Source organism: Mytilus trossulus, chromosome 8, assembly GCF_036588685.1.
Source record: "Mytilus trossulus isolate FHL-02 chromosome 8, PNRI_Mtr1.1.1.hap1, whole genome shotgun sequence".
NCBI classification, from domain to species: Eukaryota; Metazoa; Mollusca; class Bivalvia; order Mytilida; family Mytilidae; genus Mytilus; species Mytilus trossulus.
The window spans coordinates 31,332,704-31,404,792 of record NC_086380.1 but is presented as its reverse complement, the minus strand read 5'-3'; the positions used below and the strand labels follow the sequence as shown (position 1 = coordinate 31,404,792).

The following is a 72,089-nucleotide window of genomic DNA, read 5'->3' as shown; positions in this document are numbered from 1 at the left end:
CTACCCAAATTGACACTTCCGGAAGAGGGGTTGAGACAAAAGATGTTTAACCGATCCCGGACAAGAGCCATAGTACACGTAATGCTAAGCCCACTTGCAATAGACGACAATGAAGATCATCGAGTTTAATATTTTCTTCTTTCAAATAACAGATTCAATAAAATAAAATTTCCGACGAGTAAATTCATAAACAGTAAAACGGATGCTGCCCAATAGCTTATTATGTACCTGATTTCATTTGATTAAGAAAATTATTGATAATGGCAATCAGTCTTAAATTATTCAAAGTGATGAAGTGGAAAAGGACTGTAAATTTGTGCAGATTATTAATTCATTCTGTAAAATTGTTAGCATTTACAAAATAAATGTAGACACGTTTTATAAAAATGCTGTGCATTTTATCAGCTTATATATAGCCAGGCTAAGCTTACATTTTTTTTCCTTAGCTTTAACATATAGAGCTTATCATGCTTATAAATTTATAGTTAGAATGAAATCAAAATTAAGTCTGCAAATTAATACCATGAGTTTGTCACTGCAATACAAATTATTGTACTTTCTTGATGTTATGCATTGTATTGTATATGCCTTATATATAAATAAGAAGATCATGGAATATATAATTGGTCGAGTGTTAATAAGACAACTCTACGTCTAAGTCAAATAAAACGTTGACCACTATAAGTCAAATTACGGCCTTCAACATGGAGCATTGGCGACACACCGAACAGCAAGCTAAATAATTAAAGGACCCCCAAAAATGACTAGTGTAAAAACCATTTAAACCACGAATAGAGCCACCAGTCTTATATATATATATATATATATATATCAACCAGAATGTGTTCATAGTACACAGATGCCCCACTCGCACTATCATTTTTTATGTTCAGTGGACCGTGAAATTGGAATAATTATAAAACACTCTAATTTGGCATTCAAAGAAGAAAGATCATATCATAGGGAACACGTGTACTACGTTTCAAGTTGATTAGACTTCAACCATCAAAATCTGCCTTGACCAAAAACTGAAGCGAGACAGACGGACGAACGAACGCCGGAACGAACGAACGAACGAACGAAAGAACGAACGAACGGACGGACGGACGGAATAACAGACGAACAGACCCAAACACTAGAAAACATAATGCTCTCTACTATCGTAGGTGGGGAACTAAAAGAAATGTGAAATGAGAAACACTTATGATCTACACCAAAAAAAGACAATCAATGAACACGTGACAGGCTCCTGACTTAGGACAGTTGCTTAAAATGCAGCAGATTATTTTTTTTAGATACTAACCGGCACCAACCTTCACCCTAACCTGAAACATTAACAGACTCGGATAAAATTTCAGTAAAGCTTTAGTTGTGTCCTGTATACTACAACTATTGATGAAACAGTTCAATGCAATGTAAATGGTTATTAGTATACATGTCTATAACTTTGTAATATATTTTTACAGTGTACATGTCTCATAAGTCAATTTGTTTGGCTGGGTGTTGATTATTTTAAATATTGTATATGTTTTACTGTATATTGTTCAGATTTTAATCAATACGCGACACTTTAATAAAATTATTTTATTTTATTTATTAACAAGCCCCTCCGGAAGCCATCACATGCACTTGTTTCTTTCTATTGGAAAGTCGATTAACAGTTCTATTATGTTTGAATAGCCCAACGAATTGAAACAAGTGCCTTCTATTATAATTTATATGGATAGTTGCCCTTTCCGTGAATAGAAACTAGTACCTGCATGTGGACTCCATCATAGTTGGTTGACCGTTATGGATATTCGTTTCACAGACATCAAAAGGATTTGTTTCAATGATCGGAACAGTACACCCGTCGCTTTTTACCGAATTTGACTTATCACCATAGGTTTGTACCACGATTGGCCAGTGCCACACGTGGAGTAGATTCTTCTTAAACTTCCGGAGCACGTGGGGTAACCTCCAGATTTTGGTTTGGTTCTTCTTGCTCAGTTATTTCATGTTGTGTAATATTTATTTTTGTTTTTCTGTCTTTTAGGTTTTTGTATTTTTCGGCAAGACGTTGTCATTTTATTTTCGATTTATGAGTTTGAATGGGACGTCCCTTTGGTATCTTTTGCTTCGCGTTACAAAAAAACCCCCAACTCTATACAGAAAAGAGGTAAATTGACAAAACCGACACACTTCATAACTAAATAATGACTTATAGGACTAATACGCTTTAGTAAAAATTCTAAAACAAAATTGCACACACAGTGGCGGATTCAAAATGCCAATCACTGTTTTTGAAGCGGGCAAATGGTTGTAAAACTCCTATGAGAAATGGTTATACCAAAGTTTCGTAACGTTATCAGCGACGTACTTTATTGCAAAATTGGCCCGGATTGATTCTTTGATTATTTTTTCTATTGACAATCGTATCAAACGTTTAAAAAGTGATATCATGCAGGTTTCACTAAAATAATATAAAGACTACAGAACAATAAATGTACTCGGATATCGAGCTATATCTGTATTGGTTGACGAAATAACGAATATTTAGTTTCTGAACATGCATGGACTATCCGTAATGTAGACATCAATCGACAATTAATTGAGTACACGTTAAAATATTGCTTTTTTTTTATAGAGCTGGGTAAAAGACGTTGTTGAGTCGTTAGTCCTCGAAAGTATAGTAAATAAAATCATCATGGATACCAGGATTAAAATTTTATAAATACGCCAGACGCGCGTTTCGTCTCAAAAAGACTCATCAGTGACGCTCGAATCGAGAAATGCTTAATGGGCTAAATAAAGTACGAAGTTTTAGAGCATTGTAACCCAGCTGTAAGGAATTCCCCACTTCCCTGATTTATATTCTTAAAATTGAAGAGCGCATAATTAAAAAAACTGAGGTAAAACAAAACAATATCTAGAGATCAGGAGACGGTCCCAAACAATCAAGTTCCTTAAATAATTTAGAATTTCTCCCGTAATGTTACCAATTATGTTTTGTGTTGCAGTTGCTATTTCATAAAAAAAAATAGAAGATCATGTTGAATTACCTGGTTTCCAGTTAAATGTGGTTTGAGCTTGGCCGAATTCATTAGACAACATAACATAATATGTTCCAGGTATTGTATCCTCCGTACTCAATAAAATCAACGGTACCAATTTTGTTGCACCAGATGCGCATTTCGACAATACATGTCTCTTCAGTGATGCTCGTGGCCAAAATATTTGAAATCCAAAGCTTATATAAAAGATGAAGAGCTATAATCCAAAAGGTCCAAAATGTATAGCCAAATTCGTGAAAGGAATCAGAGCTTTGCATGAGGGAGATACATTCCTTAATTTGTAATAATTTTTAATATTTTGTAACAGCAAATTTTAATAACACAAATTTGACGAGTAGACAGTCTGTTGTGTTATTTTCCCATATATTTCAAAAGAAATGTTCTTCTTTGTATTACGTATTAAATATCTTGAAGAATTCAATAGTAATTTAGAGTATTTGAACCACTGAGGAACATTCGGTAAAGGTTTAGCAAAATATATAACTGAAAAGGTTGGCAACGGATCATTGTATGTATACTTTTCAATAATAACAGGAGCAGCTGAAATGTAAGATTTTTGAAAATTATTTTCTGTGAAATAATCTTTCAACCATTCCTCTTTTTCATGCAATTCCACTTATAATAATTTTCATTACCACCTATGCTATTTAACTCCAAATTTTGAAGGCAGAAATACTAAACAACGATATATCAATTACTACTCTGTTTTTATATATATATGTTTATAGTAAATAGGTGAAAACATTTCAGTAAATACCTGTAATTACTATCCACTTTAGTAATTACATGTATTTACTAGTTGATTAAAACTAAAGTTACTCTGATTTAACCAAATGTTTAAAAGTCCATATTTATTCAAGATATTTTTTATACAAATCAACCATTCAAAATTTTAAGAGTACTAACTGATCTTCTAGTTAGTATAACAATAACTTTTGATCACCTGACCATAATGCAACATTGTTTTAGCAGTAAGTAAATAGGTGTAAAAACTCATTTTAAAATTAGTAATTACTGGTAATAACTGGGCCATTTAAGGAATTACTTGTATTAACTAAGTGCATCGGGAATTACCTGTAATTCCTAAATTTTAGTAGTTACATGTAATTCCTAATTTCACCTATTTACTGTAACATTTATATATGTTACAGTAAATATGTGAAATTAGGAATTACATGTAATTACTAAACATTTCAGTAAATACCAGTAATTACTAGCCAATTTAGTAATTACATGTATTTACTAGTTGTTTCAGTGATTCCTGGTATTCACTGATTTTTTGGTCATTTTTACAGCTATTTACTAACTTGATATTATGTTTTAAAATTTAAGATATAATTCAAGATACCAAATAAGAAAGTAAAAGGGAAGGTATTTTAGGGCTAACTTAATTAAGGATTAAGGAATATAAGGCACATGAAAAGTGTCCTCTTTAGTTCTTGTGAATTGAAATTGGAAAATGTTTTTTTTTTTAAGTTTTGAAACTCCCTAAAAACCAATTTCAGCATGCAAGACAATGATATCAATCCAAAATTGAGAAATACGTTTGTGAGAAGTATTTATGCAACTTCACCAGCTTTTTTTTTATGATAGACATTTAATAATGCCAAATTTGGTTAAATAATTTAGAAAATTCTTGAATTATCATAATTTCTTTGAATTCTTAAAATATCATAATTTATTTGAATTCTTAAAATATCATAATTTCTTTAAATTCTTAAAATATCATAATTTCTTTGAATTCTTGAAATATCATAATTTCTTTGAATTCTTGAAATATCATAACTTTTTTAAATTAAAATCTCTATCAGGAATACTGTACGTATCAACTTGCCATATGACATAAGTTAAATTCCTTTTACAAAATAGGTTTATTAACGACTGCTTTTGGTGCTGACATTTCACAAACAAATTTATACAATTTGATGGTGTTAAATGTCACATTTCATATTTCTGTGTTTCTCTTTTTATGAGCTTTTCAAGACATCCAAACTTAAGAGTATATACCTGCAACAAAATTTTATCATCTTTTTTACCTGTATAAGAATCATCTGTTTGTGGATTAAATAAGTCAACTAAAAGATCGATTCCTTTTGTTTTACTTTCAATGTTTCGTTTTGTTTTTTCTCGTCGAGCCTGGGACTTTTGTCGCAAAAGAGACATAGCAAACCATTATTTTGTCAGCAGCTTCCCCAACTATTCACTATGTTGTTAAAGTTTTTAAAATTTTGATAAATTTATTAAATTATACCATACTTCAACAAAAGCTAGCTTGTTTATGATCATAAGATCATTTTCAAGAAGTTAATTTTGTAAAAATAAAATCAAGTTTTTTCCGTATTTTACTTATTAATGGACTTAGTTTTTATGCCAGTTAACATGCCATTTACACTGTTGTTAAAGTTTTTATTGTTTTTTAACTTACTCAAAATATCCTGGGTTTCAACCACACTTGGACAGAAGCTTGTTTATCTTCATAAGAAAATACCCCGATGTAAAGTGTGTAAAAAAAAAAATTCCTTTTTTCGTAAATTCCTTATAAATTGTATTTGTTTTATTTCCCATTTAACAATTACATACACTCTGTGGTTTAATTTTTTTTTAAACATTTATTTGATTTCATAAACCATCCTGGATTTTTACAAAATTTAGACAGAATCTTCTTACAGTACTAGTCAAACGATAGTATCTGGAGGAACAATTTTACATATTTTTTCCATTTTTGTTGAGCCTGCAACTAACAGCAAAAGTGTGGGAGATACTGGGTTCCGCAAAATCCTTACAATTTCAAATCTGAATACATCTGTTACCTATCTCCAGCTAGGGGTTGAATTGAAGGTCACATGAATACATATTCAATGAGGTTTAATTATTCACTTGCAAGTGCACAACTCATCAAACATGAGTAAGCAAATATAGGCAATTTTGTACGACTCGTACCTAGAGAAAAAGCACGATAACCAATTTTTTTTTAAAAAAGCATAGTAATATTACATTTTGGCAAAGTATAAGAACATTTGTAATTTTTTTGTCTATACCCCCGCACTTCCTAAATAGAACTTTTACTGTGTGGTCTATATTTGGTGATGTTCATTTGACCTTGCTCGATACTTGCGCATCCCGTCAATGTGTTGTTTGTACTATCTGTCATTTTTGCTAGTGTGCTTTTTCCGTGTGACTTTTTGTGTTTCTCTTGATACATATGCATGGCTCTGTACTTTAAAATCCTGGCATTATGTTATTGTTCTTTTTTTTTTTTGGCATACTTTGAACGACAAAATTTTTTCATATCTTTATCTGTGTGACTTTTACATTCTGACGTCAAATGCGCGGTTCTACACCAGAGTGGATGTTAATTATAGAATTAAAATATTCCAACCCTGTATGGGTTGATTTAACAAACATAAATAAAATACAAAAATAAGTATGCGATATGTGGTTGTTAATTTTGATATATGCTATTTTGTGCTTCTTTGCTTTTGTTCGTATTGATATTGTGACAAGGTGATTACTGTTGTACCCCTATTTTGACAATTTTACATATTATGTCTGTTTACCGAACTGAACAAAGAAATAACACTACGGGTGCCGTATACGGTACAGGAAATGCATACCCTTCCGGTGCATTTGATTTCACTCTCGGTTTTTAGTGAAGATCGTGTTGTTTCTTAATTACTAGTATTATTTATAACTGTTGATGTAAATGTCCTTTGGTTTTGTAAGTCTTTGTTTACTCCTTGGTTTTGATGGTTATTGTCTTGTTCACGCATCGTTGTCAGTATAATGGAATTTGATGCGACTGTCATACAAGTGAACGGTTTAGCTCCATAAACCAAGTGTAATCTACCATTTTCTACATACTAGTAATCAAATGCATGTACCAAGTCAGGAATATGACAGTTGTTGTCCTTCCTTTGATATGTTTTATTTTTTGATTTTGCCATTTGATTTAAGACTTTGCGTTTGAATTGTCCGCGGAGTTCTGTATTTTTGTGATTTTTCTTTTTGCATTGCTGATAATTCAATCTGTTTAGTTCTCTCTATTTTTTTGAAAGATTTTTCCGAAAAAAAAAACAAGAACAAAAAATATCCGCATTTATTAGCAATCATAAAGGTTATTAACGCAAATAAAAAGGCGAACATCTTTAGTAAATATCGAAAGCTCCAATAAGGTGTCGTCGGACGATTTTCTCTATAATAATGTCTTACTTTTAGATCTTGTCTTGCAGATAAGTTTTGCTTATTCAATTTTTTGAAAAAAAAGGGTAAACATCATCACCAATGGCAAAAATTCTTATAAGTAGTCGACTGACGACTTCAATCATGCGGAACTATTTGACGAACTAACCTGATCAATATAGGGTTTCTCTCTATTGCTATCTGTAATATTTTTTAATATCTATACTATTAAACGAGAAGACCTCATTTTGGGTGTCGCTTCTCTTCTTTCCACAATAAATTAATCATCATGCCTCTGTGTCCTATGGGTACAGTGCATAATCGCATTTGTCATCCATTCATATGATTATTCGGATTAAGTTATTTTGGGTGAAAAACGAGAAAAAAGACGTCCGGATATGTTTCCGTCATTGGGCGAAATTTTAAGTCAGATTAGACTTCCGGTTTGCGTTTTTCTTTTTACTTTGAAACAAATACCTATACTACGAATAAAGTGTATTTTTCTGTCTGATATAATTTTCAAGTATCCGCGGCAGTCACAGGGTTTATTTAATAGACAGGGTCTGAATAATCAATCAATGACCGCTGTGCATCAATTATTACACTGAGAATTGACTGTAAAAAGAAAATACACTTTCGGGACGTCTGGAACGGGTGTTTATCAGATCGACATTTCAGGATTGACCATTTCGGGATCCGGGATTTCTTTTTTTTCGAATTTCGGGATGTCGAGATATTTAATTTGTAAAATAAATTCAGAACCTCAGGATTTCATGTTTTTAAGCCCGGGATATTGGGATCAGGGCCCCTCCTCAGTGGCGGATCCAGAAATTTTCATACGCAGGGGCCCGTTGACTGCCTAAGTGGGGCCCGCTCCGGTCATGCTTCAGTGATTCCCTATATAAGCAACCAATTATTTTCCAAAAAAAGGGGGGGCGGGCCCCCTAAATCCGCCCAGTCCCGAACCCCCCCTTTAATTAAATTTTATTATATACAGATAAGCGCTAAAATTATTCATGTGTCATTAAAATTAATAGAGAACAAACAACAAAAAGTGGAAAAAGGAGGAGCCGGGCTAGAAAATCAATTATCCTGTCCCAAATTACCTATGACTTTTGATACCTTTTCTGAAATTCTCAACTCACTAAATGTTTTACAAAAAAAGAAGATGTGGTATGAATATCAATGAGAAAGCTCTCCACAAGAGACTAAAATGACACCGAAATTAACATTTAAAGGTCACCTTACGGCCTTCAACAATAAGCAAAAGCCGATACTGCATAGTCTGATATAAAATGCCCCGAAATGACAATGTAAAACAATTCAAACGAGAAAACTAACAGCCTTATTTGTGTACAAAAAATGAACGAAAAACAAATATCACTGAACCACTGAATTACGGGCTCCTGACTGGAATGTTCAAAATACATGTACACTAAATGTATGTTCATAATGAAATTAATAGAAAACAAAAAATGGGAACTTTGGAAATAAAGGAGGAGGGTAAAAAACATTTTCCTGTCCCAAAGTACCTTTTAGTACTTTTGATACTTTTCCTAAAATTCTCAAGTCATTAAATCTTTTACAAAATTCTTCCTACAACACTTTACATCCTTTCAAATACGCTCTGAATGCCCGCGATTTCGCGGGTTTGTTCTAGTAACAGTGAAAAGAAAACGAATGATAAACAAATCGTCATTTTGAGGCAAATACTCCTCATGTGTTTATAATTTTTTTAAATAATAAAATTGCATTCAAACACAATTTTCTACTCTTAGCCATGTCGTCTTCTTCGCTACTGGCCGAAAAAACACCAAGCCAGAGTTGAAAGAACAACAAGTCATTAACATCATGCACTGGAATGCAGACGTTGCATCCAACAAAAGAGATGAACTGCAGCATTTTCTATATGAAAAAAAGTGAAACTGCGAGCAACTGCTCACTGATGATACCCCGCCGCAAGTGGATAATATAAATAGTGTAAAAATATGCAAGTGTTCGGTAAACAGGAAGTTGTCGAGTGATGAATCTGAAAACGCATCACACGGTATAGCTGACTTATATAAATCCTGAAACCAAATTTCAGAAATCCTTGTATTGTAGTTCCTGAAAAAAGTGTGACGAAAATTTTCAACTTGGCTATCATGTGTAAAATCATACAAGTGTTCGGTAAACAGGAAGTTGTCAAGTGATCAATCTGAAAACGCACCACACGGTATAGCTGACTTAGATAAACCCTGAAACCAAATTTCAGAAATCCGTGTATTATAGTTCCTGAGAAAAATGCGACGAAAAAATAAATAATGTAAAAATATGCAAGTGTTCGGTAAACAGGAAGTTGTTGAGTGATGAATCTGAAAACGCATCACACGGTATAGCTAACTTATATAAATCCTGAAACCAAATTTCAGAAATCCTTGTATTGTAGTTCCTGAGAAAAATGTGACGAAAATTTTCAACTTGGCTATCATGTGTAAAATCATACAAGTGTTCGGTAAACAGGAAGTTTTCAAGTGATCAATCTGAAAACGCATCACACAGTATAGCTGACTTAGATAAACCCTGAAACCAAATTTCAGAAATCCTTGTATTGTAGTTCCATAGAAAAATGCGACGAAAAATATTCATGGGACGGACTGACTGACGGACGAACGGACAGACAGAGGTTAAACAGTATACCCCCTTTTGTAAACACACTTGCAAGAAGGAAAACCTTTTAAAGTCAGAGAATACCAAGTTTTCAGGAGTGACAGAAAAGAAAGAAAGAAAGGAGGTGTTATGACCCTAGTAAGAAACAACATATATGCTAGGGAGATTTAAACATATATGGAGGAAGCAGAATATCTTGAAAGCAAAGTCACCATCGGGCAAAGCTCTTATAACATTGTCAACTTCTACTGTCCAAATGATAAAAAAACTTTCCCTAGATACCACACAGATATCAGACAGTAACTTTTTCATGGTTGGAGATTTTTACAGTCATTCTCCTAGCTGGGGATACACCACAATAGATAAAAGAAGAGAAACCATAGAAGATTGGAAAGATGAACACCATATTATTCTTGTCAATGATCCAACTGATACACCAACCTTCCATTCTCGCCGCTGGCACACAACAACCACACCAGACCTAGCTTTCTGTGCTGACGATATACACCAGAATATCAGAATAAAGTTATGTGACCAGCTAGGGGCCAGTGACCATCGCCCAGTAATACTATCCATCAGAGTAACAAAAACTTCTATTGATGCTCAATTATCTAGATAGAATTACAAAAAGGCAAACTGAGGAAAATTTGAGCAAATGAATTTACAAAGGACATTGACACTGAAGGAAAGAACAGCGACAATTTTGTCAAGATATTCAACACAAGCATAGTCAGAGCGGCAAAATAAAGTATTACAAGGGGTGTGAGGAAGGACTACAAGCAATACTGGTCCAATCAAATTCAAGAAACACATGATGCACTCACAAGAGCAAGAGAAGAGGCTGAATCAAACCCCAGTCAGGAGAATAACATCAAACTCCAACAAAGTAAGGCAAAACACCTCAAAACAAAACTTGAATGTACGAGAAGAGGATGGAGAGAAAAGCATCATCTATCAATATGGAGAAGGATACAACAAAACTGTGGAACTTGACAAAAGCTCTAAATGATTAGGGAAGTAAAGACCAAAAGATAACACTAGAAGTTGAAGGAAAAACAATCACAGGAAAAGCTGCTGCAAATGCATTTGCAAAAAGTTATGAAGAAGTAAGCAATACCAACATCCCAATCCATATAAAAACAGATAAGAACAGATATTCAAGAAAGACATAAAACACCAGCACATGATATTATGCAGACTGACATCACAATGTCTGAGATGAAACAATCTATAAGAAAGCTAAAGAAGAAAAAGTCTCCAGGTCCAGATAACATCACAAATGAGATGCTACAACACCTAGGGAACTCATCACTGAATACTTTGCTGGACATATTAAATCTTAGCTGGAGACAAGTCAAGTCCCATAATGCTGGAAGAAAGCAGAACATGCAGTAATGATGCCAATACTACAGAAAGGAAAGAACAAGCCAAAAGCCTCAAGTTATCGTCCTATAAACCTAACAAGCAGCTGTTGTAAATTATTGGAGCGCATAATAAACAAGCGCATGCACATGTACTTAGTGTCAGAGAACATCATTGGAAATGAACAAGCTGGTTTTAGACAATACAAAAGCACAGAAGACCAGACAACACATCTGTCACATGTAGTAGAAGATGCCTTCTAATCCAAAAAAGTAACGTTGTCTGTCTTTGTAGATCTTCAAAGCGCATTTGATAAGGTATGGAAAGACGGACTCCTTGCAAAAATGCTGAGATATGGCATCAGTGGAAGAATGTACAAATCGACAAATCTTACTTTTATAATAGAAGAGCCAGAGTGCTGGTAGATGGGCAATGTGGACATAAAGTACTCTTAAAACAAGGGATCCCACAAGGAGGAGTATTACCACGAACTCTATTCATACTCTTTATGAATGACCGAGTACCAGAGCTCCCAAAAGGGGTACAATCAGCACTTTATGCAGACGATCTTGTTCTCTTGTGCTCAGAAGAGTATGCATCTACAGCTAAATACAGAATACAAACAGCTTTAGATATTATAGTCACATGGGCAAAGCAGTGGTGTGTTACCATCAACAGAGAAAAAACATCAGGAACATGCTTCACACTCTCTCCAAAAACCCAATCTGTCAAACTGACTTTGGATGATACCCCACTTAAAATGAAAGACCAACAAACATACCTTGGGGTAACTTTTGACAAAAGAATGACGTGGAAGCAACATATAACATCAGCTAAAGATAAGGCTAGGAGAAAATTGAACATCATGAGGAAACTTGCAGAAACAAAATGAGGTGCAAATGAAAAAATCTTGAAATCTGTCTACCAAGAAAATGTACGATCACACCTTAAATACGGATCTAGCGCTTTGGATGACTGCAGCCAAGTCTCACCATCAGACTTTAGACACAATTCAGAATCAGGCACTACGTATCATCTAAGGTGCTATGAAATCAACACCAATAAAAAGTATGGAGGATAAAACAAACATACCACCATTTGGTAAGAGAAGTGAGAGCAAAGCCATGATATAGGCAACCAAATATCAGTGTTCACAATACCTTCAAATGAATACCAGACTGGAACAACTCTCACCAGGCAGACTCAAAAGATCCAGCTTTACATTAGAGACAAGAGCATTGCAAAAAAAAACACCAGGAAGCTCTACCAAAATATATAGAACCCATAGTTTTCACAATGAATAACACCCTGTGTGAAGAAAAACTTGGAACTGTCTACATCCAGACCTCATTTCCGCTCATTACCACCAATGATGAACAGACTAGTAGTGTAAAGAAAATACTAACAATGAGTATGCTTGAAGAACAGTACCCTTCAGAAACTTGGATAAGAGTATAAACAGATGGGTCAGCCACAAATGCCACAACAAAAGGAGGGGCTGGTATATACATGAAGTCCCCCAATAGAGATCAACAATCAGAGGCAATACCAACAGGCCTACATTGTTCAAACTATAAAGCTGACGAAGAAGCCATTACTCATGCTGCACACTCCATCATGATACATCTCAAGTAGTATTCCTAACTAATGCCTTCTCTGTTCTACAAGCTTTGAAGAACGACAAGCTGTCTCAATTCCAAAAAGCTTAATACAACATCAAAAGCCTGACAACAGTTATTCAGTGGATCCCTTCACACTGTGGAGTTTGTGGTAATGAACATGCCGACAGGTTAGCAAAGTATGGTGCTGAAAAACAACAAGAAGAAAAACCAGTCTGCTTTACAGAGATGAAGACTATCAAAAAATATCTGTTCAACACTCTACAGCAACAAGATAGTTACCACCAACTGAGAAGATCTGAATAAACCACCATATTTAGACCGAGAACGGGACACAACAGACTCAACCAACATCTACACAAAGTAATGAAAGTTGTTCCATCTCCAATGTGTCTTTGTGGAGAAGCAGAACAGGATACAGCACACCTCCTACAATCACGCAATTTCCATCAGGCATTGAGAGATAAGATATGGCACTCAATTACATCATTCGAAGAGAAGCTATACGGACCAGTAGATGCCCTACAGAAGACCACCGTTTTGTTGAGGAGACTGGTATTCAAGTGTAAATGCGAACGATAAGAAGAAGATCTTCTTTGCTTGTATACGGAGTCATTGGACACATCTTATAAACCAGATACCCTTATGATGAGTGCCGTCAAATTTGGTTAAATTGAGTCAAGTAGTATCAGAGGAGAAGTTTTAAAAAAGTTAACGGACGTCAGATGATGTACGACGGACCCTCAGTGTAAATTTAATTCACTCGGCCATAACTTGTTAGCCAGGATATATTTAGTAATTTAGAAATTTCCAAAATATATATTAAAACAAAATGCCATAAATAAAGCCCGGGTTCCTTTGTCATGTTAGTTCCGCAGTACTGGCTACCGTCATGGCAACTAGTAAGCATACATCAGCGTTATCAACATCGATCGTTGTAATTATAAGATTTATTTAATAAATTGCGATAATGCCCATTTCGCAATAAGTGTTTTCTCACTGAAGCTCTGGAATAAACTATTTGAAAAATGTCGACGAACTAAGTACAATCATAAACACGGAACTAGATTTCTATGTGAGGAAAATTCCTTAAATTGAAAATATTTCCAAATTTAAAACTTCCTATTTCAGTAAACAATATAAGTATTGTCATTTTATGGCATAAATACTGGTTACTTAATTATTGTATTGTCGGAAGTTAGTAGTACAACAGAAAGGTACATGCATCTTTCAATTCAGCGGTAGTTATATCGCTATTTAGCATTTATTCTATGCAGTGATGATTGGTGACACATATTATTGAAAATCTAAAACTTTTTCAAAGACTAAAATGCAAAATAAAGGGCCAAACAACCACAAAGAATCCGAGCAATGCATTTCTAGGCATATTTCAGAAGACTTTTCCTTTATTGAACAGGATGACGATAAGGAGAAAAAGTTGAAATGCATTCAGTTTCAGAGTAAAATTAAACATTTTTCTAAAATAAATACGAGTTGACATCATTTCTTGTATATACAATTTGGGGGACAAACATTCTAACTTTTAAAATGTTTATCTTTTATTGTTTATATCAGTTAAATAAGACACTAATCCGTTGATTTTTATATAAAAAAATCTTTATCTGCAATTAACCCACACAAAACCATTTTTTTATATAGATATAATTCGTACGAAATTAAACCAATAATGGTGTTTTTGCAAACTTGCATATGTTTGGTTCATTCCAAAGCAAAATGATAACCCCTGCTTCTTTAACATCGTGTCGACATCGTCTGCACTGTAACAAGCGCCTTCGATTACTAGGCAAACTAGGATTTATAAAAATATGACTACCATCTACATTTTTCTATAAAGGAACAATATGTATGTTCTATCAAATCAGTAGCTTGATATGAAACTGAAACATGAAAGATAATAGTTTCTACCGACTTGTTTAGGAAAATAAAGTGAACATTCCAATAAAATGTCATGTTCCTTCATCTGAAAATATATCTAAGTTTAAGGATTTTGCAAGCTGATTCGGAAATTCGCCTTCAATATTAGTGGCATTAATGTCTGCTCTTTTTTCATATAAATACTTCGCCGTATCATATCTATTATTTTGTAGGGCAACTAGCAACGGCGTTGACCCTTTAGCGTCGCATAAATCAATTTCAGCTTTATTTTCAACTAAACACTTTACACACAATATATGACCCCGTTTCGAAGCAGCCAAAAGAGCCGAGGTTTTTCCTTCTATTTTATTCTTTTGCTTGTTAACATTAGCTCCTCCTTCTATCAAAGCAAGAACTGTTTCTACATGACCATCCTGTGCTGCCAATATTATTGGTGTTGTACCATGATCACAACAAAGATTAGGATCACCTTTGTATTTAAGGAGATGTTTAATAACCTCTGTGTGACCTCTATCAGCCGCAAGTAACATTGGAGAGCCGCCATGGTCTCTTACCAGATTTGGATCTGCACCATGCTGAATCATATATTCAACAACTTCTGGATGGTTCTGTCTTGCTGCATATAATAACGGTGTAAAACCGGAGTAGTATTCTCCTATTTCCTTATCAAATTTTAATTCTAATTGTGCTTTAAGGTTTATATCTACACCAATTTCTATAAGATATTTTACGATTTCAAGGTGTCCATATCCTGCAGCAAAATGAAGAGGTGTTGTATGACCTGGTAGACGTTTTAAAAAACTAAGTTTATTGTCAGTTGTGGAAAGTACCGCTGTTAAAATTTTATTAAGGCCTATTCGGCAAAGCCAGTGGATTGGCGTCGATTTTAAAATTGCGTCATCCAAAGCAAACTTTGTATATTCTCTTATGTCTTTCAGCTGCATATTTGCTGTTTCTGGTGCAATCGACATCATTTTAATTAGTTCTGAAGGATTTATTGCCATTAAGGCTTTCAGAAAATTTTCTTGAAAACTTTTATCTGTGAAAGAAGGATTTAAAAACACGTTTCCGAATTCTCCCTTTTTAAGTTCCAGTATAAATCGTTTTGCTAGTTTATCTTGATATTCAGGTTGAACAATAATTTGAACAATATCAACATCAGATGTATCAGGCTTGATTCGCACATATTCTCTTATTATAGACGAACCGCTGTATTCGAGCAACATTAGAATATTATCGATTCCGTAAGTATGTGCTAAAGCACTTGTTATGCTATCATGTAAAATACTGTAAACCGGTCGATTGTTTATGAAATATGCACCAGAAAGAGTTTCGAATCCGCTTTTCAATTTAAGAATACAGCTTTTGTCTTCTATTTCGATGAAACAAGACTTTAAAATATTCATAATCTTTTTCTTTTTCACCATATCAGGATCTTGTAAATCGATATCTTCACAGAAAGTGAAATCATTTACATTAAAAGCCTTTTCAAACATAAATGCTAAGACGAGACAGCAATAATGATAAGGTTCCGATATCATTAATTCGTTTAAATCTTCTATAACTAACATACAAATATCTCTTTTAACATGGCTTACGAGTTTATGATTCAACGATAGGAAATGACAATATAGTGGAAATCCAGGAAAATACGTGTAATTTGCGATTGTTTCTTTAATTTGACGATCTAGGTTTTGGCCTGTAGACTTGATGTTATGTTCCAAAATTCCCGTCCTATCTTTAATTGATAACCGATTTTCCTCAGAAGAAAGATCGATAACATTTGTATCAAAAATGGTCTCTTTAATTCGTATTTTATGTTTTTGAAACAGTGGTTTTCGTATTGTTGCAATCATTTTGATATGACCAAGATGCAGAAAATTACGAAGTTTTCCTTTGAGTTGAACCCATTCAACAAGAAAAGGTTCATTCAAACATTGAATTCCTACAGGATCGTCAATAACTATAAATTGAGGTTTTTTCAAATTTATGGAATTGATTAATTCGTTCGGATTATAAATCACTAAAATATCGTAAGAAGGTGTCTTATGTTTATATTCAAGTGCTGCGTGTATAGCAGTTGCCGATTTTCCTTCCCCAGATGCTCCTATCAAGGTTACACAATGATGATTTTCAAGAGCATCTAAGACAGTAGGATAGACACTTGTCTCATAATAAATTACGTCTCTGTTTTCCCACTCTTCTTCAATTTTCTTGTCAAATTCTAAAATAGAAAAGATATGCATTTTATTATAACTAAAGCTTAATTTGTAAGTTATTAGATTCCCTTAACGTATACAATATTACACATTTAAAAATGTAGGAGATAAGAAAACTATAATTAAAACAATTAAATGTGTAAAAATGCAAACGATTTTTATCGGAATGACATAAATGTCTTCAATTAAGTAGTCACAAACGAAGGATAAACATCCTTTAAAGGCAAACCAATCACAATGAAAAATCAACTGATTTCAAGGCTGATTATTATTTTTAAAGGGCAGAACAGTATTGATGAAAATTTCAGGTCATTACAAACAGTTCCCGTATTGTTTAGAACATTACATTTTCATTACTTCTATTATTATTTACTCGTCAATACTTTAGGTTTACATCATAATCCGCTTCACACGCGCATCGAACAATTTAGACATATTCGTGTTTCTTGAGTAAAACAAGTTGGTGAGCCTCACGGCCTACAAAAAAAAAAACACAAAATTTTGAAAAACTACACCAAAAACGACGAAGGCAATTACCATTAGTGGAAGAAAAACCGTATTCTTTCGAATGATTTGATATTTCATCAACAATAAATTTATTGTAAATGAACTCATCAATGGCATCAATGCCAAAACAAGCGTACTGACTACTAGGTTAGTAGTCTTGTAAAGGTCCACCTGGAGTAGTATCAATCCACCGTTTGTAGTAACTCATGTGGAAAACCGGCTCTGCTGTTGGCCAATGTATGTCATAATCAAGGTTCACAATAAACACATTAAAGCTTCAATAAAGTGTCCCTCTTTAAGAATATGTTAACCAGTTTAAGAGGATAGCAATGGATACAAAATTAAAGGAGACACATGTATGGCAGCCAGCAACCATAGACCTCATCCAAATAACAGGCTCCGGATTTGAAAGACTCAAAACGAAATGGCTGAGTTGTAAGCGCTTACTCTTCACTAACCTGTGACACTATAGGTGCACAACAATCTGGAAAAATTAGTTTAAATAATGTAACAATAAGATAGAAACGGGAAAAAAGACAAAACAACACAAACAGTCCTTAAAGCAACTGTAAGATTTATTTTTGTAAGAGACAATTTCTACCTACTTCTTTTTGATAACAAAGATGATCATAATGAAAACTAAGACAATCGTATAAACTCCAGTAAAGAGCGCTATAAGGTGCGTCGCAAGATTAAGCTTCTCTAGCTATGAGTGCTCCATCCACATCATCCGCTAAAATATCGCATAGGCATTTAAAAGACGGACGAAAGATACCAAAAATAAACCTATACAATAGAACAATTTCTTCAGCAACTGATACTATCATTCGTTCGGTAAACGTTTCGCGAATTTCATGGGTAGAGAAAAACAACGAATTTAGACGTTAAACGAAATAATGATATGGATGTATGCAAAATTCATAAAGAAAATCATAATACCTCTAGGGCAAAAATGATAGTATAGTAGAAGTTTACCAAAGCTTAAAAAAATTGTCTTAAAACGCATTTAATTTATTTATTCATAGCAGTCGTTTATCAATACAAGGAAACTGTTTCGGATATAAATATATATTATAGTAATAGTTTTGACTATCCTAGTGCATATATAACTAAAAAAAGAAATAAATTTAATGCACTAAAACCTCGAAAATGTGTGAAAATAAAATTTAATAAAATTCCGCGAAATTTCATGAAGTATTTAGCGAATTTACGTCTTGGCAAAACACGACGTCATACGAATGGTAATTTCCAAGGGAAAGATTACTTCGTTACATGAACGCTCTAATTCGGATAACATTTAATTAAAATGAAGCTATTGAGGTAGGTGCTATTAATTTAAGATTCCGTTGTATTTATCGGACATTTATGGTTTTTAGAATGTCAAGATGACGGCGTACTCCTTAGTTACGACTTGCCATTGTGATTTTGATGGTAAATAAATATAGTAGCCATCAACTAAAAAAATGTTTATTAAATATCACAAATGTTTGGTTGAAGAATTATAAGGATTAAACACATTTTTTCTAGAGGTTATTGATGTGTAAACCGGGGCGCTTACTCAAACTCAACATAAAAGTCCTCCATTTGTTAAGAGACCTTTTCGTTTGGAATTATCGTGGGATTTGTTAAAAGACATTGATTTACAATACGAACAAGCCGCCTACTTCCTCTGAAATAGTTGTTGCAATGGTTCTCTTATATGCAGGTAGCAGAAAACCCCCAACACGTGTCATCCGATACAACGCGTAAATTCTGTCCGGACATGTCTGCATATGTCTACATTGTGCAGAGCCGAACAAACCATTATTCTCTTAAAAGGGCGATCTAAAGACGACAATAGTACTGTTCTCAAGTCAACATTCTTGTTATAAAAATAAAACGATGTGATGTGTTTGTTAATTTGACATTATCAATCAAACCTTAAAAGGATGTGAATCTAGGAAGATACAAAAGTTTGACCCATATAAACCGTTCAGTAAGCTATCAAATGAATCAGTAAGACAGAATATGAAACAATTCATACAAGAACACAAACATCGCATAATAGCTTAACAGATTAACTTGTGAGAGGCACACAAAGAATGTGGCATGGTTATAAATGGTTAGGAGTGACCAATCATCAGCATAACCGCACTGACGTAACAAAACAATACCCACAAAATCTGTAAAACTCGGTTGGAAAGTGATCAACTCAATAAATCAACAGGTGGTACAAAGCAAATATCGTTAATGCAAAGAAATAATGCGCTGATCTAGAAGTACTCGCTTGTACTGAAATCCATTTCTTGGTGAAGTCCGATCCGTCAATATAAAATTATGTTCCCTGACTGAAATAACAAGCAGTACACATACAATGAACTAACTGTTACGATTTAAATTTCTAGTTTTTTTTCATTCTTACCTTTTCCTGGTATTACTCTAGTTGAATGCTTGACATGTTTAACATCTACAAAATATCTGAACTATTCATATTCTTACATAGTGGAAGATATTAGCAGGCAAAATCGAGGGAATTGTGCAAATGATGATACAAGCATGAAAATTACCACAAAGCATCAGTATTATATACTTTTAAAGAAACAACTGCTGGCCATTAAAAAAAATCCTTTTTTCAAGATGGCCACCGCCGATTTCTAAAATGGCTGTTTTTTTCAGTTTGAAAATACTGATTTGTTCTGGCAAACTTTTCGTTTACCTTTTTTAAGTGAAAAACAGCTGTCAGATTTGGTAGCTACCTTCTTTACATGTGAATAATTCACTAGACATGAGTATTTGACACATACAGGGTTTGCGCATGCGCGAAAATGTAACAAATTCATTAAAAAATATTTTAACTATTTACTATTAAATAAGTGATTTGGAATTTTCAATGATATTAAGATTTGGTTTGATAACATTTTTCAAGGTTATGACACACATGATTTAACAATTTTGCGCATGCGTAAACTATTTATATATATAATGAGTGATTTATATGCACTACCAGGGCAAACTGGTATAAATCGTAGTTCACCTCATTACTCTAAAAAGCAAGTAAGTGTAAAATCTATGATGCCACTGTTTAAAAACAAGCCAATTCAGTTGCAATGATCAGGTATTTGATGGATAAGACGGAAAATGTGGTTGAAACGAGAAAAACATCAATAGTAACAGCAGATCAGACACTTTTGGTAATGGATATTCAGTGGGAATCGCCTGATTTGTACAGAGAAGATAAGTTTATCGTCATGTAAGGTGGATTTCACATTGAAATGACTTGTTATAAAATTCTGAGTGATATATTACGTGAAGGTAGATGGTAAAACCATTATTGCAACACATAGAACGGCATATTCTTGTATTAATGTTCAAATGTACCTAAGACTAGACACGCGCATCAGACAACTCTATGTGTTTTAGCTTGAAAGGTATATATATATATATCGGCTTAAGAAAGCAAAACACAGAAATTATAATCATGTCATGACTCTGTGACGTTCAATGATTTGATAGACTGGCGTAAGAAAATATAGTCATCTCTACCATTTCAATTCCTGGCATTCAATTATGAAATAAGAACTTCTTGTTAATTTGGTAGTATGCTTATTTCATGAGTCAGATTTTGAACAAACAGTCCATAAAAAGCATGATACTGTATTCATTTAGGTTTTGATCGTTTAACATATTCTCGATCGCGACCGACCTTCTCCGAGATATGGCTTCCCTTCTCTTAAGTCACCCACAGGTGGCAATTGATTTTGAAAATGATAATTTTACTGTACGTAAGACCAGAAAATATTTTTCTTATAACACAATTGATTAGACAAAAACAGAATAATGCAATTGTAAAGGGCGATGTGTTGTCATAGGTTTAACGAAAGACCTCATTTAGACGTATTGATGGTAGCTAGACCAGAAGTCAGTATACCATTAGATAAATTTCGAGATCTAGTGGTTTGAGGCATTCTATAATAGATGAACTACTTAATTAACACACAAGAGTTTCTTTAAAAAGATCGAAGGCAAATTATTTGAAGATCGTTTGAAGCAAATACAAAACAAAGGAGAACCGGTTTCTTATAACCAGATTAAAAAGAACAACTCCTATTATGTCGGTAAAATAAAACTGTAAACGTTTTTGTAAACAACAAAGCAAGAGAACCTTAGATATCTTTTCTAGACTTTTATTTTGTCGCAGTGGACAAATTGATTTGGAATATTTCTTAATCCATAAAGACAACCTGCTCCTCCATTTTAGTCTTCGGATGTCATTTTAATCAGTGGTATTAAATCGGTGCAAATGGATAAACTTGAAACATTTTGTAATTTGCAGATCCAAATTCTGACGCATTTATCGTTGATAGAGCAGCAATGGTTAATTCCAGGCCACCTTGTAGGGAATCAATATTGGATGATTTTGCAATTGTGTTATGCGGCCTTAAATAAAATCTTGCATCGATAAGTATTCAAGGGTAGATAATGTGTTATGTTTACTAATAGAATCATTGAAAGGCTAGATGTGAGAAGACAAAATTGGGTTCTGGAGTAGTTTTCTCTGTCTATGAAGATGACAACGAAACGAAATTTTTCAAGTGTCTTGCCGACAGAAATGCTTCTGTAGAGACTAATAAGGATACTTTCCAGCCATCCCTTGTAAGCATGGAGAAGCAGATATACGAATGTTTGTCCATGTTCGGCCTGATTATGAAAATTGTTGTAGGACGGTAATTTAAGGTAGCACCGACACAGATGTAGTAGTATTAATAATTGCAGCACTCCAAAAATATGGTGGAACAAACTGTGAATAGGTTTTGGCAGGAATGAAGACTTCTGAAGTCTTCCTGTACGTGATATATCAAATCCGTTTGGTCCTCGTGTAGCTACTCTTCCTTTCATTCAGACATTCAGTGCATGTGACTCTAAGGGAATAGGTCAGTTTGGATGGCATAGGAAGTATTTCAACATGCAAGGGACGTACTTATTTCTTTGCTGAAGTATAAAGACACATGCAAGGACATAAAAAAAGCATTTGTTTGCATCATGTATGACAGAAAAAACATCACTATTTGCTGTTAACGAGGTACGATGTAAATGTTTACCCAGGAAGCAGCGGCATTGTGATGTAGTTCCGCATTCAAGAGTTTTTTTGGAGCACATCCAAAGAACAGCGTATCAAGGAGGATAAATTTGGGCTCAGACTGATTTATGTACCAATTCATGAACACTGGGGTTAGATGAAAGAAAAAATCGAGGACTTCTTCGGCTACCGTTGAAGTTGCATCCTCCTGTCGAGAACTTTTGAAATGAGGAGGCGAAAAATCCAGTTGTGTTGATGACTTTAAATGCTACCGTTCTGTCCTTCCTTGTACGAGTTTTGTTTTTGGCTACTGTCCGATAATTTTAAGATAACGAACCTGTCTTTCTAACAAAACTAGGCATATTAATCTTAACAAAGAATGTGATATCACTTGTAAAGTTGATGAAAATTATAAAAAAATACATTTTCAAAAATTTTGCCGCCATTTTGAAACCGGAAATCACTCTTTTTGTCATTAATGAGTTTTTTCCGTACTTTAGAAACTGTAACTTACGCTTAATAAAACCTTACATTGGATTATACCTATAACACAACTTTCAAAGATTTACAACTGGATATGACGCCATTTGCAAAATGATCGGTGGCCATCTTGGAAAAATGGAAATTTTTTATGGCCAGCACCTGATTTCTTTTAATTATCGTTTAGTCCACCTGTATACCAAACTACATGCTTGTATTTCATGCCTGTGTTATTACTTGTTAAGTTGATGAAAATTGTTAAAATATTTTTCACGTATTTGCATCTAATTTGGAACCGGAAACCACTATTTTTCTTCAGTTATGAGTTGTTTTGTCGTACTAAGGAGCTGTTTTTAACGTTTTATCAAATCTTACATTGAATTATACATAACATATCTTTCAAGGATTAAAATCCCTTGTAAAATTGCTAGAAGGTAAAAAAATCGAAATTTTTGACTCGTTAGCCGACATTTTGAAACCGGAAGTCACCTTAAGTTTCATGAATGTATTGTCTAGTCGTTATTTATGAACTGTCATTTTCTTTTTATCAAATCTAACAATGGATTTTACATATAACACACCTTTCAAAGGATTAACAAATATTGGCTAATTTGTTATGACGCCATTTTCAAAATGTGTGGTGGCCATCTTGAAAAAATGATTATTTTTTCTGGCCAGCAGTGGATTTTTTATAAGTTTCATTTAGTTAACCTTTATACAAAATTTCATACTTGTATCACGATTTGCACAATTATGTCCATAATATCTCCCACTAAATTGCATTGCAGTAATAACAGTGTGTAAGTAATATATGATTTAATAACACGAGTTGATACGAACCCTTTTATCTAATGGTAAAAAAAAAAAGAAAACAATTGTTAAGTTTTTTGGACATTTAAAGTATGAAAACGAAACGTCGCTTCCGGTGTAAATCATAAATCTTAGATGATTTCAAGCTTTTGGTTCTTTTAGAATTGAATCAAACTTGAAATAGAAAATATGTGTGGTGTAATATACTAGTGTTTTGTAAATGACTGCTGAAGAAATCAAAGTCGCCGTTGTAACGGGGGTACGTAGTCTGGTAAAAAGGGCAATTGCATTCAAATAAATTGGTAAATGAGAAGCGGATATACCAGTTGGATAGTTAGTTTCATATATCAAAAATAAACTGACAAAACATCTTTGAGAAATATGCCTTACAAACGTCAAAATGAAAAAAACAATATATCTTGTTGCATGTTATGAATTGAACTAAATGGTTCGATTCATACGTGATAAGTTGTAAAGAGACAATAAATTCACTCTGTACATTACCTGTATAATATAATATAGAGCGTCGGCCTACAACCAGTATACCTACAACTAGAACACAAACCAAACATAAAATGACACCCAACATCAAAACAAGTTGTAGTCTATTTAAAGAGTCCAAACGTGTTTCTCGTTTCTCGTTTTTTTTATAGATGAGACCGTCGGTTTTCCCGTTTGAATGGTTTTACACTAGTAATTTTGGCCCTTCATAGATTGCTGCTCGGTGTAAGCCAAGAGTCCGTGTTGAAGGCCGTACGTACCTTGACCTATAATGGTTTACTTTTATAAATTGTTACTTGAATGGAGAGCTGTCGCATTGAAACTCATACTACATCTTCCTATAACTAAATACAGCTTCTAGTATCAAACATACAATATTATAATTTTAAAACATAAAAAGCAAATTTCCTATTAGTAAAAGTCCTCATTGACTACTGAAATCTGTTATATATCAATGCATATTGTTAAACAGAAAAAAAGAGGTCAAGAGTATGCGTATCAAATTTTACAGATGTATTTTTTTATATAAAAAATAAGATAGAAAAAAAAATTAGCAGAAACCAAAACACAAATATGTAAATGATGAATATATATCTGTACAATTTTTGACACTGTATCCGGTATCGAAATATCGTCTCCATTTCTCCAGTAAATGAAAAATGTTACAGTTTGCGACAAACCGGAGCGCAAAAACCTGCAGTATAAATCCTCTGAAACACAACTTTCCCATATATTTTTTATAGTGCGCATTTGATAAACATTTATGATTGGATTTTAATTGAATGAATTTTTTATCTGGTCATCGGTTTGTCAAATCTCCGGCACAGACCTCACATTACTATCACAAAACTCAATTGACCGAAGTCATTGTAATGTATTAGGTATACGGAAAGGAAACGAGACTGTGCGTTTTGCTGTTAGGTATTTTTGTTTTCTCCTATTATAAACAGCTTCTAACAATATTTTTTTTGTGGAAATATATAAATACAAAATATCCGTGTCTAAAAAAATTTACTTTTTCACAAATCTACATTTGTACATATGATGTCAAGGATAAAGGACTTTCCGTTTTGAATTTTGCCTTCAGTCGGTATGATTATAATTTTCCTTTGACCTAGCCAACTGATAATTTTCTTTCTCGGTGGAGTCGGGTGCTATGAAAAATTATCTATAGAAACTAAAGGGGACGTAGTGTTGTCAATAAAGCTGGCATGAAATTGACAATATTTTCATAGGTAAAAGGTAAAATCACAAAAATACTGAACTCAGAGAAAAATCAAATCGGAAAATTCCTAATCACATGGCAAAATCAAATGACAAAACACAACAAAAACAAATAAACAACAACTGTAAAGATAAAATAGCAATAAACAGATTATCATTGGTCATCTCATCTCGATTGATTTACCCACTTTTGCTCTACCGACTCAAGCGAGAAAATCAATCTCGTGTAGATGATCAACCAAAATCTATAAATATAACTACATTTACATACACTTAGACAGATATGTTACTCACCATATAATAAGATCGAAATTCCGATCAAACCCGATCCTATGATAAGCTTACTAAGGTTAGTTTCTATTAAAAAAAAAGAGAACATCAGTATTTATTGAACATACTATCGTAAATAACTAATCAAAGAAAATACATATTACTCTTTAGTGTAAATTTGACGTATAGAGATTTCGACATTAAAAAAAATCGATCCGATCGATAATATTTGAATTTCTATTTTTTTCAAATATGATGTCTTTCTATTGATTTTTATCTAGAATTCGCTTTAGTTTTTTTACAACGTTTGTTATTATTATTTTTAAGTTTTAAATGTAAGAATGCCCCCTATCAAATTTCCAATTTAATTGTTTTAAAAACCTATAACTTTGACCAAAATAATATATGGCAATAAAGTTACAATCTAAAAAAAAATAACGCCATATACCTTTTGTTTTTAAATCAGAATCTTTATGGTGATGGACGATATCTGCTTGTTTATCAGTTTCGTTTCTGAAAAAGTATATAAAAGCATTTAAATACAGCTTCATCATCTTAAATGACACTAGAACACACCCGCGAAATCGCGGGCATTCAGAACGTATTTGAAAGTGTTGTAGGTAGAATTTTGTAAAAGATTTAATGACTTGATAATTTCAGGAAAAGTATCAAAAGTCATAGGTATACTTGGGGACAGGAAAATGTTTTTTTTAACCCTCCTCCTTGATTTCCGAAATTCCCATTTTTTGTTCTCTATTAATTTCATTATGAACACATTCCAGTCAGGAGCTTCTAATTCAGTGGTTCAGTGATATTTGTTTTTCGTTCATTTTTTGTACATAACTAAGGCTGTTAGTTTTCTCATTTGAATTGTTTTACATTGTCATTTCGGGGCCTATGCAGTATCGGCTTTTGCTTATTGTTGAAGGCCGTAAGGTGACCTTTAAATGTTATTTTGGTCTCTTGCGGAGAGCTGTCTCATAGGCATTCATACCACATCTTCTTTTTTTTGTACAACATTAAGCGACTTGAGAATTTCAGAAAAGATATCAAAAGTCATAGGTAATTTGGGACAGGATAATTGTTTTTATAGCCCAGCTCCTCCTTTTTCCACGAAAAGATACTCTTTTTTGGTTTGTTTGTTCTCTATTAATCTTAATGACACATGAATAGTTTTAGCGCTTATCTGTATATTATGAACATTCATTAAAGGGTGGGTCGGGGCAGAGGCGGATTTAGGGGGCCCGCCCTCCCCTTCACCCTTTTCTGCTTTACTGGAAAATTATTGGTTGCTTATATAGGGAATCACTGAAGCATGACCGCAGCGGACCCCTCTTAGGCAGTCGACGGGCCCCTTCTGGATCCGCCACTGCGGAGGGGCCCTGATTCCAATATCCCGGGCTTAGAAACATGAAATCCCGATGTTCTGAATTTATTATACAAATTAAATATCTCGACATCCCGAAATTCGAAAAAAGAAATCCCGGATCCCGAAATGAAATTTCGATCTTAAAAACAACCGTTCCAGACGTCCTGAAAGTGTATTTTCTTTTTACAGTAAATTCTCAGTTTAATCATTAATCCACAGCGGTCATTGATATATTATTCAGACCCTCTCTATTTAATAAACCCTCATTTTGTGACTGCCGTGGCCGGATAGTAAACTTGAAAATAATATCAGACAGAAAATACACTTTATTCGTAGTATATGTATTTGTTTCAAAGAAAAAAGAAAAACGCAAACCGGAGGTTTAATCTGACTTAAATTTCGTCCAATGACTGATATAAGATAGAAAATACACTGTATTCGTAGTATTAATGTATGTTCAAAGTATACAGAATAACACAAACCGGAAGTCTAATCTGACTTAAAATTTCGACGAATGACGGAAACATATCCTGACGTCTTTTTCTCGTTTTTCACCCAAAATAACCCAATCTGAATAATCATATCTGGATGACAAATTCGATTATGCACTGTACCCATAGGACACAGAGGCATGATGATTAATTTATTGTGGAAAGAAGAGAAACGACACCCAAAATGAGGTCTTCTCGTTTAATACCCAAAATAACTCAATCTGAATAATCATATGAATGGATGACAAATGCGATTATGCACTGTAACCATAGAACACAGAGGCATGATGATTAATTTATTGTGGAAAGAAGAGAAGCGACACCCAAAATGAGGTCTTCTCGTTTAATAGTACTAGAACACACCCGTGATATTGCGGGTCCGTGACTGAATTAAGGTATATAACTATGCGCAAGCCTTATTTTAGTATTAGTATTGTCATCTGATAAAGTCATGCCGATTATAAGATACACAGTTTTTCTCTGCTTTCAAATCTTTCTGTTTGAACCCGTCGAACTGGAACTTATCAATTATTGGTAATATTAATTATTTGGAATACAAAAGGTCCTGGAATGGAGTATTTTTTAATCAACAACATTGTCCTATATTAGTTATAAATAAAGATGAATTCTTTGATTCGCTGTTTTACGTCATGTATGCCCACTAACAAATTGAAAACTGTTCCTCATTTTTAGTCTTGTTATCTTAGAAAGTCTTACTGATTAAAATACTACAATAGGTAGCTATTTGACAATTTAGTAGTGTCAACCCTGTGATTATGACCCGTGTATATAGCATATTAACCCTGAATACACCGTTTGGTGGTGCGCCTGTCAGATGCGGAACGTACAGATTAGGTAATAGGTAACAGGTGAATATACTATTGGTTTCGGTATCGGACTCGACCCGGAACTTCTTTATTATTGGCAATATTAATTACGTGGAAAACAAAAGGGCTTGGAGTGGTGTAATTTTCGATCTACACCTTTGTACTATATTAGTGATATATAAAGTTGAATTCTTTGATTCGTCGTTTTTACGTGATGACGGCTGAAAAATTGGACTTCGTAATTTTAGTATTATAGATTACAAAGATGTGAATTGATAATTTTGTATTTTGTACTATGTTACAGAATAATACTTAAAATTAAATTGTACTACCTCTTTTCGGATTACTGCACTTCGTTCAAAACTGTATATAAAATATACCTTATTCTGACTGATTTGCTATTTCTATTATGTAAACTACCTTTACGTGAGTCCTTGAGTACGTAACCTATGAATCGTGTACCAGTAACTTGGTAAATGTAACCGTATAAATGTAAAAAACTTACCATCACTATCATAGATCACAACGAGGATTGGTCAAAGGCCGACAGACTTGCTCGGGAAAATTTTTGGATAAAAAAGCTCAGGACAGTTTCCCCAGAGGGAATTAATAAAAAAAAACATAGAAGAGTCACTCATTTTCCCTACCATCACTAATTTCCTGCCATTACTTGTGTCCAGTTACTCCGGCTTCCGTACTGGACTCTTACACTTTTCAGGAATTTTTAAATTATATTATTTAGTTTTGATTACAGTTGGCAAGGATTTGTAAGTACGCAGCCCCGTTCTTTTACTTAACATTAGTAAAAATGTATTACTCATTTCTCTTATCATCAAATTATTATATTTTTGGAATGTTTAAATACGCAGTCTCTGTTGCAACTGCCCTACCGTTGTCATATTTTAAATATCATACCAGTTTAGATCGGTCAGGACTGTTTATTGGAACTGTATTTCCACGCAGAATTTAGAGTGGTGCCAGTTCACATCGTAAATAACTATTTTTATTTTTGGCATATTTTTGTAGTCTTTGCGGTGTGTTTGGAAATTTTAAAATTGTTCCAGCGTTCGCTTAAATTGTATAAATTCAAGATTTTGATAGAGTCTTAATTTGAATTGACATGATTCATTTGTCATCGTGCAATTACCGAGGAAGGATATCTGTTTTCCGAAATATCTAGCATATTGTTCGTGTTATTGTGTATTGGTGATGTTGTACCCTTTTAAGGTGGTATGGGTGTCTTTCGCCATCTTGGATTGTAAAAAACAGAGAATCGAAGGTCCATATTTTCTATCAAATTAGCAAAATTTGATGCAAGAATGCAGATATTTTATGTGTTTTTACATTTAAAAGATCCAATTTATAAGAATATAACTTATAAATATAAATATATGTACAAGTGTAGATTATTTTTGGTTGTTTTTAAATATTTTGAAATTGTCATTTTAAGGGCAGGTAACTCTAAAACAGTGCATTTTCTGTTGGATTGTTCATGGAATTTTCCTACTTTGTATTTTAGCCGGAAAAAACGCACGGTGACCCTATCTTTTCTTTTGATATAATCAAAGCATTGTTTGAAAGCTATATTTTCCAATTTATTTTACAATTCTATCATTTCGTTTAGTTTCTATTCACAAAATGGTGTTTTTTCCTGTATAATCCATACAAAATGTGTCATTTTGTCACGACCCGTAGCTTGAAAAAATGCACGGTGACCTATCATTTTTATAATATTTTTTAACATGTATCAATAGATACTACATTTTGGCAAAGTATGAACAAATTCTATCATTTTTATTTTAGACTCCCATACCACCTTAAACTTGTTAAATTATATTTTGTAGTGTACTGCATCATGTCCATCGTCCCGTAAGATTTATCGTTGACTATTTATTCAGTCATTTTATATCATAGATTATATTGCATGTACATGTGTACACAGATAGATGATATTTATAAAGATAGATCTTGCATGATTATTTTAAATGGGAGTTTTTTTTCTCATTTGTGTTTTCCCGACAAATGAGTCTGTAAAATTCGGGGACCCCTTAGTTGCTTCCCATGGCAACTTATGGTTGATGTTACAGGTGATTAATAATAAAATATGTTAAAAATTTTAAAATAAAAGAAGAAAATAAGGCTTTTTGTATACCATGTCTTTAAGTTTGACAAAAACTAGTTTAATTTAACTGAAATATTTTTTTTGCTGTAACTTTGGAACATATTTCCTTTTAAAAAGGTTATCAAGGATTGCTATGGAAATTCTATTATCATGATTATATTAAATTCTTGGTTTAACAAAACACAGGTCTCTTTTTTTTTAAATTTAATAAGTTGTTTTAAATATTATTTTATCTATACTTTTTTTTTAATTGCATTTTGAATTAAACTCAACTGACAGCATACATCTATACTAAGATGAAGTTAACGGTGAAAATAGTCCAGTTAGTATAAACTACTTCTGAAACATTCAATTAACTAAATAACATTGAAAATATTAGTCACAATTCATTTTTGACATCATTTGATCAGCTTGTTTTATTTATATTTTAAAGTTGATATATATGTAAGTGTTGATGTAAAATGTGTTGAAGTTATATTATGATTGATTATTTTTAGTTTGTAATTTTAGTTGCAATACTATATTGAAAACATTTTTCTTTATTTCAAGTTTTTTTTAAAAACATTTCCTAAGTTGATAAAATTCACTTGATAGATACAAAGAATAGGTCTAGGTTGGTTAAGACTTGGTCGAGTATGGTTCAGACTAGGTCGGGTATGGTTCAGACTAGGTCGAATTTGATTCAGACTAATTAGAACACGGCCCAGTAACGTATAAAATGGTTAAGTACTGGTCAAGTACAGATTCAGAATGTTAAGTATGGTTCAGACTACAGTCGAGTATTATCAAGTAAATTTCAGACCAGTTCAGTGTAGTACAGATATAGGCCATTTCATACTTTTACTGGTTTGTACATGTCATGATAGCGACATAGCATTATTCGTCTACTTACACATTATTCTGGAGAGTCAAACATTGTATTCCTAAGACCAGTGTGTCTACTTTCAGACAAATATAATCTACAAAGAGGAAAGCACTTCCAATAACAATGGAAACAACTTTGCACAAATGTGCTTTATGAGATTTATCTTGTATCTAAATATTGAAACAAAACTTCGATTGTAAAGAATGAAGCTGCAACACATGTTTGACATTCCTACCTGTTATGTCCAGTGGCAGAACCAAAGGTTGGGGGTTCGGAGGTGGAACATCCATTTTTTTGGGCTGATCAATGATTTTAAATAGGGACATATAGAAGGAACGACCCCAACCCCCACCTTTGTCCTGTGTTAGGAACACCCTTTTTAAAATAACTGGATCCGCCCCTGATGTCTGTTCGTTTTGTTTACATATTGTTGTCAACATTATGAAAATCTTGCATGTGAGAGGTTTAGTTAGCTATAAACAGGTTTTATTCATAGTTTTCCGAAAAAGGAAATGCCTGTAACTAGTCAGGAATTTGACATTTATTCCAATCTTTAATGTGTCTGACTTTTAATTTTTTATAGTTTTTTTGGAGGTCGGTAATGGCTATATCATTTACTTTTGAGAACACATACAGTTTGCCTAGAACCTCGTTTCATTAACTTTATTTGAGTAAGTCTAATCAGGAACTGTTTATGTATTTGTTTTTATAAGTTAACCTTTTTTGATTGATCAGATTTGTTATTAAGAATTTATATCATTATTTCTTACATCATGCGTGGCTGCTTTTTTCTTCTATTTTTTAAACGACAACATTCTATTATTTCTATACTGGATTTTGCAGAAAAAAAAGATACATTGTAACACTTGCATTCTTTGCATTTGCAGTATTATCTAACGAAACAACTCTCTGTTCAAGTTATTTTAAGTGCACAATTACAGTTAAAAGTAAAACTTTCAACTCGGAGCCTTGGCTGACATCGAAAAACAAGTTATACAGAGTCAAAAACAAAATACTCATCTTAAACACTTCAAAAAGGAAAATTCTAATTTCAAATAAACTTTAACCTTATTGTATGTCTTATTCCAATTTTCGTCATATAAAATTGTTTAAATTCACATGAAATGAAATTACTTTCATCGTTATGTTTTATACCTCTACTCTTTCCGTTGCCATCTGCATGACAAATAATAAACAGTTTATTTTAAATTACCTTGTGTCAATGTTTCACATTTTCTTCTGTAACAGGAGCAATCTTCTAATAATGGTTGACAGTAGCAAGTATTGTTTGGTTTCGTTACAAAAGTATACCCCTTCCGATAATCACAGCGACAGGTAGTGTCACTTGCGGTTGTACCTATGCTATTAATTACCAATCCTTCACTATTGCAAATGGATTTTTGATAAACACAATCACTGTTTTCCGTTGTATTGAATGGCATTGGCTGGTAGCGAGTATTATTGCACTGACTGTTTATCATACCTGGTCTCAGAACTAGTTTAGCACCTACAATAATTACAATAGTAAGAAATTTAAAATGACTGATGGTTTGCTGCCTACATTTGAAGCCGCTACTTCCGATTTAAGTGTAATTTACTTTAATATTGGTATTTTTTTCTTATAATTTGATGCTCTCTTCTGTATAATTACTTGACAGAAAAATAATGACGTTTTAATCCATTGCTATGAATAATATCAATGGTCTTCTTTACTTGTATATCCTATTTTTGTATTATACAAAGGGTGCCAATTCGCATTATTTGGTATAATGTAATCATTCGTTATAAATAAGGAGAATTGTGTCTCGTTTTTCTTCAGCAGGGCGTTACAAGTGTAATGATTTGCGTCGTCTTTTTTTTACGGATTCTAAAATTTGTCTTGTCGGTCATTATGATAAACGCCCTATAAGTGAGTTTGTTAGTTTGAAATATTAATGAAATAAAGTTTTAATAATTGATTCTACAGAATAACATAGTAATTTTGCAATGCGGTCTAGTCTTTGCCGTTGAAGGTTGTAATGAGACCTAGTGTTATTGAAATCTATATCATTTGGTCTCTTGTGGAAAGAAGTCTCATTACCATATGTTCGTATTAATACATTGACAACGAACATCCTGTATTTTAAACTTAAGTATTATAACCCCTCTTTGATAACGGTTTGCATTATTGCAAAAAATTACATAAGTTTTCGTTAAGCCAAATATTTCTTACTCCCTATACTCTCCAGTGGTTCCTAACTTCATGTCTTTTATTCCAGTAACCCATGCATTGATTTTTGATTTGTTCTGAATGAGAATAAATAGTTATCAAAATTACCAGGATTATAATTTTATACGCCAGACGCGCGTTTCGTCTACATAAGACTCATCAGTGACGCTCAGATCAAAATAGTTAAAAAGCCAAATAAATACAAAGTTGAAGAGCATTGAGGATCCAAAATTCCAAAAAGTTGTGCCAAATACGGCTAAGGTAATCTTTTCCTGGGGTAAGAAAATCCTTAGTTTTCGAAAAATTCAAAGTTTAGTAAACAGAAAATTTACATAAAAATGACCATATAATTGATAATCATGTCAACACCGAAGTGCTGACTACTGGGCTGGTGATACCCTCGGGGACGAAACGTCCACCAGCAGTGGCATCGACCCAGTGGTGTAAATAGTTATCAAAATTACCAGGATTATAATTTTATACGCCAGACGCGCATTTCGTCTACATAAGACTCATCAGTGACGCTCAGATCAAAATAGTTAAAAAGCCAAATAAATACGAAGTTGAAGAGCATTGAGGATCCAAAATTCCAAAAAGTTGTGCCAAATACGGCTAAGGTAATCTTTTCCTGGGGTAAGAAAATCCTTAGTTTTCGAAAAATTCAAAGTTTAGTAAACAGAAAATTTACATAAAAATGACCATATAATTGATAATCATGTCAACACCGAAGTGCTGACTACTGGGCTGGTGATACCCTCGGGGACGAAACGTCCACCAGCAGTGGCATCGACCCAGTGGTGTAAATAGTTATCAAAATTACCAGGATTATAATTTTATACGCCAGACGCGCGTTTCGTCTACATAAGACTCATCAGTGACGCTCAGATCAAAATAGTTAAAAAGCCAGATAAATACAAAGTTGAAGAGCATTGAGGATCCAAAATTCCAAAAAGTTGTGCCAAATACTGCTAAGGTAATCTTTTCCTGGGGTAAGAAAATCCTTAGTTTTCGAAAAATTCAAAGTTTAGTAAACAGAAAATTTACATAAAAATGACCATATAATTGATAATCATGTCAACACCGAAGTGCTGACTACTGGGCTGGTGATACCATAATAAAAACAGTTTTCCATCGACGATAAGCTAGCAACCATTAATAATTTAACCCTTCTGTTTTTATATTGATATTTTTTATAGTTTTTTGGCGGAGGGGGTGCATATGGAAGCCACACAGACAAAGATATAAAATTATAGAAACTTACCTGTATATATTGCATTTGGTTTGTCACATTTTTCCTGATAAGACCAATTCATTTCATCAAATAAACACACATAATTGGTTTCGTTTTCGCACATTTCTGTAGCTCTATAATGCCAATGTCTGGACGTAGGACACTTGATTTCATACGCTCTACATGCATAAATGATCTACATTTTAAATAAAAAAATGACGTTTTATTTAATTATTTAATCATATATTTTTATGTTATTTATGGTAGTTTGTATAGGTGTAGGATTCTAAAGTGTGATTGGGACGCTAAAGTGCGATGATCACGCTTAAGTGCGATGTTCTACCCTTAAGTGCGATGCTTACATACGCTAAAATCCGATGGTCCGCGAAAGTATAGATGTAAAAACGTAGTTTGATTATGAAGTTAACAGTCGTTTATACAAACCAAAAAAATACGTACATGCCGAAGATACATCACGAATATTTGATTAACAACTTTTAAACCTGAATGTGCTTGACTTAATTTCAAACCTTAACGGGCATTTGAATGGAGAGTTGTCTCATTGGCACTCACACCACATCTTCCTATATCTACTAAGTCGGATAAAACAAATGTGTTTATTTTCGGGTGCTGGAAGAATGACATGTGTCTTGCGCAGCATAGTCATTTGACAACATTTCTTTATAGATACAAAATAGTATGCGCAGACGTATCCTGTTTCCTGTATCCTGCTTCTATTCGAAACGAACAGATACTTGAAATCATTGTTTACGCTACAGTCTGCTTAGGGTTGCATTAAAACAATATCAATTTTATTGAAAATTAACGTCGTTAAAATAGAGGTATGTGTAGCTTATGTGACGACGGTAAGGGGGTGTTCATAGTAGTGATAGACTGTGAGTACGACAAGCTACACAAATAATCACAATAGCATTGCGTCCGAATTGTTGCAAAATTCATTAAACATACAGTATTTGTGACACCTAAATGACTTTTTTTTCTATTTTTATGTGGGAGGTCTTTTAAATTTAAAAACAATCACTTAAGCTTGTCCGTAAATTATAACCAAGCCTATCACATATGATATACCTTAGCTAATATTTATACTAGCTTTCGCCAAACAAAAAGACAGTTTTTATAAAATCCATGCACTTTAATCCCCTAACCGAGGGTCCATTGCGTGATAAACCATCGTGCATTAGTAAAAAAACAACCATCGCACTTTAGCGTGAGACACCATTGTACTTAAGCGTAGACTATCGAACTTTAGCGTGACCATCGCACTTTAGAGTCCTACATATGTAAATACATTCCTAAATGAACATTTTTCATTCTGAAATGAAATATATATTAGTACAAAAAGTGTTGATTTCGTGTTGCTGGTGTTCAGAAACGGAAGACTTTACGAATAATGATTACGATGTCAGGAAAAAACAAATAATGCTATAAAATTTCAAAAGCTTTTTTTTGTGTTCTTTTTTGTTATTGTTGCTAAACATATACTGTATCCTGATAAATATTCATTATAAATTCGGACAAATTGTTTTACACTTCTGTTTTGCATCGTTAGTTTCAGCTTGACTAACAGAGTAATTGGTATCATCATCAATATGAAGTTAATTTTTAATAGCGTTCAGAAGTTTGTATTTTCTAAAAGGTTCGCCACAACAGTTCTTACCAATGTCACTTGATATAACAACCTTACTCTCATTTCCCTTGTAGCCATTAGTGTATTTGTCCTACAAAAGTATATAAAACATTGAAATTACAAAGTAATTTATATTTTTAGTTATAAATGTTATATAGTTCTGAATTTTACAGTATCTGTAATAGGATAACATTAAAGGCATAAACAAATAAAATACCCTAAAAAAAAAACATCACAGAGAAGCCTTTCAAATGGTTGATAAGTTATTGTATCGTGGTTATTCCATTTGATCACATGCTATACTAAATACTATTAAATTTAAGAATGTTTCATGGTTATTTCCATTTGATCATATTCTAAACTCACATAATTAAGAACGTTTGTTACTGAACTACAAACTTGTTCTAAAACTTCAAGGGGTTAAACAGGTCGAGAACTCTAGATTTTCTGACGTCAGAATAAATTTACATAGTAATTTCCAAAACACAAGTCCCATTTGGCCTCGAAAAACTGACCAATCGACTCAATGAACTACAATGCATTGTGGGCTACTACGAGTAAACTACTACTTAAAACACGTGGAATTAGTGGAAAACAGTCAACTAATATATTGTCTGGGACACTCATTATCAAAGTTTTTATTCTGCAAATATATCTAATGTAAAATATATAACGTAATCTTCAATTTGCATGCTCAGATTAAAAAAATATTGTTTATTGGCTTCACGATTCGACTTTCGTTTTCGCCTTGCAAAAGTAGTTGAGCCGGTTTTGTGCATTGTTATGAATTGAACCTGCATTAATTTCACGACATGACACAGTGAATTATCAAATGAAGTGACCACTGTCCAGGAAGAAAATCATTTAAGCTCTTTTAAGTCTGTATAATGTCATTCAAAAATCATTTCTGCCTAGAAAAACACGAAAACTTTCATTGAAACACTTCTTACTGTACTGTATGTGTAATTTTTTTAATCAGGACCTGAACTAATAGTAAGAACATCATAACATTCAGTATGCAAAAATAATAAGTGTTATGAAATCGGCGGTGAAGGATCCAGCCATTTTAAAAAGGAGGGTCCATACCCTGGACAAAAGGGGAGGGGGTTCCAACTACAAGTCCCCATCCAAATGCACTGATCGTCCAAAAAAAGGGGGTCCATCCCCCTGAACCCCGTGCCTCTCTCCCTGGATCCGCCACTGAGCGGCTACGGTATATAGATCAATACATTTTTTATAGTTTCATCCATCGATAATATCCATTTGTTGCTAATTTTATCACAAAATATACCTCAGAGGGTTTTTTTATCGTTCGGTTGCTGTCCTGTTGAAATATGTAGAATATCTTCAATATTAAAAGTCTATGGATCATAGTGGGTGCCATATTACCTTTTATTTTTTTTGGTAAAACGTGCTTTGTACATAGAAATAAGAAGACGCGGTATGAGTTCTAAATGAGACATCTTTCCAACATAGACATGATTTAGTAAAGTAAGCAGTTCAATGCTGAAAAGGAAGCTATTAATGATCCAAAAATTACTTGTTTAAAACAACCCCCCCCAAAACAAAAATATATATATTTCAGGACAAGAAATCTATCCCATAAAAAAAGATATATTGGATAGGAGCCTGTATTTCAGTGGTTGTCGTTTGTTTATGTGTTACATTTCGTTCATTATGTTTTTTATATAATTAAGGCCGTTAGTTTTCTCGTTTGAATTGTTTGACATTGTCATATCGGGGCCTTATAAAGCTGGCTATGCAGTATGGGCTTTGCTCATTGTTGAAGGTCGTACGATGATCTATAAATGTTTATTTCTGTGTCATTTTGGTCTCTTGTGGACAGCCGTCTCATTGGCAATCATACCACACCTTCTTTTTTATTATAGATCCAACGCTGCAATTTCCACAAAACATATCAAATTTTCCACCTTGTCGCACATACATATGGATAAAATCATTACAGCTTATTTCCTAATACATGTAGAAAAAATTTGGTTAGCTTGCTTGCTTTGTTTGTATATTGTACAAAATATTAAATATACAAGTTAAACTATGCCCATATATATATATTGTTTAAAGATGTCAATCTTATTTTCAAAGTTTGTATAAACAACTATACAAACAAAGCAAGCAAGCCAACCAAAGTTTTACTTTGTAGGTATAAGAAATCAGCTGTAATGATTTTATTCAGTTTGGCAAATGTCCGAGCCCGTTACAAAACTAACAAACTGAAACTACCTTCAAAACAACGGGAACAGTTTGGAAGTCCCATATACTGAAATGTGACCCAAAAAATACTTATAGATATTGTTAACACTGCCATGTATGTAAATATTTCCTGGCCTTTTTTACGAACACAAAATTCAAGGATCCCACATTTGCCTTTAATTGTCTATACGAACTTCTGTACTCGTGAATATCAGCACCGGCTGTTATCGACGGCTTACTTAAAATAGTAAATTTGTCTCATGGGTAATTGTGTTTTTCGCTGTTGTTTCGTTGCTGTCTGGTGGACAAATACATGAAATCTCTGTGCCATCATCAAACATGTTAAGGGCTATATATCGGGTAATTCAAACCCTTTTTTCTTCACATAGAAACAATTCTTCGTTAATCTGAGCATGGCAGTAATACTTTATATCACGAACTATAAATGAGGATACACAAACTGAAAAACTAAGCGAAATTGTGAATCCCGCATTGCACGAAAAAATGTGTTGTATTTCAGTAAATAACACGTGTTCTTGATTGATTGTAAACACGTAGTAGTCCATCATGCATTGTAACTCATTTAGTGGATTGGTCAAAAACCTAGGTAAAAATAAATTGCGTCACATGTAAATAAACAATTACATGTGCGAGAACATAAGTATGCTAATTTATGCATTTCCATATAAGGTAGTGGTCCTGACCTGTTAAACGTTAAATAATAATAAAAACCTGAAACACTATTTATATATTTGCACAGAATGACTAGGCTGAAGTAAGTTTGTGCATGAACAACTTTTTAAAGTACGGTTATTTTGCTTGTTTGCAACTCATCTTCAGTAGTGTTGAATGTACAACCAAACTCTAATGGTAAAGGAAGGTATGATGGACAGTCAGCAAATTGCCAAATAAATTAACTTCGGTCAATTGTGTACCATGCTTGAAAATTCACCTTGTAAGGGTTTTAGCTGAGTTGATTATTAGAGGACACTTTCCTACTACTTAATTGTGTATATGTGTTGTGTACTATTTATAATTGTGTTTACATTCTAATGTATACACACATATCAGTTTGTACAATTTGTACAGCATTTGACTAAAATGTACTTACAACTAGTGCAAAAGTTCATTGAACTTTCGTTAAAAAACGGCAAACTCAATATTAAATTTACGACCCAACACCAAACAAAATTTTTTTTTTCAAAATGCAAAAATAGTTCTGTTAAAACTGGCATCGGAAATTGCAAAACTTCTTTTGCTTTTTACATGTAAATTGAGAAGTGATACCCTTCTTTACATTTACAAGAAAGAAACATTTACCAACCTTTTTTGAAGCATTGCAACTGCTTCATATAGCAAAAGGAATCGTTACTGCAAATACAGATGTGTCTTTTTAAAACAGCTTCTATTCGATGTCTCGACAAATGCCATGTTACAATGAAGTGTTATCAACGTATCAGTTATTTCTATACCAAAATGCATAAGGTAAATTATTTTGGAATATAGCAAAGTGCTCTCGACCAATGAAATTGTAAAATTTTGTGTCTCCTGAAAAATTAATGTAAATCATGTTCTAAGTAAGGGGTTATCCTATTTTGCACTTCTTACATTTCAAAACAAAGAGTTTTTATAAATAATTTGAAGCTTACTGCTGTCCATAATGTTAATAGAAATTTAAAAAAAATATAATTTACCTTTAAAAATATCTAAAAAAGAATACTTGTATAATTCGAATATTCCGATAAAAAACATTGATTGAAGTTTAAAACTTTTAAAGGCAATTCAATAGAGCATTGAAAAAGCCGGACTGAAGTATTGACTTAGGAATAAAATTTGTTGCAACTAAATTTTATTTATTGATTGAAACTGTAATTAAAAAAGAATAATTCTTCACTCAAATATTATAAGATTTACATTCCTACTCACAATCAAGTAACATATACTTTGTATTGCTCTGTCACCTTACATCTTGTCTATAATACATTATTTTTAATTTTTCCCAAATTAGAATAAAGTCCTTACATCATTACAACTAGCATATGAATGAAATACTGCAAAACGAAGTCATGCATCAATTATAAACATTGGATTTACATTAACAATGAAACAAATTCTTAAAAACAACCAATCAAGAGATCAGTTGCGCCTTGAGCACTTTACAATATTACAAGTTTGTTTACATCTTCTGACATCAGACTCGGACTTCTCGTGAAGTAAATTTTAATGTGCGTATTGTTATGCGTTTACTTTTCTACATTGGTTAGAGGTATAGGGGGAGGGTTGAGATCTCACAAACATGTTTAACCCCGCCGCATTTTTGCGCTTGTCCCAAGTCAGGAGCCTGTGGCCTTTGTTAGTCTTGTATTATTTTAATTTTAGTTTCTTGTGTACAATTTGGAAATTAGTATGGCGTTCATTATCACTAAACTGGTATATATTTGTTTAGGGGCCAGCTACATTGAAGACCTGTTGGTGACCTTTTGCTGTTGTTTTTTTATTTGGTCGGGTTGTTGTCTCTTTGACACATTCCCCATTTCCATTCTCAATTTTATTATGATATATATATTTATAAACAAATCTAAATGAAAAATATCATTCAATCTTATGATTGCTTTGGATTAAAACTGCAATGTTCATATTTCTTGGGAGAGGGGTCTCAATTCAGCACAACATTTTCTGAAAGACATAAAAAGTGAAAAGTACATTTAACAAAACGCATTTGACAAACATGTTGAACGTATGAGGTTCTTAAACCCTGCTGACTGTCATTAACGATCAAAAATATAATTGATTTGTACAAGGACAGATAATATTTTTAAAGGTTGATGTTAATAACTTATAGTGGGAGTTTTTTTTTTCTCATTTGATTTTTCCCCGACAAATGAGACTGTAACAATTGGGGGCCCCTTAGTTGCTCCCCTGGGCAATTGAGGGTTGGTGTAACAGGCGATTGTTAATAAAATATGTTTTATATTTAAAAAAAACCAAAAAAACTGATAATAGAGTAAAAAAAAAAAAAAAAAAAAAAGAAAAAAAAAATATATATATAATTGATCACGAGATGTAACAGGAATGTTGATTATTACCTTATTAACAAACAGAAAACAATATACTTGCAGAGAAGATGGTATATCGCAATTAAACATAAGGTGCAAAAGTCTGCCCATCATATCTGGATTTGGCCAATAAATGTCTCTTCAGAGGTGTAAGGGATATACCTCAATTAGGAGTAGCCTCTTGAATTTCAAAGAGTCAAAATATGATGAACAGACCATATAAACCCATGGGGAAATATAATACAAGCCTAAACGACAAAATTTGAACAAACAAATTAAAACAACATTCAAACCTCTGATGGCGTTGGATAAAACCTCAATTTGTATACGTGTGCACGTAAAACAAACCTCTTGGCAAACGGGTCTTTGTACATATTCATACATATGAACATATAAAACTTGTCTCCCTTTTGTTCTGTTTGAAATCAGAAAAAAGACCAATCGACATAAGATTAGTACTCAATAAATTATAATTAATTAACCAGTATTCATAATTTCTGAACCCGTACATAAATTATATAAGTCAAATCATTGCCGGTGAATTAAATTGAATTGATTTAATTAGTTATATTATTCGGATAATGATCAGTGTAGAACACAACTTTATTTTAAATTTGTTATTGTATATTATTTACTGCATAACATGTAATTCGATAATTAACGTATCATACTAGTTTTCAAATCTTAAAAGTTAAGGTGGTATTCCCTAATAGATATCCTATCAACCATGTCAACCTGAACATTAAATACCTTAACAACAATTATACTAAATGTTGTCCTTATATTACCAAATGTCTATTGAAGATATACTTGCAAGTTGTTAATGAAAAATTATAAGCACGGTTTGAAAAATTAAATCTTTTTTTATACAAATTACCAAAAAGAGAAAACGGAGTACAGCACGTACCATTAAAACTACTATATTGTTTTGTTGGTTGAGTAAAACTAAATTTTTCCAAAGCTTTCTGATTATACAAAACATCATTTGCATTCTTTATTCAATTTTCATACGATAAAAAATGATTTTTTTCGATGAATCCTTAATTTATATTTCTGCAATTTTTCATGTTTTTATCCTACATACTAGTTCTATGATTTTGTCGGTCTCTCTCTGGCTTTTAAGTTATATTGAATCTGTGATGTTTTTAACTTCTTCAGAACATTACTTTTGATAATGGTCCTATTAAGATCAGCATTTTGATCACTAAGATTTCCAATAATATATCTTGTAAATAATTTTGAAGAGACATAGTCATTCATAGCATAACAATTGTACTGTCTGGACTTAAGCAACAATTAATTATTATCATCATAATAATCATAGTTATCATCAATATCATCTTTGAAAGTGGAGTCAATGTGAGTGTCAAATAATCCAATTCAAATTTACACTAACGTCAGCAGGTAAAGCTGTCGTCGTTGTTTTATTGATAGTATATTTGAGAGTTCATTTCAGACAAACAAATATAACTAATTCGTAAATGGTGGTGAATAAACAGATATTGCATTCCGGATAAATCTTTTAGGGAAATATACTCAAAGCATGATGAATATTGACATGATTGAATTCGTTTTTTTTTATTAATGTCACGGTTGATGGATCATATAGTATCGTTGTCATCTACGTTTCACTTACAAGAAAAATTTATTGAATTTTAAACAATTGTTCTAAACACCTTCTCATCTGTGGGTCTTTAGTATCTTGATGTGCATATAATTTATGAGAACCCTGATTTTTGACAATAACAGCAAACCGCAATATTGTATGATTAACAGAGTACAGCAAGCTCAAATACGTGCATCTCTTGAATTGAATTTTAAATGTACGTATTGTTAGGCGTTTACTTTTCTACATTGGCTAAAGGTATAGGCGAGGATTAAGATCTCATAAACATGTTTAACCCCGCCGCTTTTTTGCGCCTGTCCCAAGTCAGAAGCCTCTGGTCTTTGTTAGTCTTGTATTATTTTTATTTTAGTTTCTTGTGTACAATTTGGAAATTAGTATGGCGTTCATTATCACTGAACTAGTATATATTTGTTTAGGGGCTAGCTGAAGGACGCCTCCGGGTGCGGGAATTTCTTGTTACATTGAAGACCTGTTGGTGACCTTCTGCTGTTGTTTTTTCTATGGTCGGGTTGTTGTCCCTTTGATACATTCACCATTTCCATTCTCAATTTTATATAATAAAATTTTCCTCTATATCTAATCAAACAGTACAGAATACACGTTGCAATCAATATATATGTATCACAAATTAAAGGTTTGCGATGTCAGTCAAAATGTCTTTTAAAATTACTTTATACCTTAATTACTACTTAAACTCTTGCATCGAGGCGACACATTGATAAGGATCGCTAAAACATTTCTAATACTAAGATATATAAGACATGTACAATGTTTATATCCTGACAATTTATGATATATGAATTAATGTTGAATATGATCTAAAACGGTGGTTTCCGTTTTGATATAAGACTGTTACTTATCGATGACTAATTTTTAAAGCGCAGTGAGGCGTACAGAAACAAATATATGATGTCAACATACCTATATACAGTTATCACGTAGTTCACCTGATTGCCTGCGTTCTAATCCTATTTTTGTTTAGCCATGAATATAGGTCAACCTTCACCTTATATTTTTCTTCCTTTTTGTCTTTGACACTTCCGTCCTTGTAGTGGTTATCTCTCTTTAAACAAGCAAAAAATATCTTTGTGATAATTACAAGTTGACTTTAAATGTACAATTCATTTTGACATATTGAGAAAACTCTTCAATTTCTATAATTTCTATAACTGTTTAAAGTGATGATTCTTTATTCATTTCTTACAACTTTCCGGTTCGTACATAAGAGATTACATAGCTAAAACTATTTCAAGAAACACTTTGTTAATAAAGAGTAACAATGCTAAAAAAAAAAAAAGGGCGTCAATAGTCCAATGAAATTAGACAGCACAGTTGGCAAATTGAAAACCGCACGAAAATATACTCCTCGATAAATATAAAAAAAAAAGATTGAGTAACATGAATCCCAAACAAATCTGCGTGTGAATTTATATGTTCCGTGAGGGTAAATATATCATGATCATTTAGCATGTTTAGGCCAACGTCATATCGAAGAAATAATAGGCATCGATTGTTTAAAATTATGCTCGATTATTATTCCTGACTCACCTAATCAAAAATGGTCAACTTATATTTTAAGAATGATGCGTCCTTTTTATTTTAAAAAGGATATAAACAGCTTTACTATATTATTTTTTTGAAAAAAAGGCTACACAAGAATACCGCTGTTCAAGAGTTATAAATCGATTACTGTGGGTTAACTTATTTTCGTGGTTACTAATTTTCAGAACACCTGCCTGTGCGAAAATACGGGATTTCATAAATTTGCTATCATGAGTCTGTACACAACTTCATAGGAAAATTTTTTCAACATTTTAAATTGTTGTTCACCTGTAGCAGCGAGAACCTGGAAAATTGGTATCTAAAGAACAATGATAAATCCACAGCAAGCAAATAATAATCCGGGTCACAAATCAAATTTGAGGGAACACATCAAGTAAAATAGGGAAAAAACTGATCTTCAGAAACACTGAACTGCTACGAAAACAAGTAAGAAAATACATAAAAACGGACTGCCGTGTTCCTGATGATATAACTTGCTGAAACAGTTTTTTTTGTAGCCGTAAGTTTCAAGCAAGGATGTCACGATAGGAACCACAAGCCTTAGAATTCCATCTTGGAGTTAGTGTACATAATAGATAAATGGAAGAGGGTAGGGGATGCAGTATTAATCAATTTCATTATCAAAATTCATAATTACTTCACGATATCATTTGTGTGTGTTACATTGGGGCATTACTTCTAGCCTGTCGTCGATATATTGATCTGATTTTTTTTCTTTTTTATTATCTTTTCTTTGAAAAGCCTAAAAAGAAGATGCTATTCTGGTGATCCGCTTTCTATCCTCAATTGTGTTTTTTTTTATGTTTGAGGGTTCTACATGTACCTGTTTCTATATGTTATATATTTTTTGTATTCTTGTCATTCATTTTTGCTCATGTGTTGTGTTTTTATGCATTTTATGTTTCTTTGATACAAATGGCGTGGCTCTGTAATTAAACTATCCATCATAATGACATTGTGCTATTGTAAAATGTTGTATTCTTGTCTTTCATTTTACTAATGTGCTTTGTCTTTATTTCTGTTGTGTTTCTTCGTTACATGTTTTTTATGTCTGTTTTTTGTAGGCACATCGTTGTCAATATCATGGAATTTGATGCGACTGTCATACAAGTGAAATATTTAGGTAGCTATAAAACCAGGTTTAATCCCCTTTTTTTGTACATAAGAAAATGCCTTTACCAAGTCAAAAATATGAGAGTGGTTATCCATTCGTTTGATGTGTGTGTGCTTTTGGTTTTGTCATTTGATTAAGGATTTTTCGCTTTGAATTTAAACCATATTTTTGATATGTTTTGTCTAAATGTTAGTAACTGTAGTATTTGCTTCAGTTCACATGGGCAACTTTTGTATGGACACTATTTCTTCTGAAAGTGTTTTATAATAATTGAAACGCACCTTTTCATAAACAAGTTCATGTTGTCGAAAAGTGTGCGCAATTCGTTTTAGAAGAAAAAAAAAATAATTCATATGATAGTCCAAAAGAATTAATCAATAAACATTTAAAACAAGAGTGCACACGCTAAGATGTCTCATCTGCTTTACTGACCATATATTTTATAAGGAGGTATAAAGAATAGGGTCTGTCCGTCATTAAACTGCTTTAAAGATGTACTACATGAATAAAGTACACTTGGTAATATAAAGCTTTTTTTATAAATATTCAATCGAAAGATGTAAAGCTTTCCCATCATTTCGAGCGAACTTGTGTTTTTTCTCCGTGATATCTAATGCTACAGGTACACTGTTCCACTTATTTACTAAGGTTTGTCTAATATCCAATGAATTAATATGTCTCTTTGGATAGTCCCCATCATTTCGTGAATGACACATTTGCAAAGTCATATATTTGTGTCCAGTCAATGCAGGAGATGATATATTTTTGTTGATGGTACCTTTGATGGAAGCAACAGACATTCTATAAATATTCAAATCAGGAACTGATGCAACATAAAAACCTTCTTCTGGCGTTTTATGAACAATGATACTATGTTCATAAACATGACTTTGCCTTTCATTTGATTGTTGCAAAGACTGGTACGGGTTCAAATAATCGGATCGGTCTTTTTCGTTAAAACTTGAATCTTTTGAATCATCTGAGCTTTTTCTACCTTCAAATTCGTCGTCTGATATATAACAAGGATACAGATAGCTGCCATAATTTTTAGGCTCAATGTAAGATCTCACCGAACTTCTTTTACTGTTAACTGATACTGTCTCCTTTCTCTGTTGCATTTGACATACGATTCCGACAATCGCATTGTCATCGATTTCCTCATATTCATTTTCAACATCGATATATTCATGATGCTGAAGTGATATAGTTTGGTCCGTATGTCTGTCTTTATATCGGGTGGGTGTTCCCTGAATCTGAAGTTTCTTTGTTAAGCTGTATTTCCAAATTAAGATAGGCACACAAACCAAAAGGACGATACCAATTATACAAATAGAAAATATCCAACCACCACTTAGAATTGCTGAAAATAAAGTATATGGTGCAATGTTTAACGACAGAGCCAGTAGTAATTCTAAAATCAACATGTAGAAAATGAAAAATATTAATGTGTGATATGATTATCATTAAACAAATTATGTGAATTATGCGAAGCACAGATTATAGACTAATGTGTATTAAAAACATATTTACATGTGAAAAGTTATCCATTTGATAGAAGATGCACTTACATGTGTCGTCATCATTCTCAGTCAAGGCATCTACAGTAATATGCAAAGAACTAGTTTCTGTATGAGTATATTCTGTAATTAAAAACAACTTCATTATGCACTTATCTTTTGATTTTCTTATTTCGAAAAAAAACTCAATGGCCTGTTCATTGAAACAATAGAACTTGACAGAAAGTTGGTCAACTTCATTTTACAATAACTTGAATAATAAATGGTCTCCTATGTATGATGTGCAAAAGATAAATTACTGATTTCATATACATAAACATTTTTAAGATGCTAATTCCTGAATAATCCGGTCAATGCATTTGCAAATTTTCTAGAAGTATTTTTCACTAACGAAAAAGACCCCATCACATCAAAAAGTTGTTTAGCATTCACAGGAACCTTATACCTATTTCCGAAAAGTAAAACAGTCTAACATAGCTCATGTATGAAGATTCTTATATTCGTACCTGTGGATTATATAATTATTGGGTTTATCCATAAATAGTTAAATAATCGAATTTTTAATTCCGATCCTTGGCGTTTTGCAGAATGTTTTGTACATTTTGATTTATCAAGTGAGCTGATGATGGTTATGACCCTCTAATTCATCCAATCATCTTCTAAAATCATCGGGAACAACAACTCGATTGACTTTTTTATACAATGGGTTCGGCAAGGGATAAATCACAAAAATAGAAAAATCCTGATATACCATCGTTGATGTATGCGGCAACGTCAATGACACATCGTATGAACTGTTATTTTGAAATTGATTTGTAAATTTCAAAACATTATCTTTATGACGTTTTCAAAAATATCAGGGATATCCAAAATATAAATAGTAAAGTCACAAATATATATTCATCACGTTTCATAATTATTAAAGATATCCTGAAATATATCTTTTGAAATAAAAGATTAATTAATAACTTGTATAGAACTTGAAGTATTTCAGGATATCCTGCAATCGAGGAAAACAGGATGACCTATACAATTTTGAATATCCTGAATTCAAGTTATGAAGCTCCGAAAATTTATAATAATCCATAATACGAATTATGAAGGTCAAAGCTGTTGTTTACTTTTTATATTTTGATTTGGTTATTTGCCATGACGTTGGTAGTTTGTCTTAGACTTTGGAGTGTCCATGTCCCTTCAGTGTCTACCTCTGTTGTATTAATTTTGTTCTATCAACAAATATTTCCAATGTTTGTTAAATTAATTGAGAATTCAGCTTTACAATTTTTCTGCAGATATCTGTGAATTGAATTATTTTCGTGAGTACCAATAAAATTAACAGTACCAATGTTCTTGCACCAGATGCGCATTTCGACAAAACATGTCTCTTCAGTGATGCTCGTGGAAAAATATTTGAAATCCAAAGCTTATATAAAAGATGAAGAGCTATAATCCAAAAGGTCCAAAAAGTATAGCCAAATCTGCGAAAGGAATCAGAGCTTTTCATGAGGGAGATACATTCCTGTCGTCGTTTTATATTATTACTAAAATAAGAGTCCAACTCGGATCTTACCATTATAGTCGTTATCATTCTGATACAAAGTATCTACAGTGATATGTAATGAACCAGTTTCTATATGCGCTGATTCTGAAGAAAACAATCATGCAATCATACTGTTAGATGCTACAGCTAGTAAATGGCAATAGATTTTGGATATGGAGTTTAAAAATCTATATTTAACTTTATGCACATCTTTCGAATGATCCGGTCACTGATTGAGGAGATTTTGTATTGTTCACTTACTGCAAAAGCCTAACATAGTATTTATTGGAATGATAAACCCGTTTCCAATAAATAATTCTTTGACAATGCAGATGCCGACATATTTCACTTTATATATGCTGCTTAACCAATGACTCCCATATACGTTTATCCTCAAATTGATTTGTGGAGGTCCCAGAATAACAGTGGACCTTTATAGATAATTAAAAATAGTAAGAAACTGATATACAATCACGCAGTTCCATAATTATTAAGGACCTCTTTAATTAAAGCATGCGCAGTTTTAACCGATTATTTGAAGGGGTCTAAAAATATTTCAGGATATCCGAAAATAGAATATTGGAACCCCTTACATATTTAGTTTAATTTGAATTTTGATTTTAAACATATTCTATTCATTAAGATATGAAAAGGATTTACATATGCTAGGAGGTCTGCAATAATTTATTGAAATCCGGAATTCAAATAATGTAGGACCTAAAATATTTCAGAGTCTCTATAAATACAAAATTTTGCAAATAACTTCGCGCCTCAAAAGCATGAAAGAATCATCGTTTTAATGAGGATCGTGTTGCTCGGTGCTTAATTCTGAATGTAGTGTTATGTTCACTGTTATTTTAAATAAAAATCAATGCATCAAATTTTTCATGACGATGCAAATATTTCAAATAAAAGTTTGCAGATATGTTTTATTCCAAATATATGTTTTAATTGAATTGAATTTGTAGTTAACATCAGTTGAAAAATCCAAATACATATTTAAGCAAACACCGACGCATCTAATGTCACTATTTACTTACCATTGTTTTCATCATTCTGAGACAATGTTGTTTTAGTAACGTACTGAGTTTTCTCGTCGTCTGTTTGTCCTGCTTCTATATTGAAATAAAGAAAACTTAATGATTTTTTAATCGTCATACTTTTTAATTATACAGTATTCTGTAAATTAAGACGTTTCAAGTATAGCATTATAATTAGTTGATGTCATTTTAAAGTTAACCCAGCAGGTGTATTAATTCCAGATCTAACGAGGGATTAATAAAAAAAAAATCACAGTACACTGCAATGGAAATTGGATATTGAAGAGTGAAATAACAAACATATCGAACTCCAAGGAACATTCAAAACGTCATACTCCTGACTTGGTACATGCATTTCTCTAACATGTTTAGACCGTTGGTTTTCCCGCTTGAATGGTTTTACACTAGAAATTTTGGGGCCCTTTATAGCTTGTTGTTCGGTGTGAGCCAAGGCTCCGAAATGAAGGCCGTACATTGAACTATAATGGTTTACTTTTTTAAAATTGTTATTTGAATGGAGAGTTGTCTCATTGGCACTCACACCACATCTTCCTATCAGTCAAAAATGGTGGATTAAATTAAGATTGAAAGGTAGCTTAACCTCTTTCTTGTATGACAGTCGTTTAAAATTCCATTATATTGACAAAAATTTGGGTGAACACATTTAACATACATAACAGAAAAAATGTTGAAAGAGAAGAAAGTGGCAATTTAAAAACAAACAAATTGGTTAACAAAGGTAAACAAAATGATATACAGACAAAGAACATAGACAAAAAAAAGATAAGAATACTAAAAAGGACCAGAATTTTGTTATTAAGCGACACACTATATCATGTATATCGAGATTTGGATAGTTTGCACTGCTATGTTTAGCTGTTGCGTTTCCCTAGATTTTCATTCCATATTTATTATCTCTATGAAACTATCGTAAAAGTTCGGAACTGTTAAAAAAATGTTATGTTAGAATGTCTTATTCTGATTACTAGTAAAATCTTCTGTCTATTTGGCATGGATGCCATATATATCAACATTCCTTGTGGACACCCCTTGTGGACACCAAAAAATGAATTAAAAAATAATGCAAATAAAAATAGTTGTTTTACCATTAACTGGTGTGCTGCGCCTAGAGGTCGTCATTACTTTCACACATCCGATAACAGCGTCACATCTATAAATTAAAACGAACATTTCGTTCAACGAGTATTTTCAAAATTTTGTTTTTGGAAACTCTTTGCAACACTACAATAAAATGATAACAAATCTGGCCTTTGGACTCCATTCGCCAACGATTTCTCCTCTTGTTGTTGGATCATGTTCAGTAATATTAGGTTTTCTGTGGGTAAATCACATTTTTAATCTTATTTTCTTAAAAAATTGAAATAAGAAGATGGAGTATGATTGCCGATGAGACAATTGTTCTAGGTTGAAACGAAGTGGAACTATGCAATTATACGGAGTTATATAGAACCGTACGTCCTTCAACATTGAGAACAAACAAATTATGTATAGTCGTCAAAAAGGCCCCGACATGAAAAATATGAACCGATTCCATTGAGAAAACTAACGGCCAAAACACATCTAACAAAAACACAGACTGAACGTGGCAGGGTATTTATACATCTCTAACAAAAAAATGACAAACATTACAGATCTGAAATTAATAGCAGTAAGAGACAATGAGTTACAAGTTAAAAGCTATGAAACAAAATTATGTATCTAGGAATAAAGCATCAATTAAAACTACGGGGTATATATCTCCAAATTGATACGATATTCCCGTGCTTACATTTCTATTATGATTTTTTTGATAGAGGGTTGCTGCTCACAAGGAAGCTATTAAACCAAGAGTTTCAAATGGTGAAGTTGAAATCATCCCTTCGTTAATTTTACGGACGGCATTACGAGTTGGTTTACCGTTATGGAATTACCGTTTCACAAATGATATCGGATATGTTCCTTACGACGTTACTACAACCCCTGTTCCGTTTCATTAATGTGACCTACCGAGTTATACTATTTACCGGATTTGATATCACATAAGCAACATGACGGGTGCCACATGTGGAGCAGGATTTGATTACCCTTCCGGAGCACCTGAGATCACCGCTAGTTTTTGGTGGGGTTCGTGTTGTTTTTTCTTTAATTTTCTATGCTGTGTCATGTGTACTATTGTTTGTCTGTTTGTCTTTTTCATTTTTTGCCATGGCGTTGTCAGTTTATTTTAGATTTATGAGTTTGACTGTCCCTTTAGTATCTTTCGTCCCTCTTTTAGCTCACATACAATATCCATTTGGATATATATGGATTTGGCGTGTAACCGGCATTAGAGAAAACATGATATTATGCAATGTTAAACTATAGGTTTTGATAGATGTAGTAAATTTGTGTTTAGAGTTCTTTTGTAAGTTTAACATATCCAGAGCAGTTATGTTATTGCTGTTGATATATGAGGGGTTTTGATAGATGTAGTAAATTTGTGTTTAGAGTTCTTTTGTAAGATCAACATATCCAGAGCAGTTATGTTATTGCTGTTGATATATGACTTATTTTGTGTACATTTTGTCGGTATATGAAAAACTATATTCAATGTGTATTATTGATTTCATCACTGCATAGACATTTACATCAGAACTTAAAAAGTGTTTTACCTTTGAAGATAGTTACACCTACACGTTTTAAGACATTTCATTCCATATCTATTGTCCTTACATGACAGACAAGGGCCTCCATCCCATGAGGTCGAACCACTTATACACTCTGAAATAAATCAACGAATATCTTTAAAGTTCCCAAAGAAGGTAAAACATGAAAAGCGCCACGAACACATGAACATTTATTTTGTATTGTTTTTATCTTTTTCTTTAGAATTTTCGTGTGGTCTTGCATATATTTGAATCTTTAAAACATTGGTTAATATAATGTTGTTAAAGTAGATTTCAATGTTTAAGGGTTTGCTTTTCTTTGTTTTTTTTGTTTGTAAATTGATTGTTTTCATCTGTCACATTCAGTCAATAAACAAAACTAACTTGTTTTAAAAGAATAAGCATGTACCGAGGTTTTGTAAATGTGTTCATGTCTTAAGGAAAAATGTCCGATGAAACAAATTGGTTTAAAAAAAGCAAAAGGCGAGGAAATATAGATATTACCATGGCCAAAATTCCAAACTAATGGAATATTCAAATAGCAGGTAAGTCCATAAACCTTACAAATCAAATGAAAGACTATATCAACCAACGGGACGAATGAAACAATAGTCATATTGTTGACTCGAGAAAATTTTGGGTTTATTTTCGTTTTATAGCGACCTTAATTTCACACAAGTAATGATCATTCCGTAGATTTCATCTGGTTTTGTTATATTTTTGGTGAGATTGTTTTGTTTAATCTTGATTTTCATTGTCATTTCGGGGACTCTTGTTTATGTTGATGTATGCATGTAATGGATCTAATTGAATATAGTTTTGTCATTTATAAGAAATAATTTGATTTGTAATAGAACATATAAAAACTTTGTCTGAAACTTTTAGATTATCTTTTTTTCTAGGTTATAAAATGAAAGGAATGAAAACAGGATAGTTTTTTTTATTTGTCAATACGCCATACATAGATAATGTATTTATTTGAAACTGATTCTTTTGGTAATCATGTTAAATAAGTGCAAATAATTCAAAAGACAATCCATCTTCTAATAATAAAGAAAGACCTTTAATGTAAGTTTGTTTTGTAATAAAGTTCATCTTGACGCAAAATAAACAAAGTTCAGTTTCATTCTAATTTATAATTAATACATATTTACCAACACATTCACCATTTACTTCTTCGTAATTGAAACAGCAAATAGATTTTCTGAAAATGAATATTTTAAGGAATACTTATTACTCAATCTTTCACACAATTTATCTTTTTATCGATTTTTTTACACACTCTTTTCTATTAAGCGCTAGATCGTGGCATACTATAGACATATTTATGATTTAGGGTTATATAATTACATAATAATTGCATGATCAGAAATAATTATGTGTGTACATAAAATATAAACTGGATTAAGGTCGTATATTTTCGGATACGTGTTTCCAAAAGAGGGACGAAAGATACCAAAGGGACAGTCAAACTCATAAATCTTAAACAAAATGACAACGCCATGGCTAAAAATGAAAAAGACAAACAGACAAACAATAGTACACATGACACAACATAGAAAACTAAAAAGTTAACAACAAATGTTGACCTGTTAGAAATTATACTGATTTTCTGGCCCAAAAGTACCACCAGACCAATAATCAGCACGTTTATCGATATTGTAATATTTATAAACAATCTGTTTACAGGTTAACAAAATTTTGGCCAATTCAAATTTCAACGGATTTCTACCATAAACAGATTACCTTAGCTGTATTTGACCAAATGTTTCGGAATTTTTGGCCCTCAATGCTTTTCAACTTAACTTCTTTGGGCCTTTCAACTTTTTTATTTCAAGTTGAAAATCGGATTTTGACATACAAAATTATAATCCTAGCCTTTTTGATGATTTTTGTTGTTGTGAGTAAATGAGTGTTTTAACCCCCAAGGGTTGACTGGGGTAAAATATAAAAACTAGTTTTAATGGTGTATCATGCAAACCCTTGCGAAAGGCAAATATTTTCTTATCATACATACCCTCATCAGTAGTGCAAGTTAGAATTTTCAACCCTTAACCAAAATCAATCAACTTTGTGTAACGTCCCTAGTGTAGTGTCAATATTTCTTAGTCTAATGTTAAGAAGAGTATTTAGCCTCATTTCTTTGAATTAATAAAATGTTACCCTTGAATAACATAAATGTGTGATAAATCAATTTTCAGTAAACAGATGCCTGTTTTTTTTCAAGCATTTTGAGGTGGAGAAACTATTAACAATAAATACACTTGAACTTCATAAACTAAACATATTGACTACCATTCAAGACAGTTTGGTGGTGTATCCGGCCACCAACAAACTCCTTAAAAAATATGTTGCACGGGTTTATATCACGTATAGAGAATCAGGCATTTAAAATCGCAATTCTGACCGGGTACGGCTGCGAATTTACACATCTCACACTATCAAATAGACGTTCCACTTTGAAATATGTTACATTGCCGTTCGGTCAGTTTAGTCACCTTTGTGGTTTCAGTGTACGGACATAAAACACACATTGATATAACCATACTTATAGTGATGCCGATAGAACATGTACAACAGACAGGAAATATTGAAAACATTAACAAAAGTACATTGATTTCAAAAATATGAATCCGATAACCTTGTATCTATTGTAATGAAAGTGGATAACTTAGCTATCGTCTCCCAAATGTTTTGTAGCTACAGATCAAGGTTTTTCAAAATTTCTAAATAGATGCATGTTCCGTTTACTACATTCATGAACGTGATCATGCTTGTTTGTAGTGTGATATCAGCCTCAATATATCGTCATACAAAATTTGACAGAAAGTGATTAATTTACTAAAAAGTATTGTGAAGATCAACAAAAAAACCATAATTTTTATTTATTATTAGTAACATTATTGAGACATCTTTTAGCTATGGTCATTGTTAAAGAACGTATGATTATCTTTAGTTACTAAGATGGATATTTGATAATACCAAATCTACCAGGAAATACTATAACATTTCAATTGTTATTTAATCTGTCAGTAATCATGCCATCTTTAATCATTTTAGAAAACCCTTAAAAAGAATTAGAATGTATATTCATTAAGTGATTGAATCAAAGCAGTAAACAATACTACAGTATTCAATGTTTCCTATAAAAAGGCTCTATGTCATTACCTACCTTATAAAATACATATACAATTATTGATTGTCCTGAAAAAAACATGAAATATATTTGCCAATGGACATTAATCATAGACATACAAACATACATTCCCTTTTATATTAATCATTTTACGTAATGTATTAGTATTAAATCTAGGCAATTTAAAGTAAAATAATAATAATAATTTGAAAAATATTGTTGATGCATGTATATAAAACACGTGTACCCTACCCCGTGCGATCCAAACAGACATTGCTTCCATGCACTCCATATAATGAATGTCTTATGATAAAAAACGACACAAACACAAAGCTTATTACTGACATATTTTGTCTTTCTATCAATTTACTTTTAGAGTACTTCAAATATGATCACATTTAATTATTACATATAAGGAAGAATTAACTAAATTTATATCAGGTTATCAAGTGAACTGCAATTAAGGTACTTGAAATGTATTATTTTATAAACAATATTTTTTTGCAATCTATTTCATTTAAGTATAAGCTACGAGTTTTGATTTAAACATGATTTAATTTAAAGTGGTGAATTCGTGAAATAATAATTCGTCTTTAGTCGCACTTGCAACAGAAAATCTCGATCTCATTGAATCTATATTCATTTGAACTTCAATTCAACATCTTTAGCTAGAGATAGGTTACGCATAACTATGGGTGTTCTCCTAATTAAGGAAAAGAATGTCAACAACTAGTTCTACTATATGTAAAAACAAAGATTATCATAATATTTCACCTAATATGTGAGATCAAATAGATTTAAAAGAAAATCTGTTTGCACGTGCTCGCTATCTATTAATTCCTATATTATTGTTCATATAAAAAGAAAGGATAAACGTTAGGTAGTCTTTAGATGTTACTTTATTAGTTATTAAGATGACGTTGAGACTACAACATGAACAATACACACGAAATAGGTTCATGTTATCGAGTCCATGATTCGTAAACAGTTTTCATTTGAATATTTATTTAGTATGTTATAAATCAAGTATGATCATTTAAATACAATCGGTAAACATGAATTTGACAGCTTATACCCCTGTAAACCCAAATATCAAATTATTTTAATTATATTACAAGAAATTTAGATTATTGTATTACCATTTTCAAAATGTTATTACATATCTATTAACTAGGGAAATGTGAATGTTTGCAAACATTGTCTTTACTTCATAACCTTTTGTATTTCGATTGTCAGGAACATGACAGTTGTATCAATTGGGTTGAAGTTTTTTCGGCCTTTGATTTTGCCATTTGCTTTGGGAATTTCCGTTTAAATTCCCCCCCCCCCTCCCCCCCGCGGTACGGTATTTTGGGCCCCTTATTCTTAAACTGTTGGGACCTCAACTGCCAAAATCAATCCCAACCTTTTATGGTCATAAACCGAGTGTTTTGATTCATAGATTTCTATTTACTTATACTAAAGTTATAGTGGGAAAACAAAGAAAAAGGCTTATTTGGGTCCCTTTTTGGCCCCTAATTCCTAAACTGTAGGGACCTAAACTCAAAAATCAGTCCCAACCTTCCTTTTAAGGTCATAAACCTTGTGTTTAAATTTCATTGATTTCTATTCACTTATACTAAAGTTATTGTGCGAAAACCAAGAATAATGTTTATTTGGGCCCTTTTTTTACCCCTAGTTCCTAAACTATTGGAACCAAAACTCCGAAAATCAATCCCAACCTTCCTTTGTGGTCATAAACCTTGTGTCAAAATGTCATAGATTTCTATATACTTAAACTAAAGTTATAGTGCGAAAACCAATGAAATGCTGATTTTGGCCCTTTTTGGCACCTTATTCCTACACTGTTGGGACCAAAACTCACAAAATCAATCCAAACCTTCCTTTTGTGGTCATAAACCTTCTGTCAAAATTTCATAGATTTCTTTTTACTTATGCTGAAGTTATTGTGCGAAAACAAAATGTCTTCGGACGACGACGACGACGACGACGACGACGCAGACGGCGACGCCAACGTGATACCAATATACGACCAAAAAATTTCAATTTTTGCTGTCGTTTAAAAACAACAGATTTGAAAGATAATACAGAGACAACAGTTGTAAGCACAATAATATGTCTACGTTAGTTGTATACCTACCTATGGATGCCATTCTGTGCTCTAATTTACTATGTTGATATTGTATCCAGTAGAAGTCAGCTCTAATCAGTATCACAAATGTCAGTGAAAAAAAATGCTATTTATGTGTATCCAAGAGATTAAACAACATATTATACACAGAGTTATGTTCCCAATCCTCATTCCCTATTTCCTATGAATTGGCTTAATAACATTTTTCAAGGTTATGATACACATGTGTTTAACACTTTTGCGCATTTGCAAACTATTTATTGACATCAAGAGCGATTTGTATGCACTACCAGGCAATTCTCAGGTATTCGATGGATAAGGCGAAAATGTGGTGAATCCCAGAGAAACATCAATTGTAACTGCAGATCAGCCACTTTTGGAAATGCCTAAGCAAATTCACTGGGAATGACCTGATTTTTACAGAAAATATCAGTTTATCGTCATGTTTGCTGGATTGCACATTGAAATGACTTGTTATAAACTATGGGTGATATATTGAGTGATAGGGGATGGAACTGTTGTCTTACTGAAGCCAATATTGCAACACCAAGAATGGCAGATTATTTCTATGTATGTTCAAATGTACTTAGGACTAGACAAGCGTATCAGACAACTGCATATTTTTTGCTTGAACTGTTAATTTCCGATTATAAAACCTAAACTCAGAATGTATTATTATGTCATGACTCTGTGACATTCAATGATTTAAAAGACTTGTGTATAGAGTCATCTCGACCACAGTTTCATTGGAGAAGACGTTAATAAGTTGTAAAACTTGTGTCTGATCCTTTTGTCATTTTGAACAATAAGATATGTTTAAACTACAGCTTCATTCCTGGCGTTCAATTATAAATTAAGAACTTCTTCAGATTTTGGTATGATGCTCATTTCATGAGTGAGATTTCGTACTTTACGTAACAGTCCATATAAAGCATGACAGCGTATTGTTTCAGGTTTTGATCGTGTAAACTATGTTTGATCATTACAGACTCATCTCCAAGATATCACTTCCCTTCCCGAACACCAACCACAGTTGGTAATGGAATTTAAAAATGATAATTTCACTGTACGTAAGACTAGTAAATTTCTTTCTTATAACACAACTGGTCAGGCAAAAAACAGAATAATGCAATTGTGAAGGGCGATGTTGGTGTCGTAGGCTTAACCGAAGATTAAATTTAGACAGAAGGATAGTAGCTAGACCAGAAGTCAGTATACTAGAAGATGAATTTGAAAGATCTTGTGGCTTCGATAACAGTTGAACGACCTAATGAAGACTCTACAAAAATACAAATAGATGTCTTAAAAGAGCTTCAAAGACTTTGTAAAGTGATGAACGAATTTGGAAATTCATTTCTATAAGAGTCGTCAGAACTGTAAAAAAAAATACTCCATTCAGGAAATTGTTGAACAGGTAAGATATGTAAATAAACTCCAAGATATTGGTCCAAACAATACGAAGATCGTTCGAAGCGAATGCAAAACGAACGAGAACCTGCTTTTTATAACCAAATAAAAAATAACAACTTCTTATTTTGGCCGCAAAATGAAACTGGAAACGTCTTTGTCAAAAACAAAGCTAGAAAACCTTAAAATCGATTGTGATATCTTTTCTAGACTTTTCATTTCTTATCACAGTAGACAGTTTTACGTTGCATATGTCTTTATCCATAAAAACCAAACCTTCTTCCGTTTTATCACATGATGTTTCATGATCGCTGCAAATGGGTTTACTTAAATCATTCTGCGATTTTCTGATCCAAATTCGGACGCATTTATCATTGGTGGGGCAGCAATGGTTAATTCCAGATCATTAAGTTGGGCAAAAATAGTTGATGATTATGCTAATTGTGTCATACTGCCTTACATAAAATCTTACATCGATAAGTATCCAAGAGTAGACATTATATTTGATGTTTACTAAATGAACAATTTAAAGGCTGTGACAAGCTAAGACAAAGGCAAGGTTTTTGTGCCAAATTGAAATAAAAAGTGCCAATACTTAAACAATCCTGTTCCCACTTGCCTAAGCTTATGTTTGCAACCCCTCTAACCATAATATTACTGGGGATCTAAACATAATTCAACATATGACAATCGCCGAAAGGTTATACCTCATGGTCCTAAGTTTAAAGAGCCCCAACACATTAATTGGAACGATAACTTCAAAACAATTGTGGAGTCTATTTAGGATAACACCAGAGCTGAGACTAAAAGAGAAGATATTTCGCTGGACAATTTGTCGAAATTGGTCAAAACAAACAGGTTTCTGATAACACGTCGCATTCATAAGTTGAATAACCGAGTTATTAATGATCGACCACAGTCCATTTTATAGAGACAAAGAGGCTGTGAAATGTCTATCTTCACGATACATTTGTTGCTTCCCATAATATTGTATATGTATGTAAATCGAACTACTACGACGTCTTGTAAATGAATTAGGAATAAATTACCACTCAGTTAATCCCACATACAAAAACATATCATTTGACAAGGATGAGATTTTAGCGAATCATAAGTTAATAATGGCTATAATGATCCTTACATTGAGCAACAAATCGGAGGACTTACCTTGCTTGTATTGGTTACCTTAGCTTCACAAAATTCCGTACAAACAACGACACATTTGCCGGTTCATCAATGTTCGACAACAATATCGTTCATTAGATTGACAAAAAGTATGTCCACAGTGATAGAAGGTCTTCAGAAATATTGTTAAACTGTGTACTGGTATTACCTAATGTAAATTATTTTAAAAAACATTAATAACTTCTGGATAATTTAAAATCTGTATCTTTTTTGCTGAAATTAGTTTTATCTAGACTTTAGAATTAACCTTGTATACCACCATTCCCATTGCGAAATGGAAAGTCGTCTATATGAAATAATCCACATTGCCTTTCAACATAAAAATTGTAGCACACGCTATAAAGTTATTACTTTGGGATACAATATGGTATATTAGGTAAATAGTGAACAAAAAAAGTAAAACAGGCTACACAGAGGAACAAGTGATCGGTATGCTGAAGTTTGTTATTGGCAACATATTTGTTGAATTTGGAGGTATTTATAAGGGAACGAACTGTGTGCTCCCCTTGACGACCTCGTCTAATTTTCATATAAATTGAAGTTCCGTCAGACACTTGTCAAAGATTAGAAGATCAAAGAAACCATGGCATTTATTTACACATTCAGATATATGGATGATGTTCTTTCCATTAACAATCCAAACTTTTCTAATTGGGTTCAATTGATAAAACCCGCAAAATTAACATTATTAAAGAACAGACATGGCTTTCTCACCATTTTTTGACATTATACCTCGAATTTGACATACACGATTATGTCAGTATCAGAGTCTATCAGAAACGAGACGATTTTAATTTAGAAATCATCATTTTCCACCACCTTATAAGTAGCAATATACTAACTTCGCCTGCATATGAGGTATACATTTTCAAACTTTTTCGGTATTAAAGAGCATGCAGTAACTTCTCAGACTTTGTAAAACGTCACCAGTGTCTGAGCAGAAAGCTGATAAATCAGGAGTACGTCAAGGAACGTCTCGTCCTTTTCCTAAACTAGAGGCTCTCAAAAGGCTGTGTCGAACACCTTGGTCTATGCGCATATCATACACGAAGGTCACAGATGACAAAATTGTGTTTTGGTGATGATGATGCGTTTGTAGTTCTTACCTTACTGAACATTCTTGCTGCTTACAATTATCTCTATCTAATGAACCTATGAATCTATCCCAGTAGTTAAAATGATTTTGTAAAAATTTACAAAATTTTCATAATTTATGAAACTTGTTAAAAATTGACTTTATAGGGCAATAATCCTTAAGAGGTCAATTGACCACTTTGATTATGGCGACTTATTTGTAGGTTTTACTTTGCTGTACACTATTGCTGTGTACAGTTTATAAATATCTATGATAATCAAAAGCTGCAAACAATTTCTTCAAATGACTAATTCAGGGCCAGCAACTCAACGAAAGGTTGCCTGATTGGTTTGAAAATTTCAGGGCAGATAGATCTTCACCTGATAAACAATTTTACCCACATGTCAGATTTGCTCTAAATTCTTTGGTTTCAGAGATATAAGCCACAATCTACATTTTACCCCTTTTTCTATTTTAGCCATGGAAGCCATCATGGTAGGTTGGCCGGTTCACCGGACACATTTTTTTAATTAGATATATAAATGATGATTGTGGCCAAGTATGGTTGAATTTGACACAGTAGTTTCAGGAGAAGATTTTTGTAAAAGTTAACGACGACGAACGACAACGGATGAGAAAAGGTTCATTGGAAGATACCAAGTCATTGATGATGGCTACTACTAATACACTATGTTCTTCAAGTATATATTGGTACTGACGCTGCTTATCATCTCTAACTGGCATTCTCACTGGCTCAAATTTTGATTTCCGTGAAATGGTGTAAATTTCTCAGCCTCTGGTCGAAACACGTGCAATCAAATTGACACTTAAAGGAAGCATAACAAGATCGGCCAAATCTTAAAGTTTTCTCTTATCTATCTTTTTGACTAGTATATTTACTGTTTAGTCTGTTGTTTGAGGAATCCATATGACGTGGATCTGTACTTAAACATCCAGTCATTGTGTTATTGTTCTAAGTTAAATTTTGTATTCTCGTCTTTCGTTTAAGCTGATATATTTGTGTCTATGCCTTTTATTGTTTCTTTGTTACAATGACGTGGCTCTGTACTTATACATCCCGTAATTTTTCTATGATAATTTCTATTTTGTTATCTCTAATTTTTGCTGATATGATTTGTCTGTATGCCTTTTTGTGTATCTTAGTTACATATGACGTGGCTCTGTACTTAATCAATTCGTCATTGTGTTATGGTGCCATAGTAGATATTTGTTTATATGTTGTTTTGTTTTCAGTATGATTTAGATAATAACACAATCAATGACAGCTGTGCCCCTAAATTTGACATTTATACCAGTCCTGGTATGTCTAAAAGTGAAATGATTAGCTAGGTATAAACCCAACATGTTCTACAAAACAAATTGCCTGTAACGAGGAATATAACAGTTGATTTTGACATTGAATTAAGGACTTTTCCTTTTAATTTTTTATTGAAATTCAGTATTTATGTGATTTTACCTTCTTTCATCAGCTACATATTTTAACTTTCGGAATTCGTTTAAACTTTTTAAGGTTTACTATGTCTTACATTTTTTATTGATATACATTGATAAAAGTTATCTGGAAAAACGGTAGACAAACTTAAAATCTTTATACCTGTATTAGTTAAACAAAATAAAATAGATACCACATTTATCTCAAACGATGTGTACTGAACATATTTGATTTTTTTAAATATATATTAATGAATGTATTATTTTATTATGTGTAATTTGTTCATCGGTAAAGTTCTGCTAGCTATGGTGTGTTTAAATAAACGTGACAAAAGAGAAGTTACCAAATTCTTCTGTATTGAAACAAATATAATTATTTTTTATTTCAAAGAGTATACATCCTTGTTATGTTTGTCCTTTTTATGTTTCAAACTGCACCTCCTTCTTTGGTTTGTCTTAAAGAAACCGTTTTAAATATTGCATAAGATATATGATCCAAATATTTGTATTCATTTGTTGCTATCTGAGAAAATTTGCAAGTTCAACGTTGTTGCAAGCTGCAGAGGATACTCGCCTTTCTTGTTTTTTGTATTAATACTACTACCTATTTTATACAAAATCTTTGCCGCTTCGTACTGCTGATTTTTCAAGGCAATCAGTAATGGCGTTGACCCCTCTGCATCACATAATTCGATGTCAGCACCGTTTTCAACTAAAGATACTATGCATCCTGTATGCCCTTTTTGCGAAGATGCTAAAAGAGCCGAGAATTTGCCCTCTTTTTCGATCTTTTGTTTGTTCACATCAGCACCTCCTTTTATCAAAGTTAATACGGTCTCCAAATACCCTTCTTGGGCAGCTAATATAATTGGTGTTGTACCATGTTCGCAACAAAGATTTGGTTCCCCTTTAAATTTCAGGAGTTGCTTTATAACATCGGTATGACCTCCAATTGCGGCAAGTAACATCGGAGAGCCACCATGATCCCTAACGAGATTTGGATTTGCTCCTTTCTGTAGCAAATATTCAACAACATCTAAATGGTTTTGTCTTGCTGCATATAAAAGAGGTGTAAAACCTGAGAAATATTGTCCTTTTTCTTGATCTTCTGTTAAAACTAATTTTGCTTTTAAGTCGACATCTACACCTAGATCTACAAGATATTGAACTATTTTGATATGCCCGTAACCTGCAGCAAAATGCAAAGGTGTTGTGTGTCCTGGTAGTTCTTTCAAATACCTTAACTGATCATCAGTTTTCAAAAGAACGCTTGTTAATATTTTATAAAGGCCTAGTCTGCAAAGCCAGTGGATTCCGGTAGATCCTAGAATTGCGACATCCAATGCAAATTTTATATATTCTCGTATATCTTTCACCGGCGCATTTTCTGTTTTTGGTGCCATGGACATGATCTCAAGTATTTCCGATGCATCTTTTTTTATTACTGCATCCAGAAATGTTAATTGGAAATCTTCATCTTTAAAAGAGGGATGTGAAAACACATATCCGGATTTTCGCCGTTTTATATCGTTTATAAAACGTTTAGCCAGATTTATTTGAAATTCTTGTCTGACAATAATTTGAACATTGTCAACATCAGATGTGTCATGCCTAGTTCGAACATATTCGCTAATGACCGAAGAACCACTGTACTCTATTAGCATAATAATGTTCTCTTTTCCGTAAATATCTGCTACACAACTTGTAATACTACCATGCAAAATTTTATAAATTGGACGATTGTCTAGAAAATATGCACCAGAAAGAGCTTCAAATCCACTCTTCAATTCTGAAAAACAAGTTTTGTCTGCTGTGTTTATCTGGCAAGACTTCAAAATATTCGAAATCTTCTTCTTGTCTGTAAAATCATAACCTGGTATGTCCATGTCTTCGCAAGAAGTAAGATTATTTGTATCAAACACATTATCAAACATGAACGCTAAAACAAGACAACAATAATGAAACGGTTCCGATTTCAATTTTTGAAATTCTTTCAAATGTGCTTTGATAACGCAGCATGGATCTATCACGTTATAACTAGTAAAACTATGGTTTGAGGATATTAAATGACAAAAAAGGGGAAATCCTGGATGATATGTATCATTTACGATTGCATCTTTCATTTCACAAGTTATTTCCTTGTCATGGAACTTAATATTTTTGTCTAAAACACCTTGTTTATCCAGAACTGTTAAGCGATGATTTTCAGAAGACAAATCAATTGTGTTTTCATAAAATATTGTTTCTTTAATCCGCATCTCATTTTTTTGGAAAAGCGGTTTTCTGATAGTAGCTATTATTTTTAACTCATCACCACTTAGACAATCACGAAGTTGTTTAGAGCATTGAAGCCAACTTACAAGAGAATGTTCATCTAAAAATTGTTTGCCTAATGGATCATCAACCACAAAAAATTGACGAACTTTGAAATTTATGGATTTGATTAAATCATTTGCATCATGAATGACCAGAACGTCGTATGGGGGTGATTTACGTCTGTAAGTAAGTGCTGCATGTATTGCGGTCAAAGTTTTTCCTTCTCCAGATGCTCCTATCAAGGTGACACAATTATGTCCTTCCAGTTTTTCTTCGACAGATTTAAAAAAATCTGTTTCGAAATATACAATATCTCTCTTTTTCCATACTTCCAAAGTTTTCTCGTTAAATTCTAAAACGAAGTAGATAATCATTAACATAATTTTGTTTTGCCTTCTGTTCAAAACTGTTTTATCGCATAATAAACTCATTAGATAGAAGTAGGAAAATCCTATTACAAAAAAATTACAATATAATACTGTTCATGAAATGTGACAGTAAATTATGTTAACGTTGTCTATTTTTTTGGTTAATCTAAACTATTTGATATTTTTCTATTACATGTGTAAGTTAAATTACATGTTTAATTCTTTTTGTTATATGTAACAATGTATTCCCTCGGTATATATTATCGTAATCTAAGTTTACTTTTAAAACAGCGAACAATTTACCTAGATGTAGAAGTTTTATTGTTGTGTATAGTCATATCAACTATAGTTTGAACACTAATTACTATAACTATTTATGCTTAGATGAGGAATATAGACATTATACAATGGATAAAAAAAACCAATTTATTCTGCTAACTGTACCTTGTCTAAAAATGCCTTTTCTCGTTTTGTTTTTGAAAATTAGATATTAGTACGTTTAAACCCTATCTTAATTAAAAGTATTTCATGCTGAATCATTGAGATTTTCATCTACCAGATATGAAATGAAAACTTTGCACAAAAGTATTATATGATGAGTTTCCTGTCAGTCACCAAGTCCTTGTCATCAGTCCTATGTCTACCGTAAGGTAGATCGAGAATTCTTCTGTGAATATGTGAAGTTAATAGGTAAACCTTTCGTAAAGCACCAATAACTAAAACTACTAAAACTGGTAAATGAACTGGATTTTCCTAATCTTTTTTTACTTAATATGATATACGAGAATATGTACAAATTCATAAGTCATCGTTCGATCAAATGATGTTTAATGACCGAGCATAGATATGTAAGGAGTCTCTTGGTATATACTTTTCTTTTTCTATAACCTAATAGGGTTTTCTTTACTGATTCAACTAAAAAGCAATGTCTTTTCTCATAGAGGTTATTGTATATTTTTTATATGACTACACTGACGAGTCTTTTGAAGACCAAATGCAGGTCTAGAGTACACAATTATGAGCCGAGTATCATTGATTATTTTCGTTTAGATTGCAAAAAAAAATATATATAATTTCAAGCTAAATCAAGAACAGAAGAGACGATATCGTTTTTCAAAGTGCCTTGGTGTCATTTCACATTTGTAATCAACATACCCGCTCCCAAACCGTATGAAGTTCACATATCAAAATGGGATGTTTATTCGCGCGCTTAGTCACATGATACGGACAGTGTTGCCATTATTGGCTCTTATCACTAAATCCTTTCCTGACAGTGATTAAATGGGCAAACAAATTAGATAAGTGCTACAATTGGTCTGTCAAATCTAAAATGGACTGGTTAATATTCCTTACAAATACTCACGTTTTTGTCGTGATTCTTTTGTGTTACTTTCTGATATTTGTCTAACAAATGTATCTGAAAATATTTTTTTTTTATATGAAACCATTTCTGTACAAAACAAAAACTATTCCTGAAGGGAATTTTACATTGAATTCTTGCATACATGTATGTGTTTGAAGCGCTTTTCGTGACTAACCTGCCTAACTGCTTATTTGAAAGCCAAAACTGTAAAAAAAAAAACTACTCTTGTAAAATATGATTACAATCAGGCATGATAAGCAGACAAGCTTTGTAAAACACTTTCTTTAAACCATATGCTTCTTAACTAGAAAATTACAAAAAAATGTAAAAATGTATTTTATATGTATTTTATTAAAATATGAAGATGTGGTATGATTGCCTACAAGACAAATCTCAACAATAGACTAAGTGATACAGAAATAAACAACTATATTTCACCGTATGGACTTTAACAATGAGCATACTTACCTAAAACCTCATCATGCTCATAGTCAGTTATATAAGGCTAAAAATGACTAATGTTAATACAAATTAAACGAGAAAACTAATTAGGCGAGTGATGGTTTTCAAAAGGCGCTTAGTTAACGAATTTTATGCACCAAACTAGCATGCTGCTATATTATGTATCATTAAAAATGTATTAATCGTCATTTTGTTAAGTTTCTTTTGTTTCTTTTTTCTGATCTCGGACTCTTTTTTTACAGGGTTTTACTTTATGGTTTGCTAGGTGTTTGGTTTTCTACAATTTCAAAACGTATAAAGAAGGGTTGAGATCTGTACGCTTCTTCCTTGCAAGAAGCCTCTGGCCTTTGTTAGTCTTGATTTTTGATTTTCGTTTAGTTATATATTCTAGAGTATAGTATGACGTGCATTTTCACAGAACTAGTACACTTGTTTTGTTTAGGGGCCAGCTGAAGCCCGCCTCCAGTTGCAATATATTCTTGTTGTTTTGAAGACTCATTGGTGGCCTTCGGCTGTTTTGTGCTCTTTAGTAGGATTGTTGTCTCTTTGACACATTCCCCATTTTCATTTTCTTTTTTAAGACATAAGTGACATAAACAATACTCTCTCTCACTAACTCCCTCTCTCGTTGTATAATATCATATATCAACTTGTTAGTCCTAATAAACTTTGCAATGAGCTTTTTCATCCCAATTTTCTTGGTAGATTTTAGTCAACTTATATCTCTCATTATTGTTTTAAGTTCTTCGAACCGTTGAAAACACAAACAAAAAAAGTATGAAATTAAAAGAGAATAACACCAAGAGTGCATAGTGCAAAATAAATAATGACAAAAACAGTTTGAGTTTGATGACATAAAACCAAATAAAAAACTGAATCAATTCAACCTCAATTTTCATTTCTCACAATTGTATAAATATCTTAGAACAAAATAACTTCACTTTAGCTGTATGTGTTCTTACGCATGTGTTAAGGTACAAATACTATCTTTGATAACGTTATGCAAATGTTCAATCAATGTTTGACAAACGATTTACTATCATATAATAATATAACCATGGCAAATCAAATTTGAAACAAAAGTGGTCAAAAGCATTTATATTGCAGTTTCTATTTAGGAAAAAAGGCACTCCTCGGACCAATACCAATAAAAAAATATTTGCCGTAAAAATACTTGAGAAGCAAATGGTGCTGAAGATTACATTCCTTGCTTTAACCTCTTTTTACTTTTAAGATTTATATGTGGTTTTTTTTAGCCAAATATTGACTATATACAATTTGTTTTAAAATAGAACAGCAAAAAAAGGGTGTATGCAGATGGCTGTACTTTGAGCAACTGCAAGGGTTGTTATAAGTTGCTGTTAAATTAACCATCGGCTTAATTGCCGAAAATTTATGATGTAAAAAATATACTTAACACTAAATAACAAATGTCATTTGGTTCTATGGTGAATATCAAAGACAAACATACTGGTTTTCATTGAATAATTTTCACTGAAATTTCTGGAAAACGGCTCTTTTCATTTCAAATCTGACATATATATTTCAGAGTGCTTTTGATAAAGAACTATTTAATATATGTACTAACAGATTTTCATATTTCCATACAAAAAGGAAGAATATGTTAAAATGCTGACATTTTGTAAAATAAGAAATTGGCTGTTCTTAACTTTTCATCGCGATTTGAAGGAAAATGCACCATACCATAATTTAACAACCGGGCAAAAAAGATAGTACAAATGATGTACTTGAATAGTATATGATTCAGCCGTGTGTTATGTTATGAGTGCATTTAAAAAAAATGGTTTATGTCACTCTTCAAAATGGCCTAATTTAAAAATACAATAATGAAAGAAAAACAAATATCTTATACAGTAAAAAACCAAAGCCACTGAATAACAGGCTCCTGACTTCGGACAGACACATATACAATTTGGCTTCCAAAACTTAAAGATTCAATCATGTCATCGCACCTGTAGAAAGTTATTTAACCTATTTACCTATTAACCTTTCTAATTAGAAAAGAAGGCATAAAATGAGTTACAGCAAATATATTTGCATTCAGTTTAAAATGAAAGGAAAACTTTTGTTTGGTAAGAGTGTATGTAGAGTAAAGAAATACTACAGAAAAAAAGCTTCACGTTCCACAACCAAACAACTCCGTCGTAACTGTCATACAATTGATAAAGGCATTGCATGTCAAATATAATACCACTAGAATCAAGTCGTAATCAGACAAAATGATGTTATCATATACCGTTGATACTAAGATGATTAATTTGTAAATCTTTTCTTGAAAAAATAATATATACTTATTCCCCAATCAGTTATCTTTTGTTCCCGCAGAGATACGATTCCTCAACATATTTTAGATTTTCATATATTTTGTCATTATCTTTTTCTTTTTCTTATCACTTAAAGATTGCCTTATTTGAAAGAATTTTAAAAAGATACTTTAAAAAAAAAAAAATATATTTTTTTTCTACAATATGACAAGTAGTATACATCAAACTTACTTTCCCCTTGTGATTCAAATTCGATCTTTCTTTGTTCCGACAAACTTTTGTCCTCTGAAATAATTGAACTTGTCGTTAAATGAAAACGATTCTAATCCCGTAGATAGGAAATGGAAACATGATGTTTCATCATCCAATAGTAATAATAAAGCAATTGTGTACCGAAAACATATCATTCTCTTATCAAATAAAAAGAAGCAACCAATGAAATCTTGCATTACTGTAAAGAAAATCTTTCATATTAAATAAGTTTTGAAAATTGGTTTATATTTCTGCCTTTTTTTCTGTGAATCATCTAGGTGCCTGACTGGAAACAATATGATATTCATTGTAAAGTAAAATCAGACAGTTATTCAGCCTATTCATTGAATGTAGGTGCCAATCCTTTTCACAATGTCTGAGCAAGCAATTACACAAAGTTTGAGGCTTGCATGCTGGCATGTCATATAACTGCTAAAAAAACGGTAAAATCACAAAAATACTGAACTTAGAGGAAAATTATTTCGGAAAGTCCATAATCACATTGCAAAATGAAATAACAAAACGCATAAAAAAACGAATGGACAAGAACTGTCATATTCCTGACTTGGTACAGGCATTTTCAAATGGAGAAAATGGTGGATTGAACCTGGTTTTATAGCGCTTATCCTCTCACTTTAGTGACAGTCTCATCAAATTCCGTTATATTTACATTGATGTGGTAAATAATGGTCTATTGTTATTCATGTATTATTGTCATTTTATTTATTTCCTTTTGTTACATCTTTTGACATCGGACTCGGACTTCTCTTGAACTGAATTTTAACGTGTTTATTGTTATGCGTTTACTTTTCTACATTGGCTAGATGTATAGGGGAGAATTGAGATCTCGTAAACATGTTTAACCCCGCAGCAATTTCGCGCCTGTCCCTAGTCAGGAGTCTCTGGCCTTTGTTAGTCTTGTATAATTTTTTATTTTAGTTTCTTGTGTATAATTCGGAGTTTAGTTTGACGTCCATTATCACTGTATTAGTAAACATATTTTTTAAGGGACCAGCTGAAGGACACCTGCGGGTGCGGGAGTTTCTCGTAACATATTGAAGGCCCATAGGTTGCCTTCGGCTGTTGTCTGCTTTATGGTCGGGTTATTGTCGCTTTGACACATTACCCATTTCCTTTCTCAATTTTATATAAATAATTGATTAAAATGCTATATTATAACAGCTATTTATGTTGTATATCTATAAACATAGAAAATGCAAAAGCCCATAGGAACTCCCTTTGCGACTAAAACTGTGCTTAGTTACAATGCAGTTTCGTAAAAAAAATATATCCTAGTATTGAAACCGATATGCCCTACTATTTTATTCAAGGTCAAATATGGAGCTGAACGGCAAATTTTCAACATGTATATGCCACCAACTTGTTGAAACTTATACTGATATTCTGTACAACTCCTTCCTCCACTGTGCTCACTTCAGAATTCAATTTTCACCGCAACAATACTGGTAAAAGTCTCAAGTTATCTCCCTATGATTTCAATATATAGATCATATACAGGAAACAGAACATAAACATTTCTATGAATTTTATATATGTCCCCAAAGGAGGCATCGCTTATCCTCTTCGCGTTCCTATCGGTACTTTGGTACCGATGGACTATGTTTTTGGGCAACTAGCTTGCGTAAAGTATTTAATCTTTGACATTTGTTTACGTAGAGAAGTGGTTGAGGGCTCAAATCAATCCCCTATATCACAGCTGTGTGATTTATGGTGCCTTAAACTTCTTTCGAGTACGG

The 72,089-nt window shown here is 32.6% G+C and overlaps 2 protein-coding genes across 2 annotated transcripts in view; both read right to left on the bottom strand.

The window, feature by feature from the left end:
• Positions 1 to 24, bottom strand: part of LOC134680807 (zinc finger protein 568-like) — a 10,174-nt gene extending 10,150 nt beyond the window's left edge. Inside the window, exon 1 of the mRNA XM_063540043.1 lies at positions 1 to 24. This exon is cut by the window's left edge and continues 49 nt beyond it. The gene's annotated coding sequence lies outside the window, so the exon portion shown is untranslated.
• A 14,805-nt stretch (positions 25 to 14,829) lies between these two features.
• LOC134727579 (uncharacterized) lies at positions 14,830 to 47,276 on the bottom strand. The gene is made up of 5 exons (XM_063591959.1): positions 46,747 to 47,276; positions 36,618 to 36,678; positions 33,712 to 33,785; positions 26,274 to 26,338; positions 14,830 to 16,982 (listed from the first exon to the last, which is right to left on the bottom strand). Exons 1-5 carry the CDS (start codon positions 47,274 to 47,276, stop codon positions 14,830 to 14,832), a joined length of 2,883 nt encoding a protein of 960 aa, XP_063448029.1.
• Positions 47,277 to 72,089: the final 24,813 nt, after the last annotated feature.

Excerpts from the sequence above, each read along its gene's own strand:
- LOC134727579 (XM_063591959.1), bottom strand. The coding sequence starts at position 47,276 with ATGCAACAGAGAAAGGAGACAGTATCAGTTAACAGTAAAAGAAGTTCG. Across the intron at positions 36,679-46,746 it reads ATCACGGAGAAAAAACACAA|GACAAATACACTAATGGCTA; the intron begins GTTCGCTCGAAA and ends ATACTTTTGTAG. Across the intron at positions 26,339-33,711 it reads ACCACTGGAGAGTATAGGGA|AAACGAAACTGATAAACAAG; the intron begins GTAAGAAATATT and ends ATACTTTTTCAG.